This window comes from Silene latifolia, unplaced genomic scaffold (genome assembly GCF_048544455.1).
Source record: "Silene latifolia isolate original U9 population unplaced genomic scaffold, ASM4854445v1 scaffold_477, whole genome shotgun sequence".
In the NCBI taxonomy this organism is placed as follows: Eukaryota; Viridiplantae; Streptophyta; class Magnoliopsida; order Caryophyllales; family Caryophyllaceae; genus Silene; species Silene latifolia.
The window spans coordinates 1-63,239 of NW_027413392.1; the positions used below are offsets into that span (position 1 = coordinate 1).

The 63,239-nt window shown below is 37.6% G+C and overlaps 6 protein-coding genes across 9 annotated transcripts; 3 read left to right on the forward strand and 3 right to left on the reverse strand.

Annotated features, from left to right (window-relative positions):
- Window positions 1–198: 198 nt before the first annotated feature.
- Window positions 199–2,633, forward strand: LOC141639623 (uncharacterized). The gene is made up of 6 exons (XM_074448696.1): window positions 199–327; window positions 873–940; window positions 1,258–1,364; window positions 1,635–1,684; window positions 2,005–2,087; window positions 2,177–2,633. Exons 1-6 carry the CDS (start codon window positions 229–231, stop codon window positions 2,289–2,291), a joined length of 522 nt encoding a protein of 173 aa, XP_074304797.1. The 5' UTR covers window positions 199–228; the 3' UTR covers window positions 2,292–2,633.
- Window positions 2,634–2,994: 361 nt separating this feature from the next.
- Window positions 2,995–8,098, forward strand: LOC141639627 (prolycopene isomerase, chloroplastic). 2 transcript variants are annotated; one of them, XM_074448701.1, is made up of 13 exons: window positions 2,995–3,897; window positions 4,631–4,837; window positions 4,931–5,030; window positions 5,464–5,546; window positions 5,678–5,734; window positions 5,850–6,002; window positions 6,161–6,239; window positions 6,316–6,464; window positions 6,573–6,707; window positions 6,821–6,934; window positions 7,082–7,192; window positions 7,278–7,386; window positions 7,657–8,098. In XM_074448701.1, the coding sequence occupies exons 1-13, from the start codon at window positions 3,274–3,276 to the stop codon at window positions 7,728–7,730; spliced, it is 1,995 nt and encodes a 664-aa protein (XP_074304802.1). In that variant the 5' UTR covers window positions 2,995–3,273; the 3' UTR covers window positions 7,731–8,098. The 2 variants fall into 2 exon arrangements, 1 of the variants encoding a protein (XP_074304802.1); XR_012542602.1 differs by having other exon boundaries at window positions 3,149–3,897; window positions 6,837–6,934.
- Window positions 8,099–8,715: 617 nt separating this feature from the next.
- On the reverse strand, window positions 8,716–17,768 carry LOC141639624 (uncharacterized). The gene is made up of 15 exons (XM_074448697.1): window positions 17,587–17,768; window positions 17,236–17,447; window positions 16,105–16,163; window positions 15,823–15,964; window positions 15,562–15,647; window positions 15,255–15,399; window positions 14,960–15,159; window positions 13,761–13,960; window positions 13,564–13,662; window positions 12,813–12,934; window positions 11,629–11,730; window positions 11,252–11,361; window positions 11,071–11,158; window positions 9,628–9,821; window positions 8,716–9,247 (listed from the first exon to the last, which is right to left on the reverse strand). The coding sequence occupies exons 2-15, from the start codon at window positions 17,398–17,400 to the stop codon at window positions 9,037–9,039; spliced, it is 1,923 nt and encodes a 640-aa protein (XP_074304798.1). The 5' UTR covers window positions 17,401–17,447; window positions 17,587–17,768; the 3' UTR covers window positions 8,716–9,036.
- A 1,553-nt stretch (window positions 17,769–19,321) lies between these two features.
- LOC141639628 (uncharacterized) lies at window positions 19,322–23,382 on the reverse strand. Its single transcript, XM_074448702.1, has 5 exons — window positions 23,225–23,382; window positions 23,039–23,134; window positions 20,869–20,972; window positions 20,646–20,782; window positions 19,322–19,581 (listed from the first exon to the last, which is right to left on the reverse strand). Exons 1-5 carry the CDS (start codon window positions 23,282–23,284, stop codon window positions 19,499–19,501), a joined length of 480 nt encoding a protein of 159 aa, XP_074304803.1. The 5' UTR covers window positions 23,285–23,382; the 3' UTR covers window positions 19,322–19,498.
- A 20,100-nt stretch (window positions 23,383–43,482) lies between these two features.
- LOC141639626 (strigolactones hydrolase CXE15) lies at window positions 43,483–50,248 on the forward strand. The gene is made up of 3 exons (XM_074448700.1): window positions 43,483–43,954; window positions 46,101–46,454; window positions 49,699–50,248. Exons 1-3 carry the CDS (start codon window positions 43,590–43,592, stop codon window positions 49,997–49,999), a joined length of 1,020 nt encoding a protein of 339 aa, XP_074304801.1. The 5' UTR covers window positions 43,483–43,589; the 3' UTR covers window positions 50,000–50,248.
- Window positions 50,249–51,079: 831 nt separating this feature from the next.
- LOC141639625 (D-lactate dehydrogenase [cytochrome], mitochondrial) lies at window positions 51,080–63,231 on the reverse strand. Of its 3 annotated transcripts, XM_074448698.1 has the most exons (19): window positions 62,894–63,221; window positions 61,447–61,549; window positions 60,886–60,986; window positions 60,078–60,126; window positions 59,792–59,884; window positions 58,979–59,093; window positions 58,371–58,431; window positions 57,562–57,598; window positions 57,409–57,470; window positions 56,505–56,601; window positions 55,973–56,047; window positions 55,455–55,563; window positions 54,432–54,541; window positions 54,026–54,080; window positions 53,588–53,595; window positions 53,236–53,315; window positions 52,956–53,086; window positions 52,193–52,236; window positions 51,159–51,523 (listed from the first exon to the last, which is right to left on the reverse strand). In XM_074448698.1, the coding sequence occupies exons 1-19, from the start codon at window positions 63,130–63,132 to the stop codon at window positions 51,404–51,406; spliced, it is 1,689 nt and encodes a 562-aa protein (XP_074304799.1). In that variant the 5' UTR covers window positions 63,133–63,221; the 3' UTR covers window positions 51,159–51,403. The 3 variants fall into 3 exon arrangements, 1 of the variants encoding a protein (XP_074304799.1); XR_012542601.1 differs by lacking the exon at window positions 53,588–53,595 and having other exon boundaries at window positions 51,080–51,523; window positions 62,894–63,231; XR_012542600.1 differs by lacking the exon at window positions 53,588–53,595 and having other exon boundaries at window positions 52,956–53,081.
- Window positions 63,232–63,239: the final 8 nt, after the last annotated feature.

Consider the following 63,239-nt stretch of genomic DNA (forward strand, 5'->3'; position numbering starts at 1 on the left):
TAGTAAGAATGGAAATCGGAAATCTCTATATGTTTGATAAATCAAATCGAGGGAGCACTTTATTGAAAAAGGCAGACTCATGGTCATGATAGCCATGATGGTAGATTTTTTCTTCTTTTGGGAGTGTTCGTGACTGCTTTTGCTATGTTAAATTGTTAATCAAAGTATATAAGTGGAAGTTGTACACAGGATGCTTAAGACGAGGCTATCGCTTTAAATTTTGACACCATGCTCTTTGTTCTCATAGGGCAAGTGGGAATTATACCAAGGGCTTCTTATTCCCATGCATCTGGTTGCAGCATACAGTCCCTGCTACGGCCTCAGCAGGTATTGTTTATCTAAATTTGGTCTTTTAAAAAATAACAGTTTATGTAAAATATGGTGCGTGTTTAAAGTGTCAAAGTTCGGTTCCACATCTGCGGAGAAGTTTCTCTGTAACAAAACAAGTTCTAAGACTAGCATAATTCGTGGAATGTACTCATTGACCATTGTACTGGATCCTTCATTCAGAACTAATCACGTTTGCTAAGGATGAGGTAACTAGGTGAATGTACTCCATATCAAAGATGAGTAAAGAATGAGGTTTATCAAATGTCCCTTGAATTTGATCGATCTTTTAACTTCTTCTCTTCTGAGACAATCTTCTATAGTACCATATGTTCATGGTCAAACCTTTTAAAAGTAATTGTTTACCATGGTTATCTCACCGGTATGGGCTAGTAAGGGTGGAACTAGAGGTAAAAGAGAATTAGTTAGCGTCAATGGTTCCATAAGGGTATTGCTTGGTAGGGAGTATACACAATACGTTTAATGATTGCCCTTTATTTTTATCCCTCTCAAAACTTTATTTAATTCTTCTGATTTTCATTCAGAAGCATCAATATTTTTGTACCACAGCTTCAATAAATTCTAGCACTGATGGGAATGAAGAGAAGGAAACGTAAGTGACATTTCCCCTTTGTGCCCTATTTTTATTTCTTTTTGTTTCTTGAAGCTTCTAGCAGAAGTTGTTTTGTATTTGGTCGAGTAAACATAACTAGAAAGTAGTTAGAACCAGGAAGCGCTGTAATTCTAAGCTGAATTCAGTGACATGCGAGTTTTGACCACTAATAACTGCTTGAAAGCTAATTTTTGAGTGATTTGTCAATCTAAACAAATTAACAATGTACCCGTGTCATCTATGGTGTAGTTGTCTCATGTAATTTAGAAACCTTGCTGTCTTTCTATTCATCTTCTATGATCTTTGTAAATGTGTAGAATAAATGTGACATTTGTTGAAACTGATGGAACGGAAGTTGATGCTAAGGTTCCCATTGGCACAAATATGTTGGAAGCTGCGCTTTTATATGACATTGAGATTGAAGGTTAGCACTCTACAATACCCATGTTCGTAGTATTTGATTCCTATGTGTCCTGTAATTTGAATTCCACATTAACGATGATCTCTTTGGCAAAATAAATTCGTTTCAATTATAATAAAGTTTTAGCAATGCCTAAATTTATCGAGCATGGCTTTCAGTCTGTCACATATAAGTCTTTCACATTCAGTGATGTGGCTTTGTACTCTAGAAGCAGTATCTTCAACTTTTCCTAGCATCAGAAGTAAAAACATTTTTTGCTGCTTTTCGTTTCAGGAGCCTGCGAAGGATCCTGTGCATGTTCCACGTGCCACCTTATTGTAACGGTAAATCAGTCAATACCTACTGTCATTTCTGTTCTTTGCTGTTTAAAATTCCTCTTCATCGACCTTCATTCCTTTGAATTTGTACTCCCTCGATTACAGTAGGTTATACCCATTTACTTTTGAAGTGGATTACTTAATGTCCGAACTTTTAATCGAGTCTAAAAGGTTGTGCAAATGGAGTTTGAGGCCATTTTTGGCTAAAGTTGAAAAAAATACTACTTTTAGGCTAAACTGCTGGGAACAAGTGAACAGCCAAAAGACGAAGATGTATATAACCTGCCGGAATAAAAGGGAGTAACAACTTTGACTGTGTTTGGCAGGATGTGAGTTACTACAACAAACTACCAGACGCAACAGAGGAAGAAAACGATATGTTGGACCTTGCCTTCGGACTTACTACTATGTAAGTCTCCTTACCTTGTCCTCCATTTATTATTAATTTTGCTTTATCCTGTATTCGTTTTCAATATCCGTAATTGGCTGTTTCTGTAGGTCTCGTTTGGGCTGCCAAATCCAAGCAACACGTGAAATAGACGGAATACGCTTTGCTTTACCTAGTGCCACAAGAAACTTTGCAGTTGATAAATTTATATCGAAGTCTCAGTAAACATTATTTCTTCTCCACCAAAAAGGCATCGGAATACATTGTTTGATTGACTTCCTCTCCATACCGATCAGTCTTTTTTTTTTCCAGAACATCGCTATTGATTTTTTTTTATAACAGCATTTTGCATACTGAAGACAAGCAGTTATTTGTACTTGACTTTAGTCTTAGTAGCTGTTGGCTTAGAAAAATACTAAGTGGTGGATTTTGAATCATTTTCTGTGTAAACCAATGTAAACAGAAGCTATAAGAGGCAAACTAATAGGTATGAGTGTATGACTCCCAACTCCAAAGTCCCAATTTTTCTTCGATCGTTTTTCTTTAATAAAAAAATTATATTTAAGCATTTAGGTCCGTTCTTTTAGATTGAAACTATTTTAACAAAAATAAATTTAACTTCTCGTAGTTGAAACTTGAAATAAACTGAACTTATAACTTATAAGTGATCTAAAGTGAAATTAAGTCCAATTAACACGGCCTTATAATCCAGTAACTTGATCCACATGATTGATTCTTCTTATTTTATTAGATTTTAAATAAAATTTCAATCTTAGGACATTGCTTTGTTCTATTTTTAATCGACATGAGATGAATCAAATCACCACGATCAAATTGTTAAGGATAGTTTAGCTAATGTCCAATATAAATAATGAAGATATAGTTATAATTATCGATTATAAAAGAAGTCACTAATATTATACAATACGACGATCAAATATTGGACTTTGCTTCATATTATCCTCAAGAACTCCATCTTAGCTATCAAACCAAACCGATACCGAACTCGCCCAGAAATGACACTATCATGGACCAATACATACAAAGGATAATAAAGGAGGCTTCAACCATTGCTATCAGTTAACGGTAATTACCAAACTTTACCTAAATTGATTCAATACATTTCATTTCTTCACACACCACTTCCCTCTCCACTAACTGTAAGGTCTGTAACTCACAATTCCCACTAATTTCACCCTTCAACACAATGCAATCCCTTTCCTCTTCTCAACCCTTCATTAACTCCACAATTCCTCTACAATCTCCCAACAACTTCAACAAAAATCCCAACCTCAGGTTTCCTGCAAAATTATCAACTACCCAATTCAATTCTTGCAAAAACAGAAAAAGGGTATCAGTTAATTCTCAATTTAAGGGTTTACAGTTTCTGGGTTTATGTAATTCATTTGAAAAACAAAAAAATTCATTGTTTGGTTCATTGGGTTGTGTTAATTGTACTAAAGTTTGTAACTTTATGTGTGATGGATTGAAATTAGGGTTTAGTAATTCAGAGAAATTTAGGGTTTTTGAGGTGAATTGTGTAGTGGGTGGGAGAAAGATGGGAACTTTAGGGAAGTTAAGGGCAGTGATGAATGTAGATGAAGTAGTGGGGGAAGAAGTGAGTGGAGGTGAAGATAAGGAGAAGTATGATGCAATTGTTATCGGGTCCGGTATGGGTGGGTTGGTTGCTGCAACACAGTTGGCTGTGAAGGGAGCAAAGGTTTTGGTGTTGGAGAAGTATGTAATTCCTGGTGGTAGTTCTGGGTTTTATGAGAGGGATGGGTATGTATTTGATGTCGGTTCTTCTGTGATGTTTGGCTTCAGTGATCAGGTTAGCTTGGGATTATTCTTTCTGTGCTTTTTTATTTTTGAATTGATATTATGCTGTTATAGTGGGATAACTTGAGTTTAGTGACTTACTGTAAGTGTAATATCTAAGATGTTTGAGTGGTGCTGTTTTGTTGCGAATTTTAGAGATTTGTATGACATGGAACAATTCATTGGTGATTGATGATTGAATTCTCTAGTCAGATGGTATTGTGTGTCTTGTAGCTTTTACTATGAGATGGTTGCTTATGCTACTTGATTGATGTGGAATGAACATAGAGCATCAACGAAAAACTTATTGAGATGCTTCAGTAGCTTCCATGTAAAAGAAGTATTGTGCCATGGCCCATAGAGTGTCGACTTTGTTGAATCGGAGATGTGAGCTTAAGCTTGCATACCTTGTGTCCTTGTGGCCTGTTGATATGTAAGCTTAGGTCATTTAAAGTGTAGGTTCTGTTAAAGATTTGTTGAAGTGAACGCAGGAAAGTCCATTTTGTTTTCAGAGCACGTCTCAAGAACAGATTATGCTTATGCCTATTTTCATTGGCTGTATATAAGGAGTATGCCTCATTGAGATATTGACTATCGAGGTTCTCGTCAGGAGAGTGGATTAAAATGTGGAATCAGTAAGTATGGAAATGAAGGTCGGAACTGTCTGAATGATGTGATAATGAATTAATGATCCTTTCGTAGTTAATCTTAGTGCCTCGCTTTTTAAACGCCTCGTGTTTTTGCAGGGTAATCTGAACTTAATCACTCAGGCGTTAGCAGCAGTAGGTCATAAGATGGAGGTCATACCAGACCCTACCACTGTCCACTTTCACCTACCAAATACTCTTTCTGTTCAAGTGCACAGATACTACGACGACTTTGTCACTGAATTGACTAGTAAATTTCCCCATGAGAAAGAAGGCATTCTCAAATTCTATGGGGTGTGTTGGAAGGTCAGTTTCGAATTAGCCTATTTTGGGCCTTCTTCAAGTTCTCACCTTTGCGGCATTTGATATCAAAGGTTAATAGTTGTATGCATTTTGTAGATCTTTAATGCTTTGAACTCATTGGAGCTGAAGTCACTTGAGGAACCTCTCTATCTTTTCGGGCAGTTCTTTCAAAAGCCTCTTGAATGTTTAACCCTTGGTAAGTCATTCTATCTGTCTGTATTATTTTTATTGGCCAAGAAGATAAGGTTAGGCGGATTACTTGTCGTCCTCACTTATGCTGTCAGTTCTCACATTTTACCTTCATACTTTTTTTTTTTTTTTTTTTTTTGAGGAATTACCTTCATACTTTTAAAAGTGTCTTATCTGATGGTTTGTTTCGAGTCTCCACTACCGTGGTTCAGTAAGTTGAAAGAATGTTTTGGCTAAAGTTATCGACTGGTTTTTTCACGAGCACTTGTCTTGGCTGGTAGGGGTACGTTTGCTGTAATTTTGACCTCCTTAGACCCTCGCTTTAAACCTTTATGACAGATCTAATCATTTGTGGGCGTGTCAACATATGGAAGCCATTTATCCAATATGATAATGGTGCATGCTTAATGTCTAAAGTCCTGTTACTTCTCTTCTTCCAGCCTTTTACTTACCGCAAAATGCTGGAGAAATAGCTCGAAAATATATTAAGGATCCTGAACTGTTATCCTTTATAGATGCTGAGGTAATTCATGTTGCTATGTTTTGTCATCTTAAGCGTATGCTTATTTTTCGGAGTTAAAAACACTTCTCCATAAAAAGAAAAAGGATTTAACAGTGTGATAAAATAGTAAAGATATGTGTGATTTCATGCAGTGTTTTATTGTGAGCACCGTTAATGCTTTGCAAACTCCAATGATTAATGCAAGTATGGTAAGATATATCTATGCATTTGTTATATGTGGTTTTTTTCTTTTTTGGTTCATTTCATGTTTTCATATATATACGTAGACATTTTTCTTAAAGGACATGATATTCTATACTATAGGTACTATGTGATAGGCATTTCGGAGGGATCAACTATCCGGTAGGTGGTGTTGGTGGAATAGCCAAGTCTCTTGCACAAGGCCTAGTTGACCAGGGAAGCAAAATACTTTACAAAGCAAATGTGACAAGCATCATTCTGGAGCATGGGAAAGCTGTAAGTTTATGTTATTATGGATTAGGTTTTGTATTCAACTCTTTGACACCTCACTTTGGCCGTATGCTGTGTGTTTGCAATAATTCGATACCATTACTTTGACATCTCATTAAGGCCAACAACATCATACGATTACTTATACCGTTTTACTGTTACAGGTTGGAGTGAGGCTTTCTGATGGACGGGAGTTTTATGCTCGAACCGTTATATCAAATGCCACTCGATGGGATACCTTTGGTAAGTTTCTAGGAACAATGCTTTCATATTCTTTAAACCAGTGTCATCAGTTTCATTAGCGTATTTCACATTGCAGGAAAGCTTTTGAAATCTGAGAAGCTTCCAAAAGAAGAGGAAAGTTTTCAGAAATTATATGTCCAGGCCCCATCTTTTCTTTCGATACACATGGGAGTCAAGGCTGAAGTTTTACCTCCAGATACAGATTGCCACCACTTCGTTCTTGAGGTGACTTTATGCGTTTGATAGTTTGTCATGAAAGCCTTTACTGTTTAATTCTTTTTGTTACTGTTCTTGGGGAAATACAGCTGATGGTGCTGTTTCGTTATCATGTAGACCGACTGGAAAGATTTAGAAAAGCCTTACGGAAGCATATTTTTGAGCATTCCAACAGTTCTTGATTCCTCGTTGGCTCCTGAAGGACATCACATACTACACATATTTACAACTTCTTCCATTGATGACTGGCAGGTAAATAACCGTCATTTGTTAAAAAAAAATTGATTCAAAAACTGAATAATGCGAAGTAGTAGAGGATCTCAGATGCTTCTCTGAAAGAATCTGTTTCTACATTTGTACCTCAGGGACTTTCTCGTGCAGGCTACAATGAAAAGAAGGAACTTATCGCAGATGAAATCATTAGCAGATTGGAGAAGAAGTTGTTTCCAGGGCTAAAATCTTCAATCACATTTATGGAGGTATCTTTTGAACAACATTACCCCAGTGCCTTAATGGCTTCCGTCTATGGCTAATGCCTAATGCAATCTGTTAGATTTGATATTTATTTTCTGAAATATTTCAAATTTATCCGCCACATTGTATTTTGTTACACATCATGATGACAGGTTGGAACTCCAAAGACACACAGACGGTACTTGGCTCGTGATAATGGCACATATGGACCGATGCCACGGGCTGTTCCAAAAGGGTTACTCGGAATGCCATTCAATACAACGGTTAGCTCAAAATACCAGTTTTCACATTATGGTGTTGCCACCTTTACATTGGTGTGAATTGGATACTCTGCTGTCAATCTTGCAGGCAATAGACGGTCTTTACTGTGTCGGTGATAGTTGCTTCCCAGGGCAAGGGGTCATAGCTGTAGCTTTTTCAGGAATAATGTGTGCTCATAGAGTCGCAGCTGATATTGGTGAGTTATTGTCTGATATTGATAGATTAGTTTTTATTTTTTATTGATAAGACCAAGTTTCCAAACTTTAAATCCCTTCCCAATTAGCTCATGATTGTGAAACCAACCATTTATAAAACATTAAAACCCACCCTTATAGCTATTAACCCATAGGCCATAACCACCCCCATAATGTAGGTCAACCTCATGATAATCTTATGATAAAACCGTCACCATATGAGAATGTTTCATGATTGGTCATTTTGCCTTAAAATCTTGCTCGCCATGCAGGGTTCGAGAAATCTTCCCCGGTACTTGACGCTGCGCTCCTTCGTTTGCTTGGGTGGTTTAGGACATTGGCATGATCAGCCAGAACTCCAAGTTTGAAGAAGCTCTTCAAAAGGCGATCAAATGGATCAAATTGCCTACATGGTATCTGGTTAAGATCAAGGTGAAGAAATTTCAAGCTGCTTGCAAATTTTGAGTTATACAAGGGGATTGAGATAAATTTATGTTCACTTCAAATATGTTGAGGTGAGATCATATGTGCATTTAAATTTGTTGGGTCTCGTACATACCTAATACTACGGCGGAGTAAACACTTGATAGACATAGTGGCATATAGAGGTGGTTGTACATGAAGCAAACCCTGGCCTTAAATGTAAATACAGAGCATTAGAGCAATGATGCTTAAAACTGTTTATATTAATTTAAGCATGCAATATTTATATCAGGAACGAATTATTGACAGTGAAATTCGAAAAACTTACAATAATGCTAACTTTCGTATATCATTAAGCAGATTTGTACGACTAACTCGTCCGGTAATAACTACTGATATCTGTATAACAAGAAGCTTTCTTAAAATTGTAATTTCATCCCCTGTTATGCGGTAATTAGTTTTCAACCCAAGCATTTTTACAGCCAAGTAGTAAATAATTACAGTAGGCTATGCAGCAACTGTTTTATCATGACCCTTTTTTTTGGCCAACATATGGCCTATTATCATGAACGGAGTTTGTCTAGTAAAACTGTACAAGAATGCCATCGATGATGAAGGTATGAGTGAACTCATCGGAGTATGAGCAAATGGCACCACCAGAACTTGATAGTCCGACATCTCCTTTTGAAACTCCAACAGCGGTCACATGGCCCAGCTTCAAAGTTCAAACGACTGTCAATGTCTTATACAACACCATCTTACAACTAGAGAACCCCAAATATTCAAGATTTTCTCACAGATTCAATCTTGCGACAAATTAGAGGGAGGGACTTGCAGCAATCTTGACAATGTGGTGAAAGGTTCAAGTAGAGGAAAGAGCGCGACAAATCAAATACTAAAAAAAGAAATTAAAGAAACAGATCTCAAAAGTCCAACTATGGTTAACCCAAAATAATACAGTATATAGGAACGTTCAGATGATGTGAACTATTTGTGGACAACTAGACTTTATTACAGTTCCCACACTACTAGACGTTCCTCGTGACAAAATACCCGATTGCTGCAATTTCCATCACCAAAACTACATGGACGATGATATTTTTCGCAGTGTTTCACAAGTCTACATCATAATTAAGTACTTATAAGGTTAAACAGATTTACAGAGCAAAAGTCAGCATAAGCTAAGCTGGTGATCAACCTTCTGGTAAACCAGTGAAATTCAGAATGAATCAAATAGGAGAAAGAGAAGCTACTTGAGAGTCGTCTGCGTATTTGAGACCCTTCAAACATGCCTTATGCATGTCATAAGTAACTACAGTTGCCGGAATGCCAAATGTAAAATCAACTTCCTGCGAATCTCCACTTGTCTTGTCTGTTTCAAACTTTCGGTTAACTTCAAGAGCAGCATTCAATCCCATTGAGTTTGGTTCTGTGGTAAAACTGCAAGATCCATTTAAAAGGATGTTGCGTTAGTACCTTCTTGTAGTCGAATGCAGATACACATCATAAGACCCAGGTTTTCGAACAAACTGAACACAAAATAGTTGAAGACTTGTGGGTAGTGTTTCGAAACACTGGAATGACACATTTTGAAACCTAATGTAGATCTCGTGCAAAACTGCCCTTTTTGTGCTTATACATTCTAATTTTAAAACTTGTCTAATATTATTTGTTACATACTTAGCACCTCGGAAATACGAGTAACTTTTTTTAGGTCCACCAGTGCTACCCTTAAGTCTTCCAACTATTTTGTGTTCCTCGTACCCAACAGAACAAAGGTATTGCATTTCTTGGCGGATATGTAAATGAAATGAGCATACCTTGCTTCAAAACTCTTTCCCTCAGAAGACATAGCTGAGCATACAGAGGAGACTATCCAGGGCGGAAGATAAGATCCCTTTAATTCTATACTGTAAGAGACACCACCTTTTGAACCATCAATTGATCCACCATCTTTTGTTGCCGATCCTTTTGATAGCATATAGTCTGCTCTCTTTATTTCTTTACATTTCACCTACAAATATGATGATTGGCTGAGAAAAAACCGCAGATAAAGTCGAAATGATTTACATTAAACTGCAAAACTAAGATGACAATGTATCAAAGAAAACACAGTATGCTTTCAAGAACTGAACCTATCGACTATCCAGCATTACCGGACCCAAGATATGATATTCAGCAGCAATTTAGCATTAGTAAAGATCCACATAAAATTTAGAGGAGCATCTACTGCTTGTGAATTGTAACTTGAGTATCAAAAGCAATTTGTTTAATAGTAAGAGCGCCTTTGACCCCTATTCACTATCAAGCAATTTAATCGACAAAAAAAAAAAAAAATATATCCAGTGATCCAGCGTAAGTTTTCAGCAAAGGAAATCGTCTCCCCTATTTGTAGATGTGTGATGCTGCAATGCTAAAAATAGTTAATTTTTCTAGATCATAGCCAGGAAGTACCAGTCATTAAAATGATATGTTACAAATGACGCATTGACAGAACAGTACTTGCAAAGATCAATAACATTCTTATGTAAACATGAGAACATTTTTGCTTACGTACTCTATTGTAAAGCAACTTCCATTTATAATGAAGCCAAAGACTTGCTATCTTTAGGTGATTTAAAGACTTGCTATCTTTAGGTGTGTTTGGATTGAGGAATTTGGAGGGAAAAGAAAGGGAGGGAGAGTAGGGGATTTAAAATCCCTTGTTTGGATAGCAAATGAGGGTGGAGTGAAATGGAGGGGGAGAGATTTCCTCCTCCAAGCCTAATCAAAATAGGCAAGATTTGAAGGGAAATTATATCCTAACACCCACATCCCATTCCCCCTCCCCTTCGCTTCTCTCCCTTTCCCTTCCCTCCTTTCCCTTCCCTTTTCCTCCACTTTTGCTATTTGGATTAAAGGATTTGGAGGGAAAAGAAATGGAGGGAGAGTAGAGGATTTAAAATCCCTTGTTTGGATAGCAAATAAGGGTGGAGGGAAATGGAGGGGGAGGGATTTGAAGGGATCCATTTTCCCTCCTCCAAGGCAAATCAAAATCTCTCCACTTAACTACCGATGGGAGGTTTTAAGGCACTTAGGTAAATTTGTTTTTGTACTATATTTTGTATATCAGCTGCCTTCAGCACAGTTCTTGAAGTTCTTGCAAGATGAGCAAGTATTATTGTTAATACTCCTAATTGAAAACCATTTAAACTGGGAGCCATTACACTTCTTAATTTGATCCAAAATTGCCCAAGTAAGTCAATATGATTGCAATGACTGACCTCTGGCGAAGAGAGAGCGGCATTCACAAATGGCAAGGGACCGCATAAGACGGGCACATCCATATTGCTCAACATTGTCAACAACGATCTATAAAGAACAAAGAGGACTAATTAGATACAAAACATGTCTTTTAAATAAAGATAATGCAGTTAATTACGAAGATAAAAAACTATGATGTACCTATAATTAAGCAGAAAATCATAGAGTCCATGAACATTTTCATTGCCATTTACAGCTAATAAAGACTTTGGGCTGCTGTCCACATCAGGCATTGAACTCATACGCTTTGCCTGCATATGATCAAGTCCCAAGTTCAAAGGAAATTAAAAAAATAAACAAGCACCTATAATCACCACTCACTGCTTTAGAGTAATACAAAGCCTGAACGTCAACAGGCCAAAACATTATGTCATAACTCATAAGCGTGTAGCCATTATATTTCTGCTCCTTGTTTCAGTATTTGAGAACAAGTGATTGGATTCATGAATTAGTAATATTTTTTTGGACATCATTTGCCTGCACGACCAAATCAAATATATCAATGATTTAGAAGGTACCTGTCCCAAGTTCTGTTTCTCAATCTCAGACAGCTCAACCAAGTCTTCCCTACTTATCTGCTCAACTTCCGTAGAGCAAAAAGGCATAGAGTAAGAGATATCCTGAAAATAGAAAAAGAAGAATGTGGAGCATTTGGCTGCTAATTATAGATCTATATACGGAGTGCATATAGTTTGATGCAAATGTGGACCATCATCAACATAAGGGTATTATTTGGGACATGGAGTCTTAATGTAGCCTTCAGCTATAAGTCACAAATTAGGTTTAATAGAAAATAGAAAAAGAAATGTGTCTAATGAGAGGAAGAGGATCTAAACTGAAAAACAAAATTCAGCTTGGCTAAAAGTGTACGCTAAGAGAGTGCTATTGCTATACTTAGGCCAACAATTATGTGTGAGTTGTTATAAACAGGATGCTTCTCCAACTACGATCTAAGACAAAGTATCAGAACTCATCCTTATACATGCTAAAAAATTCAAGGTAATTGACAGACGATAAAATTTATTTAATTGTAAAACAGTGACAATCATTTGCAGACTCCAGATCAATTAACTATGTATGCATGTGTATGACTATGAACATATGCATCTCCAGCCACAAGTAAATCAGAGTTCAAGTTTGATTTTCCCAAGAAGCACGGGGTGCTTCAACTTTTTCTTTGAGATACTCGGTAGCTATTGACAGCTGCATCTATCTTATTTCTGACCATCTACAGACTACATACATCAGTTCAAAATGATAGTGGACCTTATAAAACGCCTGATACATCAATCACTCCTGAATGCTGACAGCTTCATTGCCTTTTTATTTTTTCAATTTGCCAACCTCAACATGACAACAATAAAAACTTTCAAATATAGCTATGATGGATGCGATAACAAAAGCTTTCTATGTGGCCAAGTGACAATGCCTATGGCGACGAAGAGCTATCAACAAGAAGCTACCCCCCATCCTCTAGAGGTGTGAAGTGCATTCGTGATATCTAATAAAATCGTTCTCGATGTTCATCAGTAGTCAATAGAATATACGGGTAACTATAATGAACTAAGTAATGTTCATGAACTCAAATTTTGGCAAACTACAAACGTGATGAAAGAGATTGAAAAAATGACAAAATATAGCAATATAAAAGCAATTGAACAAAAAAAAATTAAGTGTGTTAAACAATTGGGATACAACTTACATGCTCCCTCAACAAAGACCTCAAACCTCTGGTAGATTGAGAAATGTAAGCATTGCATACTCGTTTTCCTTCCTTCATCCCATCAGCAGCAGTGAACATAACCACAAACTGTGATGCACAAACTGGTAAAGATTTTACAAAGATATATTAGAACATAAAATTCAGAAACAATAGAAGACCAAACGTAAAGACAAATGCTCTCAACAAGACGCATACACCACATTTTTCTATGGACAAGCATAGTATCTGGAATCAGAAAACAGAAGGTTATTATTTTGAGACTGAGGCTTTGCTACTTCAGCGAACTACCAAGCACCCTTATCAAAATGTGGTATTGCGTATTTCAAACGGTCCGGTTCCTACAATCATAAATGAGTTCTCCTAGTCTCTTAACTTGATGAAGAACACTTCAGCCAATGTACTACCCAACTCTCAAACAGCAGAAATCAACAGGCCAATTCATGGCCAGAAATACCTGACATTAGCTGAACCTTAAGTCATACACCTTACTAGGCGACCTAAGTAATCAAAAACATCAATGTGCTCCTAGACAGTGTTTTTGTCCCATATTACCCCATCATACGTGCTTAAAAACAATCTAGCTATTGATTTCATTATAAATTGCGTAGATAATTACATTTGAGAGGACTATCTTATCATGGCTATCTTATCATTCCTATATAAAAAGTTATTTGTGCAAGGTCTGTCTATTATTTTGTTTGACTTTTGATATTATATGCTTACTACTTACCATAGAAGATGTTACAGCCACTTTTCCTTAGCATGTAGTAGAGGCTTCTAAATGAATCCTCCCAAGCCAGTTGTCGTTTACCTAAGAAATCCATCTCCGCTGCAAAAATTATGGTACGCTAGTATTATGGATCCAAAGTTCCAAACTACTGCAAATGAGAAATTCTCGACTGAAAAGTGGATTAAAATATTAAATACCTCCTCCATTAGATGAACTCAACACTGAGATTACAGAGGCAGGCAATGAAGACTGGGGGTAAATCCAAGAGTGCAAACAGGATTCTGTAACAGCAGGAGGATTTGAAACGGAACTAGTACTTAAATTACCAGAACAGCCAGATTGAGATGAGAAAGGGGTCATTCCATTGTATGTGCCACACATAAATAATCTATGAAGCCTGAAATTACAATTTAAGAAAAGATCAATTACCAAGAACTGGAATATTGCAGCTAGTTTGCACTACATAAACAAAATTGAAAGAATGGTAAAAACGACATTATTGCTAAAACTATCTAATTAGTGTGTGTTTGGCCTGACTTTTAAAAGTGTTTTTGGCCTTAAAAACAGTTTTTGGCCAAACACATCATTATTTAAAAGCTAAAGCAAAATTTCTCAAAAGCCAAAAAATCATCTTTTTACCCATAAAAATAGAAGCAGCAATTTGCTACCTCTGCTTTTGAAAAACACTTTTAGAATATTAAGCTTAAAAAAAAAACTCATTTTCAACAAGTTAGGCCAAACATGCTCTTAGAACAGCAATATTAATAACCACCTAATTAGACTCCTACAAATTTATAAATTCCAGGCATAAGGATACAAGCAGTTATACAGATTATCTTTCTTACTCATCTGACTGTAACATGGCCAGGACATCAAAATGGCATCCCCTTCCTAAAATATGATTGGACAATTTTTCTCTCTTACTAACTTAAGAGAATCAAGCGATAATAATTTGTCCATCCAACACTATGCGAGACTAGTCAACCATGCAGACTTATCAGCACAACAGCATTCCCAAATGACTTTGGAATTTGGGTTGGCTGAAAAGGCTTTTTAACATAAGCAATTATAATTTTACTGATTCAAATGTAATAATGTATATAGGTTCAGCTTTTATTTTCTGATAGACTATGTTACTGGGTGACAACTAGAAGTATCAATCTTGAGTACGTGACCAAGCGTCGGCCTTGGGTAAAGAAAAAAATATCATAATTTTGTTTTAAATGAAATTTCAGAAGTGTTTGTTTTAAATGAAATTATGCTTGAAGCTTCAACCGTTCATTCACTATTTAAGCAACTAATGAAGGGCAGCATCAAAAAAAAGATCATGTATTGGCATGTGCACATCTAGTAGCAGTAAAGTGAACATTTTTGTCAGCAATAGCAAATGCCTCACCTATCAACAGGCGATGAAGATACAATACGAATGGCAGTTTTAAGTGTGAAATCAAGAGGAACTTTTCTTCCAGGAACAAGTATTTCAGAACCAAAATTCCCCAACAATGTTGATTTTACATCACCGCATTTTCCTGCAGAACTAGGTGGAGAACAAGAACCAGAAGTCTCACGAGCAGCTAGCCCTTTAAATGCTTTGTCCTGGAATATATCAGTCAATTATTTGACCATAAATATAAATGATATTAATGACCTCTAATAAAAGAAAAAGGAAAAATAAGGCACCAGAAAAATACCACGTCAACAGATCCTTGCTCTGAAAACTTTTCAAAGCCTAGTGATAGCTCAGCCACACTGCGAAATTTGCTGTGACTTTCTTTTTCAGCACTAGGACATTGACCAGAAACGCTGTCTTGAACATTTGCAGCTGCCGTATGTTTACTGCCAGGACAGCAAGGAGAAAGCAAGAAATCAATTACATGAAATGCAAATTTTACATAATGTATATATATAGCCTTGCAAATCTCATGTTGCACAACGGTACCAAATAGCAATAGAGGTGGTACAATATGCAAATAGAATGCACGTTCAAAAATTTCATACCTATACAAATCCCGATGACTCTTGAGGGTCACATTTGAAGAAAAAGAACTCTTTAATCCGATTCTTTCTTTCGTCACCTGACTATCCTGCAAACAGTTGTTCAAAAATACAGAAAAGAAGTGATCAGCAATCATCCATCAGCAGGGGCATCTCTATTTCCACTATTCAGCAAGTCTAAAATCCACGTACTATCAAAAATAGATATTTTAGAGTTGAAGAGCAAATGTTCAACCCTAACAAATGCGGATAGCACAGAATCACCTTTAAGCCTGTTTTTTGAGTGAGCACATCGAGCTTGCTGGTTGGTTTTCTAGCCTGATATACTTCATCTAAGCGCTTCTCTACATATCTTGTATTCTTAAGACCTAACTTCATAGTCCCAGTGTCAGCCGTACTCGTATTTCTGACGATAGTTATCAAAAACACAATGTTACAACTTACAACACAACAAGATAATCTCTTGTCCACAAACAAAGAACAATATGAAAAGATGCACTGAAAGGCAGAAACTTAAACAGAACAAGTAGAATAACAGATGCATACTCAAAAGAAGAAGGCACACGTGGTACTTCCACTGCAATTTTTCTTTTCAACTGCTCTCCCTGTCATACAAAAATAAAAGTATGAAACAACATAAGACAACCTGCAATCTAACTAAAAGAGGACTATCACGAGTTTCTATCTTCACTCAACAGTCACCAACAGTCGTTCCAATTAAAGACAGCGCAATAACTTGATTGCTTATTATCATACTTACGACAGGATACAAAGCTCTGTCAAAGAATGAAGATGATGAATAACAATGCGCAAATTTAAAAGTTTTGACCTAGACGTCGGATGCCCCTACTTGCGGTTAAGCGCCTTCCTAGTATACACCACATGAAACTGAACATACAATTGCATAACAAATTGCACATCAGATCATTCACTTTCTTGTGGGCAATTTGAGGAATCCCTACTAAGTCAGTCATATAAGACTTTGTGTTTGAGATAAAGACGCCACCAAATCAAACACAGGAACACCAATAATCAGTACTTCCCAAAGAAACACACAAGACAGCAATAAACAAGATGAATGACTTCATATCAAACTGCTTCAATTTTCACTTTCATCGATAAACAAGATCCTATCTAAGGAAGACATATAAATCTTGCAATTTTCAAGGAACGTACCACCAAGTTTGACAATACGTACTCCCTTCGTCCCAATCATTTGTTTACTTTTTTTATCCTATCTAAGGTGAACAAATGATTGGGACAGAGGAAGTACTTAAATGGCTAAAATACACAAGCAAGCGAAGTGAAATACTAATTTTACATAGAGCGAGACAGAGAAAAATGAATTGAAATCGCTCAACATACCACCAAGTTGGACAACACGTACTCCCTTCATCCCAATCATTTGTTTACCTTTTTTTATCCTATATAAGGTAAACAAATGATTGGGACGGAGGAAGTACTTAAATGGCTCAAATACACAAGCAAGTGAAGTGAATTAATAATTTCACATAGAGCAAGACAGATAAAAAATGAATTAAAATCGCTCCGATTCTACAATAGGCTTACAACATCATTATCCAAGTGCCTCAACCGCTTTCGCAATATGCACTATGTCTCAGAATACAATCATTCCATAAACACGGAAAAGATATATCAAGAAAGAAAAGAACAAACTCGTAATTGAGAAGGAGTTTTGCGCTTGAGCAGCGGTCGAGAAGCATTAACGGAAGCGCCGCCACCACCAGCAGCACCACTACCACCCCCAGCAGTACCGCAAAAAGGTAAAGAATCCATCGGCAAAGACGACGGCGGTACAACAGCTTTAGCGACTTCCGTCATCGCCAACGGATCTATTTCTCGCCACCGCAAGTATCAATTCCTCCACACTAATATCACATCATCAAAAACAATCAAAACAACAAAGATTAAGTTAGATTAGGTTAGGTTAGGGTATTGAATGAAGTATAGAGTGAGTAAAATAGGGGAAAATTAATTGAATTAGGGTTAGTGAAAATTGAGTTTTACCTGAGTGAGTGAAGAATTTGGGGGAAAGATGAAAAATGGTGAGTGGAGAAAACAGCGAAAATTAGAAGAGGGAAAGTAGTGTGAAAATTGGGGGGGAAATTAATTTTGGAGACGGGATTTGAATCGCATTTCAGTTCATTTTTCTCCCGCGTTTATGTTTTTTGCTGTCTTCTCGGTAGATTATGGGATCCAAGTTCAGTAGAACCGGTAAGTATGTCTCACAATTGGGTTGTGTTCGGGTTTGGATCACTCTTGTTTATGTATTCGGGTTCGGTTACTTTAAATTTGGGATAGTTTCGGACTTGTAGGTGTGTTGGTGTCAAACTGTTTAGGAATAATGGTTTAAATTTTGGATCAAATCGAACTAGCGCCTTATCAAACCAGGTTGTGAGTTAAATTTGGGTTCTTTATTCGGCTGCAGATCAAAAACGGGTCGAGTCATTTATTTTGTTGTCCCAGCAGTGTTGGTTGACTTGGTTCTTGTGTTTACCATAGTTTTTGTCTTGATAAACTTCATTATCGTGTCTATAATGTTTAATTTGGGCAACACTAAGTAAAATACAAGCGACAAAAAGGCAGCTTCCTAAATAAAATAGGCTTTTCAATATTTTTCGTATAAACTTTTATTAAAATGGGTATGTGATATGCACGATAAAAAATGACTTGTCTTGATTTTCCACATCCTCTACCAACTTGACTAAGTGGTGCCACGTTCCCCTCAATTCCCTTGTCTTCATTTTCCACATCCTCTACCAACTTGACTAAGTGGTGCCACGTTAAAAAATTCCCTTTCCTATTTACGATAGTCTCTCCCCTCTCTTTTCACCCCCAAACCCTAATTCGAAAACCCAACACTCTCATCCCCCAAATTTCAATTCCAATACTCCAAGATCTGGATTCTCACTAGGGATGGCAATGGGTCGGATTGGATCGGGTTTTGCAAGATCCAAACCCAATCCACTTAGTTATTGGATCACAGATCCATATCCATACCTGATCCATATCCAAAATTTTAAAATCCATACCCGATCCATTATACTTTTTTCAAATCCATACCCGCTCCAAATCCATACCCGATCCATCATATCGTCCAAAAACCAATTCGAAACTTCATTTGACTACATACAAAATTAATTTTATATAATAAAATTGAAATTTCAAGGTTAATAAACCCTAAATTTTAAAAAATATCTAATTGGATCGGGTTCGGGTATGAATGAATCGGGTTTCCAAGATTTGGATTCTCGGTTTTCAATCAGTGGATATGGATATGGGTTTTAATAGTGGATTGGGGATGGGTATTTTTAAATGGTGGTTTGGATCGAATTTTTTTCCGAGAAGTTTGATTCGGGTTGACAACGGTTTGGGCGAAGATTTCATCCCTAATTCTCACCCTCAATCAATCACAATTATAGTAAATAAATTATAATAATTCATGGTATAAATTATAAAGGTGGTTCAGGTCCGAGAAGTATGGGCTGACAACGTCAACGAAGATTTTAGAACCATCCATTCAATCATCGACGACTACCCTTTTATTTCCATGGCTTGCCTTATGTTAGCCACTACAAATTTAGAACGACTCGTTAAAAAGACAAACACTACTAGAAAAAAAATACAAAACCATTTGCAACATGGGTTTTTAGAGTTTTGGGCAAGAACTCATGAAGTGAAAGATAACTAAAATAAGCATCAAACCAAAGGTAAAATTCACCGCTTTGTAGCCAACAAATTACTCGGCAGAAGATGGGAACCACTTCAATTGATTCTTATGAATGCGCAAAGCTAAGTATCCAAAGTTCATTAACATTTATCATGTGAACAAAAAAGGAGATACATCAGGCATGTATTTAGTAGGATCGAGTGCGGGACTTTCTAGTAGCAACATAAGAAGAAAGGGTTGATCATCTTCTTAAAGTTCCGGCATCCCTCTTCCGGTTTTAGGATCGTATGTCTTCTCCATTACGAGATCCATTGGAGTATCCTTTGGTCCAGCTGTAGGGGGAAAGAAACGAAGACGTGTTGAAGTTAGCAACTTGAAGCCATACCCTTAATAATATACTGTGTGTGTGTGTATATATTTTTGAAGTAATGAATTCCTCTCAAGCAGTAAGAATGGAATGAGCATCAAGACGGTACAATAATTATGATGCAAATGTCACCAAAGTTGGTAAAGGCAGCGAGTAATGGTACTCATGAGTCATGACCAAAGTTTGAACCCCGTTAACATCAAACATCCCCTTGTGAATCAATTTCATCAAAAATCAATAATTTTGATCAAACCATTCTCATTCGTAAACCTATTGATCCAATGTAGAAGCAAGGAGTCCAAATGTTAAAAGTTGTAGCGACAAATTAGGCCTTGTTATCTATCCTGTCATAGTAACCTCGCTTTCTGGGGGTTGGTTGTTAAGGCACCACCATTAACATCAAGGGCTCGCTTGGGATGGGGTAATTGTTACTGGAGTAATGGAGGCTAAAACAATAAGAGATGGGAGGAGATTGGTGGTTAGTGGTGGTGGAAAGAGGGGGTGAGGGAGGAATTACTACCTCCATATGGAGGTAATACATTACTTGGGAGGTGGGTAACTATTACTACCTTGAACGAGGGATAATAACACAATCATCCCCATTTCTATCTCCAACCATCACCTTTCTCCATTTTTCAGTTCATTTTGGCTCTATTATCCTAGCAATAATTACCCCATCCCAAGCAAGCCCCACAAAATGTGAATGCCACCTTTGGAGTTGGTTGTCAAATTGTCACATGCTTCAACACTTTATAACCATCAGAAGTTCATTCCGCATTACCCATTTCTTCATTTTCCAAGTAATTTTATTTTTGATCTTGTTTGTACATAGCTGAAAGACTAGCCTAGCAGGTTTTAAATCTTAGTAAGAACAACAAAGACCTAGAGTGAGCGTATAACCGGTTGTAGATATTCATCACACCCCCAGATAACATATCCAACACGAGGGTTATAAAGAGTATTAACGATACTTCCACGAAAGACCTTAGTTCTAACGCAAAAATTATGAGATATGATTCAGATACTTACGAGCTGTAGGCCTGGGTGTAGCCCTTATCTTTAAGATTTCCGGACGAGGTATTATGGATCCCGAAGCTCCTATGCCTCTTGCAACTCTAACTTTCGTACCATCCTCTAAATATTTAATGCCTACTTTGCAGGGCTTTCTGCATGAAATATGATTCATTATGATTAGTGGGAGAAATATATTAAAACACAATACCGGGTAACTTCTTATTTCAGAAATCCGTACCCAGTAACTGGGTCCACAACTTGCACATTTGACACATGTAGCGGGGCTTCAACTGAAAAAATTCCACCTTCATGCCCTTGCCCTTGTTTAATGTGCTTTTTGACCTGGGAAAGAGTAGAAAAAGAGAATCATAAAGCAATACAGCGGGAGCCCTCAAATTCTCCAATCAGTTATCTAGGAAACACAGAGAGAAAAAACTCAGTACATAATCGTAAATGACAATGACGTTAAAAAAAATCATAAAGCAATACAGACACCCCTCAAAGCTCAGGGATGATAGGCCGGCAGAGCAGATGAAAAAATATGAAGAGGAAGGTATGTTGGGCTAAGGGACAGAAAGCAAAAGCAGCACAATGGAAATCTCAACTTAGAAGAGAGACATGTTAGTTTCTTTTATCATGATTCAAGAATAAGTATGAGAACCCTAACAAGAGTTCAAGGTATCGCTTGGCAGCTGTATATCATGGACGCCTGCATCAAGTATACTTTCTAGGAAAGCCAATAAAGTCTAACTACTGTGTTTATATTCAGATGGTTTAATTCAAGCATGCTCAATTAATTTACAGCAGCGTAGATAGGATTTCATACTACGTTTCAAAATATCTATCTTGTTTGATTTCTCTGCGGTAAACAATACTGATCAAACACGCAAGATTGTTACAGGCACCCAAATCACTACTACACAATGAACATGACCTTAGCGTACGATTTAGAATTATTTCAGAAGTTCATCTTATTTAATTACTAATGAGTAGTGAGAGCTCTGCACATGGTGCAAGCCAGAGTCTCAGCATATGAATAGACAGGGGCAGCGAAAAAACTAGGTTGCATATATGTGAAAGGAGTGAAAGAGTTGTGAGTCTTGTGACTACAGCTCAAGTGTGAAACTGACAGGCCTACATCATTGAGCTAACATTGTATTGCTATACTGCTACGGTTCAAGGAGAGGCCTAGAAAAGTAGTTTGCCAATACAAACCTCAGTCATCACTGAGCTCAAATAAGACATTACCCCCATCAAAGATTTCAGTTCTCATAACAAACTAAACATTTATGAACTGTTTGCTTTCATACACAAGCAACCTAAGAACCTGAAAGATGCACATCCTTACAACTCCAAAGATACTCCCTCAGTCCCAAAAAAGCAGATCCAATACTCTGGCGACTATGCATAGTATGTTAAAATAATCCAGTATCATTCCCATAAAAGCCCTGATTGAAAGGCGAACAGAGGTCATAATACTTCCCCTTTATTAGAATAACAACCAGAGAACAATAGCATCATGGAGAACACATAGCCCATTAGTGCGAGAAAACCAAGTTGAAAGCATATGTCGTGTTTCCATGCTTATCCCCAAAACATATGAGGTGCCCCTCACCCACCTCATAAGAAAGCAATGGTAAGAAAGACATTAGCTAAATGAATATTCATCAGGAAGAATCTGTGAGAGTAAACCTTAAAAATTGAATCCCAACAACTACCTTGAAATCCTTATTCCACTCAACAATAAACTGATGCTACATATACAATTATGTGCATTCCGGATCAAAGCAACTCATAAATCTCCCAACAGAACATATTTTTATGCACCAAAAAACAAATTCACTCAGCTTGTTTGACTACCGACAGCACCCGCACACACAAGGCTCTATGGTTTTGGAAGTAAAATCATCAACATAATGAGTTAATGACCGTTTACTCAATGATTACACTCTATCATGACAAAACATAACCGTCAAGAAAACAGATTACAATACTCGAGTTTAGTGATTAATTAGATGATCCTAGGAAACAAAGAGTGTATAGTGTATACAGAGTAACAGAATTCGCAAAACAACACCGTACAATAGCGTAAGTCCCCCTACAAAATTGCATATTCCTCAATGCAATCAAGTAAATCAACAATCACTCAGAAAACGTAACAATTCGACTAAATATTTTCATTTCAGTGCTCAAATCAATTGGAAACTAGTAATACCTAAAATGTATCCCACTACTGTCCCAAACTTCTAAATTTGCGAGGCAAGGGGTCGGATACACGAAGTGACTGTTTTCCGAATGATCCAATATGAAAATCGTGTCGATAACTACATCGAACCAGTTTTCCAATACTATCCCAAATCACAAAATCAACAATATAAACATAAAGAGAAAGAGAGAGAGATGAATACAAGATTTTTGCCTTCGACAATGACGCGATTCTGTGATCGAATAACACGTTTAATAAGCCCAACTTCACCTTTATCTTTGCCTCTAATTATCATCACCTAAACACAACATTAACGCGTCAATTAATCAAACAAAAAAACGAAATGACAAAATTAGGGTTTTGAGATTCAATTGATAATGATACTTACATTATCGCCTCTGAGAATCTTCCAATTTTGTATGAGTTTCTGGGCAGCTTTCCATCCCATGTTGTTTTTCCCCAAATTGATTTTTCAATTGCAGTAGTAATGGCGGAAACCTAGAGTAAAACCTTCGGCTTAAACCCCTGATTCTGATTAATGTTTTTGGGTTGATCGATGAAGTTTGGATGTAGCCCAATAACTTGTGAGTTTGGATGTAGCCCAATAACTTCATTCTTTACAATGAAGCCCAATACTAAGATTAACAACATCCACAACTTTTTTATAAGACCGTCTTATTATAAGATGACTCACAAAAAAAAGGTTCAGTCCATTTTGCTTGTGACAACCCTCTCCCACCGAGTCCCACTTGCCTTCCCACTTGTCCTTTTGTCTCGCGTCACAACCTTGTGACGGATTTTGTCTTTAGTAGTTATTTCGTCTTTAGTAATGTCTCTTTTAACTTGTGATAACGTTCACATTTTAAGGTGATGTCATAATTCATATGATAGGTTTATCGCGTACCTATGCAAAAATAATTTCCCTAGACACAAGTTAATGTAGTAATAGGGGTCGAACACAAGGAAACGGGAATTACGTTGTGAATTGCTATGAGTGGATTTTTATCAAGGTCGATTACGTTTTGGGTTTGATTTGTGTTGTTTGATGATTAATGAAAATTGCAATGTAAATAATATGATAAAAGATAGTCTAAAGGGTTCGGGTCACTCATGCAAAGGTAAACATATGAACATGATAAACTTATTACTAATAATCTTGTCAATTACTTAGGCTTAAAGATACCCACCTTACGGCATTAGTATCAACCATAGACCGGGTCCTAAAAAAACTCTCGTCCATGACTAGGTCGTCCTACCACACATGCTTAGTCTAATTCAATTCCGTACCTCTCGACTTTAGAACGAATAAACAAGTTTTAATCTACGACTACGGCCGATAATCAAAGATTAAGCGTAACAAAGCAAACATGTGATGGAAGCAATTGATCAATATTATTATGAACTTTATTTAATCATATTATATGTTTGATTTTGCATGACTCCCCTAACCTTTAGACTAGAGAATTTAGCTACTCATACTAGGATGTAAAATGTAAACTAAATTGTAAGTAATGTTGAACATGGTTATATGAATTATGCTAATTAGGTGATATAACATACGAAAAGAATAAAGCTAAGTAAATATGAAATACTTTATTATAATAACTATGTGATAACTAAAGCAATGATGTAAATTGTAAACTTGTAATAAGAAATACCTTTGATGGGGCATATTCTGCACCGCTGACCAAGTCAACATATTGAGCAAGGTCAAAGATATCCACAGCAAAGTCAACGACTTAGACAGTCTAGCCGATGCAACCCATCGGCTGTCACTGGTGTCGGCTCGGCAATCGGCGCCGCCGGGGCACATATCCGCGTACTCATATCCAAGACCCTACGGCGCCGCCATGGGTCCATCGGCCGAGGGTAGAACGGTCTTTCCACCTGCTAGCCACTTGGCCACTACGTGACAAAAGGTGAAAGTCTATAAATACTCCTCAACCTTCATTGAGGAAGGGATCCAAAAATTAACCTAAGAATCATTATTCACCTGGTGATATCTTCCTTATCTCTCTACAATACATATACTTAGGCCAAGCAACAACTTACCTCTCTAAGTTTACTGACTTGAGCGTCGGATTGAGTACGCTCGGCCAAAGCCGAGCCCTCAGTTTGTTCATTGTTTCAGGAGACCGCAAGGAGGATTCAAGCAAAGACGTCATTCTACAAGCCACGGATGGTAACAATACTTGCTCTGGAATTACACCCGGAACAATTGGCGCCGTCTGTGGGGAAAGACACTAGAAGCTAGTCACATTCATTCCCAAACAAAAAATATAAACACAAAAAAAAAACCCACCCCAAAAGCTAAGAAGATGTCGAAACAACAAGAGGTATTCGTGACTGACGAAACCGAATTCTACCAAGATGATACCTTCCAAAATTCTCGAGTCACGTGACCCTCCACCGGCATGAGTAATTCAACCGAACTCGGGATGCCAAATATGCCGGATACACCCGCCGCCGTCCGTGTCACCATCATGGGACATGTGGTTGATGCAAAGAAATCGAAGATGCTCCTGGACCTAATTGGGAGTACGCCGGCTCACACTGTCACGCCGACAAGAGCGGCGGAAACCGTCCAGGAGACCAAGGCCCAAAATGTGACTCCAAGAAACTTGAACGGAGCATTAGGAGAAGCTGACCCTGTCAAGACACCGGAGGAGCCCAAAGTGGTCGTGGTAGACCTAAGTCCTTCTCGCACTCGTGAGAGGACCGCGTCGCCGCGGCACAAACGAGGCACACCCCGGAGGAGCGAAAGAAGCCCAACTCGCCAGAGTTGAAGAAGAAGCCCGACTCACCAGAGTCGGAGGAGAAGTCCTTCTGGCTATGAGGAGAGAAGCCGGACTAGGAATACGAGGAGCCGATCGCCGCGTGTCGTTCGACATGTGGTCAGACAGCCCCTCAGTGCCTATGTCCTTGAAATCACCGTGCCAACCATGTTGAAGTTGCCGGCGCTCACATACAAAGGGGATAGCGACCCCACCGACCACGCCGAAACCTTCGAGTCGTACATGTCGGTGTGGGAGCAACCCGACGAGGTCTGGTGCCGAATCTTCCCAACGACCTTGCATGGGATGGCTCAAAGTTGGTACAAGGGGCTGCCCGATGGCTCGGTATACTGTTACGCCGATCTAAGGGACGCCTTCTTAGAAAAGTACTCTTGCAATAAGAGGAAGACGGTAGAGACATCGGATCTTCTGACTATCAGACAGGAGGGCGGCGAGTCTCTGCGAAGCTATGTGAAGAGGTTCGACGCCAAGGTTCAACAGATTCGGGAGATTAATCCCGAATTGGCAGTCTTCGCACTAATGAAAGGCCTCCCAAGGGGAGCCTTAAAAAACGAGCTCATCAAGTGCGGCGGCTCGACCTTGACGCCGCGTAAAGTTGGTCGATCAAGCCATTAAGGTGGAGGACTACCACAACACCTGGGTAGGCCCCAGCGAGACCGAACACTCAGAAAAGAAGAGCCGTCGGGAGTACAACCCGGATGAAAAACGCCGTGAAAATAATAGGTCACGGTCTGACCAGTCTGCCAGGAAACAGAACTCGGCGGGCGCCGGGGGGAGTTCGGCACCGTACTACCGAAAGCAGTACAATAATCACACCCCCCTAGTCGTACCTGCCGCCGAGGTCTTCGCCCTGAGCAAAAACGAAGGTCAAAAGTGGGAAAGCCCCCCTAGGGCGAGGAGTGACGGTGACACGAGCCAGTACTGTGAGTACCACGGCCACACCGGCCACTTAACAAACGACTGCCGGCATTTGAAAAATGCCATTGAAGATCTGATCCGAGCGGGGAGTCTCGGCAAGTACGTAGCCGGGGGCCAAAAAACAGATGCCGACGGGTCAAATAAGAAATCCGTTTTTGAACGGGTAGGAGTAGTCAATGTGGTCATCAGGGACAACGAGAACGGTGGGTCCGCTCATGGGCACAAACGGCACTGAATGAACTATATCGGGCCATCAACTTTGTGCCCAACACAAAGAACCCCCGCTTCCAACATCCCCGATATGACCATTGGGAAGAAAGACTACGAGGGAGTCATCGCTCCTCACAGTGACCCCCTTGTGGTCCACCTGGACGTAGCCAACCACTTGGTGAAGAGATGCCTGATTGACACGGGCGCCTACACAAACATTATGTACAGAGAATGCTTCCTTAGCCTCGGTCTGAAGGTTGAAGACTTGAGCCCCTACACCAAACCGTTGTACAGCTTTTTTCGGGGCCGGCCGGTACCCCGGGGATCAATCTGCCGCAATGTTCGGCGAGGGAAGTGCGGCCAAGAATGTTATGTCCGAGTTCGTGGTTATTGTGGCTCGTCCGCCTACAACGTTCTCATAGGCCGGGTCACTTTGAGCGAAGCCAACGCCGTGATGTCCATCGGGCCCTCACATTGATATATGTCTCGGACCGGGGAAGCGCATAAGCTCGTCTCGAAGAACGAGGAGGATCCTGGCGTATGGGAGGTTTACACTAACGGCCCTTCCACGACGAATAGCTCGAAGGCCGGCATCGTTATTATCGGCCCCAAACGGAGACGTGTTTGAGCACGCCTTGAAGCTTACCTCATTGGCCCCAAACAATGAATCCAAGTACGAGGCGGTGATAACCGGAGTTGAGCTAGCTAAAGCCGCCGGGGCGGAGCATGTCATGGTGAAAACAGACTCACCCTTAGTGACCGCCCGGATCGGAGGAGAGTACGAGGCTCGGGACTATGGGACGATAAAGTATCTAGAGAGGGTGAGAGTGGCGCCGCAAAATTAAAATCCTTCCGGATACAAAGACACCCCCAGGTCCGAAACGACCGAACCATCAAAGCATGGTCGAAGGAGCGAGAGACCGAGGAGGTAGAGATTGACCCGGCCGCACCGTAATCGCTTCGGTGTCAACTCGGAACCAAAATTCAGAGCCGACCTCCCGGACTCCGCCGAGGAAGAATAAAGATGTTTTCGCCTACTCGGCCGGCCGAGATGCCAGGCGTGAGCCGGGAGGTGATTGTTCACAAGCTGAACGTACTCTCCACCGCTCGCCCAGTCAAGCAGAGAATGAGGAACTCCTCAGCCGAGAAGGATGAGGCCATCAAAGTCGAAGTAGATAAATTACTAGCGGCGGGCTTCATCATGCCTTGTACTTATCCTGAGTGGTTAGCCAATGTTGTAATGGTGAGGAAGTCATCGGGGGCATGGAGAATGTGTGTAGACTTTACCAACCTTAATAAAGCATGCCCCAAAGATTGTTATCCCTTGCCTCGGATAGATAGTTTAATTGACGCCACGGCAGGCTACACTATCCGAGCTCGCCGGACGCCTTCTCGGGGTATCACCAGGTATTCATGGCCGAGAAAGACATGCCTAAATGCGCATTTATCACTACTAACGGCACATACATGTATAAAATGATGCCGTTTGGTTTGAAGAACGCCGGTGCAACGTACACAAGGCTGGTGGACGAAGTGTTCCAAAATCAAAAAGGACGAAACATTGAGGCTTACGTCGACGATGCTATCGTAAAAAGCAAGTCTGACAGCGAGCACTTGGCCGATTTACACGAGACATTTTGTTCACTAAGGAAATACAAGATGAAGTTCAACCCAATGAAATGCAACTTCGGTGTCGGGCAGTAAATTCCTCGGCGTACTTGTCGGCGCAGAGGAGGAATTGATGCCAATCCGGACAAAGTCCGAGCAATCTTAGACCGCCGGAGCCGAGAAATCGAAAAGAGGTCATGATACTGACCGGGAGGATGGCGGCCCTAGCCCGCTTCATCTCTCGGTCCGCCGACAAGAGCACCCCTTTCTTCAAAGTATTGAAGGGGAATAAAGATTTCAGCTGGGGGGAGGAACAGAGCACAGCTTTCAGGCAACTGAAAGCTCACCTTCTGACACTGCCAACCCTGTCTAGGCCAATGCTCGGGGAGACGCTATATCTATACATAGCAGTTACCTCGGCCCACGGTCGGTCGTGATCGTCGAAGAGAAGAAGACAAGAAGAAAAGACACCTATCTACTTTATCAGCCATACATTACTACCCGCCGAAAGAAATTACCCGCTGATTGAGAAAGCGGCCTTTGATGTCGTCATAGCCGCAAGGAAACTGAAACCTTACTTCGACGCACATCCCGTGACGGTCTTAACCGACCAACCATTGGAGAAGGCATTAGAAAAATTCGAACAATATGGTAGGCTTATCAAATGGGCGGTAGAACTATCTGGCTTCGGCATTCAATACAAGCCGAGGCCCTCGATAAAGGGACAGGCACTTGCAGACTTCCTGGCCGAATGCACATATCAAGAAAAAGTACATCCCAGTGTATGGGAAGTATTCACCAACGGGTCCTCCACAACGAACAGCTCGGGCGCCGGCATCCTTATCATCAGCCCAAACGGGGACGAGTTTGAGTACGCCTTGAAATTTACCTTCCCGGCCTCAAACAACGAATCCGAATACGAGGCGGTGATAACAGGAGTCGAGCTGGCAAGAGTCGCCGTGGCGAGCATATTGTGTTGAAGATGGACTCTCTCTTGGTAACTAACCAAATCGAGGAGAGTATGAGGCTCGAGACGACGGAATGGTAAGATACCTGGAAAGGGTGAAAACAGACACAACAAAATTAAAGTTCTTCAAAATTCAGTGCATCCCCAGGTCCGAGAACAACCGGGCCGACGCTCTCTCAAAACTTGCCAGTTCAACCATCAAGAATATCAGCCGAACCGTGCTAGTGGATATCAGGACCGCTAAAAGCATCACTGACGCACTCTGCACGGTGGGCAACATCGAGGCCGTGACAACGTGGATGACTCCCATAATGAAATACAAACTTGCAAATGAGTTGCCGGAGGACCGCAATCTCTCGGCCAAGATAAAGAGGATCGCCGCCAGGTACTTGTTGTTTGAAGGAGAATTATACAGAAGGTCCGTAATAAGACCACTCTTGAAATGCGTCGGCCCAGCCGATGCAGAGCTAATTTTGACAGAAATTCACGAAGGCATCTGTGGTCATCACATGGGGGCAAGAACGCTGGCCCACAAAGCTCTCCGAGCCGGCTACTTCTGGCCCACCATGCTTACGGATTCCAAGGCTAAAACCAAGAAGTGCACGAATTGTCAAATGCATGCTCCGGTGATACACGCTCCTTCCCGGGACCTACAACCGGTGCTTAATCCCCTCCTTTTCGCACAGTGGGGGATGGATATGCTAGGCCCATTTCCAACGGCCTCCGGAGGAAGGAAGTTCTTGATCGTCGCCGTTGATTACTTCACCAAATGGGTTGAAGTCAGAGCGATCGGCGAAAACCACATGGCCGTCGAAAGGTAACTGGGAAAATGTTATAACTCGTTTTGGGTTATCCCAAGTCATGGTATTCGACCACGGCCGAGAGTTTTGGAGTGACCTAATAATGAACTGGTTAGAAGAGCTTGGCATCAAGTTTGCATATTCCTCCGTCTGCCACCCACAGAGCAACGGGCGCAAAGTGAGGCAAAGAATAAAACAATCCTCACGGTTTGAAAAAGACAGTTGAAGACCTTAAGGGAAGATGGGCCGATGAGTGCCCGGCGTCTGTGGTCCCTTCGGACCACGGAGAAAGAAGCAACGGATACACCCCCTTCCACTTAGTCTACGGGTCCGGCGGTCCTACCAATGAAGCGACGGTGCCAACATTCGTAACGGCTACTTTTAACCCATTGAAAATGAGGAAGGCCTGAAAGCCTCCTAGACCTGGTCGAAGAAAGCCGAGATACGGCACGCCTCAACTTGGCAAGATACCAAAACCGGATGAGAAGAGCCTACAACCGAAGAGTCCACAAAAGGGACTTAAAAATAGGAGATCTTGTCCTAAGAAAGTCGGCCGCCACCAACAAAGGAAATATTCATGGTAAATTAACGGCCAACTGGGAGGGACCCTACAAAGTAGTTGAAGAGATGAGGCCGGTACATACCCCGAGATATGGGGGCGTACCCTTGATGAGCCACCGGAACATTGACAACCTAAGAAAGTACTTTGTATAAGCGGCGGAGGTGTCCAAAACCATTGTCGGCACCCCGGCGCGTGTTTATATCTAATGAAGAAACATCCAAGTTTTCCATCAAAGTGTTTATCCCCTCCGTGGTTGAGACACAAGAAGAAACGTATACTCAGTGCAGTTGAGACGCAAATCTAGCGATCAATATGCCTACACGATTCTAACGCCGCCGAGCCGCAACCCCGATTACCTCGGCCAGCCGAGAGCGACGGGATACGTCGGTCGATACTCTAGAAGAAACGTATACTCAGTGCGGTTGAGACGCAAATCTAGCGATCAATATGCCTACGCGATTTACTTATTTGCCGAGCCGCACCCCGATTACCTCGGCCAGCCGAGAGCGACGGGGATACGTCGGTCGATACGCTAGAAGAAACGTATACTCAGTGCAGTTGAGACGCAAATCTAGCGATCAATATGCCTATACAGTTACGAACGCTATCGAGCCGTAACCCCGATTACCTCGGCCAAAGCCGAGAGCGACGGGGACACATCGACCGATACGCTAGAATAAACGTACACTCAGTGCAATTGAGACGCAAATCTAGCGATCAATATGCCTACACACGAACGTCGTCGAGCCGCAACCCGATTACCTCGGCCAAAGCGAGAGTGACGGGGGATACGTCGGTCGATACGCTAAAGACGTTAAACACAGTTGAGATATGCATTCAAACTGCCTCGGTCATACCGAAGGTAAAAACGAAGGCACTCAATTAATAACGCAAGAAGACAAGTGAAGGATTGTGATCGAAGCCCCGGCCAAGCCAAAGGCCAATAAGACGAACTTTATTGAAAACAATTACAAGGAGAGTACAGACGACGGCCGTCCCCATAGGGATAAGCCTAAACACAACCTATCAAGAGTTTTACTAACAAAACAAAAGAAAAGCAAAAGATTACAAACATGTCACTTGAAGCGCCAAAAGATGGCAGGGAGGAAAGGCTCAATAGTTGGCCTTCGAACAGCTAAAGCTATCCGAGATGCCGGGTGAGTCTGGTGACGACCGCCCGTCTCCCTATGCCTGTTGCTGCCCTCCATCAGTAGCAGCAGCATCTTCGGTGGCCGGCTTAGGAGGAGGCTCGACATTTTCAAGCACCTTTGGCCTCTCAGCCTCCTTCACCTTCGCATCATAGGCCGCCTTGGCCTCAGCTATCTGAGCCACCTTCGCCGCCTCCGCCTTCTCTGCAGCCGCTGTTTCCGCAGCCTCGGCCATCTCGTCCAGAAGATTGTCGAATTTATCCCATGGGAAGGATCCGTCGGGGAAGAGCTTCTTGATTGCCTCCCTGGCCGCTTCCTCGGCCTGGTCTCGGAATTCGGCGCACATTTTAGGGAGAAGCTCAGTCTGAAGCATCTCAATATCCTTCTCCTTTTGAGCAAGGATAGCCCTGTGCGCCTCCGACTGGGCATCGTACAGACCCTTCCACTCTTCCCTCTTGGCAACCACGGCGTCATAAGCGCCCTTATACCTGTCCCGCTCCTCCATCAACTTGGCGGTGGCAGCATCAGCATCCTCAACTTTGGCCCTCTCGGCCACCGGCGGCTTCTCGGCCTTCCTCCCACACTTCTTGGCGGCAAGGAGATCCACTTAGCCTTCCCGCTTCCCCTTTGCAGCGGAGAGATCAAGCTTAAGCTTTGCGATCGGCGGCCCGGCTTGGGCCACGGCCTTTTCCTCGCTCCATGATGTGGGAGCCGGCTAGAGACGGGTCCACTTCGCCGACCTCTTATATATTCTCTCACCCTCCGCCACGAGCTCGGTGGAAGGAATCTTCGAATCGAGGAGTCAACGGTGACATTTCTATCACCCGTCTTCTCAGGCTGCTTCTCGAACTGCCGCTCAGTGAGAACGGCAGTTGCCGACGGCGGATCTACAAAAAATTTACACAGAGCATCCACGTCAACATGCATCGACACATCAGAGAGTCGGTCATCGGGAATGTCCAACGAACCACTAAGTCTCGAACCGCAAGTTAGATCCGTACCGGCCCCGGACCCTCTTAGTCGGAGGGCCGGTTGGGACGATCTTCTCCCAAGAACGGTGGAAGCAGACGGTGGCTCTTTCTCTTCTTCGAGAGGAGAAGAGCCCTTAGCAACGGTCACCACCCCCTCGGTGATATCGATGACCTCCACATGATCCTTCCGGACCACCTTTGGGGTCGAAGAGGGGGTTGGCACCGACGCCGCCGCCAATTTGACGCCTTTGCCTTCTTTGTTCTCTTCGCACGCTCCGAGAACCCGTGCATGGGCCGCCTCCGGATCCAATGCCTTCACCGCTTGTCCATCGATTCGTTGGGAGCCGATCTGCGATCACGCGCGTCACCGTAGGATGCCGTTGAACAACCTTCCCGTCCTTATCAAGCCCTAACCTCTTTAAGGTCCTCTCGCATGATCCTGGCCAAACCGGTGCAAGAAATCAAACAAGAGTTACATAAAGGAAGTAAAACAAAGATCTAAAACAGAATACAACAGCAAAGATGGGCCTCACACCGACCCCACTCACCCCGATTGAGGGGCGGTATGAGGTCGACGCGGCAGCGCAAACTCATCCTCGAAGGATAACCGAGTCTGGGGCGCCATCCCTTCTCGAATCAAACAACCGACGCCCGTTTCTCCTCCGCAGAAGAGGGACCATCGAAGCGTCCATCTTAACCTTACCCGGAAATACATTTCTCATATTCTTCCGGTTCTCACACCGCAAGTAAAACAGGCTCTGGAAGGACCGAGGCAATGAGTAGTCCTCCCGGCACTTGGACGTACACCCATCGCCGTTGCCGTCCTTGCAAGAAGTAAGCTTGGACACGGAGACGTAGCCTGGCTCCGTCTGCACGCTGTACCACCCCACTTTACCGGCGATTGACGGCCGAAGATGATGAAGGCGGCGGAATAAGTTAACCGCTGGGACCTCCCCTAAAGAGACAGAGCCACACAAAGCCAACTATCGTCCTCATGGCCAACGGGTGCAGTTGAGCCACGACGACGTTCATAGCTTTGATGATGGCCATGACGTGTCTATTCAAAGGAAACCGGAGCCCATACTCCATGTGCCTGATATATACGCCGACGTGACCCGGGGGAGGGCAACAGACCGCCGACCCTCTTCGGGGATAACAATTTTGTACCCCTCACCGAAGGAGAAATGGCCTCCGAAAAGAGTCGCACCGAACAGTGGCGAATTTATTGGTCCGGACACGGCCAAGACCGATCCCGCAGCCTCGCCATGATCCGGGATAAGCGGCCTCTCACCATCGAAGGAGTCCTCTCATCATCATCAAGCATCATCATCCTCATCCTCCCATTCCTCCAAAATTGGTGGATCGACTACGGGAGAAGGAGACCTAGGGCCCCCAGATCTTATCGGGATGGCATCTAGTACCCCTCCCCTCGTCAAGACGCGACAGGGAACCTCCTCCGTTGAAGTGCTAGTCCCAGCGTCAGCGAAGACATGATAGCAATGATTACGTAACAAAATAAGAAGTGAGAAAATTTGTTTGTTTACCTTGAAGAAAAACACTCACGTGAGTAACAACTCGAAAATTAGAAGACAAAGAAGCCCTTGAAAGTTTAGAGAGATGAAAATTTCGGAGAAAAATTTGAGAAAATGAAATTGGTAGACAAATTCACGGAACAACTGCCCTATTTATAGGGAAAAGCCCATGAAGAAGGACCAATCGGGAACGACCCATGAAGCGTCACCAATCGGCGAACGACACGTGTCGGACATGCAACCACGGAATGTCAATCGTTGCAACAGTCGAACGTCAATCAATGCAACAGTGATCAAGCGTCTTCAACACGCCCCTTCATATCTCTGCCTATTCATCTTCCTCAACAAATTCCTAAGTATCTGCTCTCCGTCGGCCACATGATTAACCAAGTTAGAAAGCACCGGCCAAAGGGCAATAAAAAACAACCAGCACTCCCAACCCTGGTCTCGGCCAGCGTCACTTTCTTTTCCACATCGGATGCCCTTTACACATCCATGTGGAGAGGGGATATGGTACGGCCTAAGCAGAACCAGGCCGAGGTAGAAGAAGCCGATCTGAGAAAAAGTTTCGAAATTACTTGCGCGAGAATATACGATCAACATACATCGGAGCCCATACCACGGCATAGACTACGCTGGGGCAAATTGATGGGGCATATTCGCACCGTGACCAAGTCAACATATTGAGCAAGGTCAAAGATATCCACAAAGTCAACGACTTAGACAAAGCCTAGCCGATGCAACCCATCGGCTGTCACACTGGGTGTCGGCCGACAGCGGCACCCGGGGCACATATCCGCGTACTCATATCCAAGACCCCTCGGTCGGCCCGCCATAGGTCCATCGGCCGAGGGTAGAACGGTCTTTCCACCGGCTAGCCACTTGGCCACTACGTGACAAAAGGTGAAAGTCTATAAATACTCCTCAACCTTCATTGAGGAAAGGATCCAAAAATTAACCTAAGAATCACTATTCACCTGGTAATATCTTCCTTATCTCTCTACAATACATATACTTAGACCAAGCAACAACTTACCTCTCTAAGTTTACTGACTTGAGCGTCGGAGTGAGTACGCTCGGCCAAAGCCGAGCCCTCAGTTTGTTCATCGTTTCAGGAGACCGCAAGGAGGATTCAAGCAAAGACGTCATTCTACAAGCCACGAGTGGTAACAATACTTGCTCTGGAATTACACCCGGAACAACCTTAATAAGGAAGACTTGTATGGAAGAACAAATAACTAAAACCAAAGGATTGATAACAAATGCTTGAGAATCTCTTGAAATACAAATTGTTGAAAGATTAACTAAAGAATGCTTAAACAACTTAAACTTGAAATGAAAACTAATGAGAGAAAACTTATAATGCTTGAGGCTTAATGTAGTAAACTTGGACGTAAAATGGGATGCCCAAAACCTAGGAATACCTCTCCTATTTATAGGAGAGGAGGGGAAAAACGTAAGAGCCAACGAGCATGCAACCCCGATCGGGGTTGGGCGGCCCCGATCGGGGTCATGCGTTCCTCGGTATTTTGCCTTAACTCCTCCCTTAATTGTTAAGGGTATCTAATGTTGGTGATTAATTGTGCGATTAATCACCCGGTTAATGCTCTAAATTCCTAGCATCCTAAGCTCTCTTGGCATCCAATGCTTGCACCTTGATATGGACCTTTATTTTGGGCTTGACTTTCCATTTGGCTTCATTTGTAATTCCTTACTTCAATCCACTAATCTTCATGCAAAACCCAAGTAATCTTCACATACTTAGTCCAATATTTGGCCTTGTTTAGCTTAGTGAACTTGGTGTACAAAATCATAGGAAAAAGCCTCTAAATGCATAGATTCCTACAAAACCGTAACAAACACAACAATACACCTAGAACACAAAATTAGCTCAAAAATATACTAATTAAAGTATGATAATCAATAGAAACCGAGCTAAAATGAGGGGTAAAAGTATATATAAAATGAACATATCATCATACCATTTTAAATATATTGTTTTGTTATTCATTGTATAATATTAAGTTGTCGCCTCTGTTTTTCTCAAAATAAAAATAATATCGTTGTTACGTCAAAAATTAAGTCAGCTTAAGAACCATAGTTAGGGACGAATCTAGGAACAATAATGCTTAATTAAAAGTGAACAATAATGCTTAATTAAACTAAATACAACAAATTCTTGTACAAATCAAGATATAGTAGTACAAGACAACAATTACAAATTGTGTTTGAAACATAAATAGTTTGATCTACGAAAAAAATATGAGAAGTGAAAAAAATTATCCAAATATGAACAAAATAGTTTTCCAAAATCTATTCTATAAACTTTAAAATTGACATGTGACACAAAGTACATTTTTTTTGTCTTTATTTATTAATAAAACAAAATAATTTATCAGTTTATACCTTAAGTTTTAACCTTTAGTTTTCACTTTAGTCTTGTGCCTTTTGACTACCTTTTTTTTTTCAAACTACTTTCATGATGATCTACCATATCTACATTCACGTGCTTTTGATGATGTTGTAGAATTGTTACATACGTTTTATTGCCCAAAAAGGAAAACATCAACACGACGAATATTTAATAAAAGAATCAAAATATTCTCACATTTAGACCATTTAAATTAACCCAATTGAAAAGTATGAATTCAAATATAAAGCAAACGATTCATAAGAACGAATAACATAAAAAATTAAAATATACTTTATCATACTACAAAACAACAATAATAACAATTTCATACAGGGGATGTTAATTTCATTTTTACATACCATAGGCTCATACTCACCATAATCAAATACAATATTTAACCATGAAATATAGTAGTATGTAATTTGGAAATTCATGATCAATCACTACTACAAATACACGCTATAACAACGGTCAAAAATCGTTGTTGTATAAAAAAGCGGACGTTGTTAAAGCGTCCGTTGTAAAAGGTTTTAACAACGGTTGGTTTTCTTAAGGAAACCGTTGTTAAAAATATTAACAACGGTTTTAAGTATAAAAACCCGTTGTGGAAAGTGTGACTCAATTTTGGGGGGAAAGTTATAACAACGGGTTTTAATATACAAAACCGTTGTTATAACTAAAGACAACGGGTTGTTTGTAAATAACCGTTGTTGCTTGTTCTTAAAAAATAAAATAAAAATTAAATTATATATTACTAGATGCATGCATAATTACGGCCCGTTAGAATTCCGATGCATGCATTATTACTGACATCACTGTACATATGAACGGATAATATGGAATGAGAAGGGTTAGTAATAAAATTTGAAGCAGCATTATTGAGAGATATGATGATGATTATGACACAACTTCCTAACATATATATTAATTAAAAAACAACTCAACCTACACATTGCTTAGTATAAATACATTGCATTATCTCAACTAACATTTCCATTATCTCAATATATTCATCTCCAAACCCTAACTGCTAAAACAAACTCTACTTAATCTTTCAAAACAAACTCCAAAAACTCCAACAAAATGAATGATTTCATCCTTAAGACTTTTACCATGATCGAGAACAACAACAACTTCATCCGCCGGTTCCTCCATATTGAGGAAAGTTTCAGGAGCTACCTTGCGGATGCTCGATCTGCATTGAAGTACGCCAAAGAAGATGGCTTGACGGAGCAGCAGCAGTTGCAGCTATATGACGATATAGCAACTGCTGAACGGAACCTCCAAATAGCCAAGGAGGAGAGGACGGATACGATAGAGCAGAATAAGATCCTCTATGAAAATATAAGAATTGCATTTTTATATATGTAATTTTTTTTTTTAATTTATGTATTTATATATATATATATATATATATATATATTAATTATGTTTATCTTGTTTCTTCATTGTTTTACTAACTAATTATGCGAACAATACTTAAACAAATAACATAATGGTCGATAAAAACACATACATGCAAAAGAAATAAATAGAAAAAGAAAATAATGACGATGAAACTAACAGTGACGGCGAGATTACCTGATAAATACAGAACGTAATAGACGATGAAATCAACAGTGACGCGCGAGAAGATAAAGCGACGATGAGAAAGAGAGAAAGAGAGAAGGACAGAAAGAGAGTGTGTGTTTTGTGTTTGTTTGTCTGCTGTGTTTGTGTTTGTGTATTAAGAGTTGTGTTTTGTGGCTGCAGCAGACTTCTGTTTGTGTGGTTTATAGTATGGAAGGTATTGACAACGGTTATTAAACAACAACCGTTGTGAAATATGTTTTAACAACGGTTGTAAAAAACACCCGTTGTTAAATAAGTTTTAACAACGGGTTTCAAAAATAACCGTTGTGATTGTGATTACTTTTCACTAATTTTGCGCTAAATTATTAACAACGGTTGTGCATGTGTGACCCGTTGTTAAAACTAATAACAACGGTTTTTATAACCATACCCGTTGTAATTGATTTTAGTAAAATTCGCGCCATACATTCTACAACGTCTATTGTGTTTTTCGTGAATAATCGTTGTTAAAGGGGCGTTGTAGTTGCCTGGATTTGTAGTAGTGAATGAATATTAAATGGATGATTAGTGAATGGAAACTATTAGTTTTATATCCATTATACAACAATTGATTCTCATCTTTTCGTTGTTCTTTTGATTTATTTTGTGAGTTATGAGTATTATTAAATAAGATAATTGATTAGTGAGGACCTCAAGAGGTAAATTAAATAGGAAAAAATGTTATTGAAAATTGTGGGTGTTCAATTGCCTTGTTTTTAGATGCGTTAATAGTTTTCACGTAATAAGTAAATTGGACTAATGTGAAAATTATTATTATCTTTTTTTTTTTTTTTTTTTTTTTTTTTTTTTTTATGACGAGGAGGTTGATCCTCCCGGAACCAGATTCCAACCAATACTACATGGCGCCCGTACCATGTGAGTTCTTTCCATTTTCTATAGCAATTATTGGCCCCCTCTTCTCATTTGAAACAAAATCTTTCCCCAGGAAAGTGTTAATCTTAAATTGTGGTTGAAATGAAATGTAATGCTTTTACTTTTAGGAATGTCATTAACCTACAAATTTTTTTTTATTTTTAATTAAAAAGGCGTTTATTCTAGGAAAAAAAAAGTATAACAATTTATAGAAAAAAAAAAATATACAACATCTCCAACCAACACTTAATCAAATTTATAAATTAAAAAAAATAAGTATGAAGACCTTTTAATCAGTTCATTAACATGTCTTATTACAAAAATTTCAATTAAAATGTTAATTTTATTATGAATTATGAAATTTGGATGTGAATTTGTATAGATTTCATCACTTTTGAAATTTTTTTAACTCATGAAATATTTAATGTATACAATTAATTTAAGAATAATGATAGTATCATTTGATTACTTTAACTTATATGTTCAAATAAAAATATATGACACTTTTGTAAGGAACTTTAATAAATTTAATAATCAATACAAATTAAAAAGTTATGAAAATACAACATGGAATAAAATTTAATGATTATGCCACATGGAATTACATTTAATGCTTTAAGAAACCTTTTAACTCCTTACAAAGAATAGATTAAAATGAATGAAGTACACTTTTCCCTTCCTAGTCTTTTTTTCCCCTTATTTCAATTCAATTCAAACAAAGTATATTTTACTATGTTTCCCAAAATTCAAATTCTCATTTCAACTTCATTTAGTTAAGCTCAACGCTATTTATTTCATTTTCATAAACTAACTTTTACTAACTAAATCTCATTTTTATTGATCCATTCAATTAAATTTATTAACTTAACTATATTTTTAAATTCAACTTTTAGGAAAAAAAAAAAAAAAAAAGAACTTTAATACATCAATTCCTCTTAGAATTTAAAATTTCCAAAGTTATAGACCATCATTATCAAGTTAATCCACCTCATAGGAAACAATGGCTCCCCAATATATTGGAGGGTTGCAAAATAGATAGTGGTAACTTTTAATTGGCTAAAAATGCTAAATGACCAAAATGAAGAGGTGCTTCATATTAGTTCACAAATTCTTGTTTGTGACAAAAAATAATCCGAAACTTAGGTTTTCTTTGATACCATTTTATTAAAACACTTTTTTTTTTAGCAATTTTTCAGTTTTTACCCTATTTCCACTAACAAATTTTATACCATTTTATCTCATAAAATATAGATTGTGTAAAAATTTCTGTTTTACATTATGACCAATTGATATTAGTTTTACCGTACGCCGCACTGCGTTTTCCCTATCATCGGACCCGCACGTGCTATTATCATTTTACTATTCTAAGTTTTTCATCCATCACCTTAATTTCTATTTTGTTTTTATTATTGTTTCCAATCATAATACTCCACTCTTAATATGAGACTCATCACTATCTATTTAGACTAATTCAAGTCAAAACTTACGTACAACAACATTATTACATTCAATGAATATTTTTGATATTTTTATTGGGAGTTTGTGCGGCATATTTCACGACGGATAAACAATTTTAAATATCGTTATCACGTCTAAAGTGTACAACATTATTTGATTCAATTTATAATAAATTCTTATTTAAAATAGGAATATGTGTCAAATAGTATAGATAAAAAGTTATAAATCCGATTGCTAGATATTAGCAAAAAAATCATTTTTTTTCAAATTTATATGAAATAAAGTATATTATTCATGAAAATTTAATCTTAAAAAGGATATATCGAGACTTTAAAAAAGTATGTTTAAACAATTTAAAACTTATGCGTTCAACATTATTAGATTCAATGAATATATTGATGCGTTTACCATGAAGCAAATTTCATGGATAAACAATTAGATTCAATGAATATATTGATGCGTTTACCATGAAGCAAATTTCATGGATAAACAATTAAAACAGTATTGTTGTTCCCTTGGAATGACGACAAGCTATACTTCTTTAACACCAGGATCCAAACTCTCATAATTCATGATCCGACTTGCAACTTTGCAAGGCATGAATATAAACAAATTCAATTTCATTAATCTTAAAGAGAAAAATTGCGCACTCCTTCTTAAACTAGTAACTCGTACTATACCCATTTAAGTACCTCAATTTTGTCTCTTTTTTTTCCAAAAAATATTGTGGTTGGTATAAATTTTAAAACAATCCCCAATAAAGTCAATTTTTCAATGATTTACTCATTAATCATGGTTAATGGGGTAATTAAGGTACTTAATTGGTGACCTTTGTTAATTTTGACCAAAAATTTGATGATCAAACTTGGTCACTTTGATCAAATGAATTTGTGATATCTTATTTAAATTTGATTAATGGAACAATAAAAAATAATAAAAAAATGATTTGTGTGGGTTAAAATGTTAAATAATTATTTTTGAATGTTGTAACGTGGATAATGATTGGGTTGATTAGTAGGAGAAATACATATGACATTTGAAAAATGAAAATGAGTCAAGGTTAATAAGGTGAGAATAACAATAACAAAAATCGTAGGGGCATACGCAGTTCATTTTACTCTTTACTTGAGGATGGTCTAATAAAGACAACTGTTGTTTACCAAAAACAAAAAATAAAGATAATTGTTTTGGTTTCCTAAGTAATTTGTCATATGATTTGCCTTTGGTTAGGGTTGGACACGGTCCAAAATGAATAATTTTGGAATTGTCAAAATTGTAGATAATTAAAAATTTCGTGTTTCTAATAATAAAATTTTAAAATAATTTCATTCCTAATAGGAATTAATTTACATGCCCATTTTTTCAAATTATTATCCATAATTCTAATAGATGATTAGGAAAAAGTAAGCCTTCAATGTATTTTTAATTAATATGTTAAGGAATAAAATAAAATAAAATAATTCGGTCATTTCTAATAGGAAAATTATATTCCTACCGGATAATAGAAAAATTTAAAAAAATTATCTCCTAATTCTAATTTTAATTAGTATAATTAGAAAAAAAGCCTCCGGATGTTGTTATACCTAGATTTGGTATATATTTAATCCGTTTTAAACTAAGATGGATAATACCTATCCAATCCGTCTCATTGTAGACGAACACTATCCGTCTAAAGCCGTAGACGAATAGCGACCCTCTCACAAAATGCATGTGGGAGGGCAAGTGAGGGTATCCATTTCCCACTCACTTACACTATCCACTCTCATTTTATGAGAAAGACATTATCCGTTTACAGCTTTAAACGGATAATATCCGTCTAAAGTGAGAATTTGTCATACTTATTTTAAATAAAAATTTATGTAAAATTAAAATCTTGTACTATGAATTTAGCACATGTCACATTCTTCGACTTTATTGGGTGGGACTTTAGACTTGGGACTTGAGAGTGTAAGACCGTGTTGTGAAAACAAAAGGGCAGAACGCCCATGATATACATTGAAGTGGTTGGTCGACAACTCGACTTCTATTCGTACAACGGCCAAACCCAACTTATTATAAGTGGGCATCTTTTACATCACAATTCATGTACTTTTCATCAACCTATACATTCACACTTGTGGGTCCACAGCTATCCAAATTTAAGAATATCCAATTATTTTCATTTGACAACCACCCATATATTATAAAATTCTATCCTATAAAAATAAGTCAAGTCTCTTTTAAAACGGATATATATGTTACATTAGACTCTTATATATGTTGACCTCCGTTTTGGTAAAAAAAAAAAGACAGTGGATTCGTCAAAAAGATTAAGGCCATGTTCTCTTCGGCTGAAACGAACTGAACTAAATTGAATGAACATGAGCTGAACTGAATGAAGTTGAGGTGAACTGAATGCAACTGAAATAAGAGTTAATTTTGTGAAAAATGAGCTGAACCGAATTGTCTGAAGCTAAACAGAACTGAATAGAGTTGAGTTAAAATTAAGCCGAATAAACAGGGGCAAAAAGTCCAGCCATTAGGCTCTCCGGAGAAAAAATTTGACATTCTACGAAAAACTGAAACGGGTTAAATCTCAACATGGATAAAAAAAAGGACAAACCTGGCCTCTTGGTAATTCGTAAACATTCTCTTTTTATCTTCTTGGTTTTATTTGATTTGTTTTATGTTTTAATATGCCTATCTTAAATATAAAAGTTTTTATAAGAATATCCAAACACAAAAGTGCATTGGACTCTCTATAAATAGCTCATTTGGCTTTCTCTAACTATTATCTTAGTATCTTACACAATCCAAAAAAAAAAAGTTTACTTCTAGTTCTACAATACTCTCTATCTACAAATCTTATTACTAAATATAAAAAAAAAGCGAAAAAAATAAGCGATAAATGGGTTCTCTATCCCAACCAGATGTGGTAGAAGATTGTTTCGGAGTACTAAAATTATACGACAATGGATCGATTCACAGGGTTAGCGACTCAGATATCAATTTTGAAAAGTATAACTTTGAAAATGATACAATTGGAGAAGGTTGTGACGTTGAATTTGAAGATTGTATATTTGATGATATTCATCAATTATATCTTCGAGTTTATAGGCCTTGTAGTACAAGTAAGAACGTAAAAATGCCAATATTGTATTTTATACATGGAGGTGGATTTTGCCTTGGTTCACGTACGTGGCCTAATTGTCATAACTATTGTCTTCGTCTTTCGTCCCAGCTTCATGCCGTCGTTATTGCACCTGACTACAGGTAATTAGCTACTATACCCCAATAGCGAATACAGAAAAATTTCTTTCGGGGTCCGGATTAATATTTAAAATCTATATACACCTAAAAAAGTTCTAAATTTTTTTATTTAGCCTGAAAATTAGACAAAATGCGCAAAAAAAATTACTCCCTCCTATTCATTTTAACCTTCCTAATTCTAAATTAGGGTAGGATTATTTTATACAGAAATCTTATTGTGGTGGTGTAAAGGTAATTGGATAAATGGGAAGGTATTATTGTGGGGTAAGATGATTAAAATAAGATTGTTTGGGGTAAGGTGATTAAAATAAGATAAAAGTAATGGATCGATTGTTGTGGGGTTAGTGATTAAAATAAGATAAAACTTTTTAAATAAAAAGTATAAGTTTGAAAATAATACAATTGGAGAAGGTTGAAGGTTAAAATGAATAAGATTGTATATTTGATGAACTTCATCGGAAAGTCCTTCATAGATTTATACCCGCCTTGTCAATTCTTTTACAAGTAAAAACTCAAATAAATTCGTTATATATAAGTATATGAACACCTTCATTGGTGGTCTAGGTGTCTTGTTTTGTGATCCATAGGTTAAAGTGTTATTACTCCGTACATTACAGATAAAATGATTTAAAAATGAATTTCCGCTAATAAAAAAAATGTTTATGCATTTTTTTATTTTCGTGTTACGAGAATTTTTTCCAACATAAACGGATATCAGTTTACTTTTTAAAGGCGGCCTACTGGTTACATACATGATACATATGGAGTATAATTTAGTATCTGTATAATTTATAAGGTACGTTAAAAACATGTCAAAATAAAAATGTGTCGTGTCATCTCAATGTCTTGTCCTCCCCTAGTTAGATTGTCAATTTACAAATTAAATTTCTTTTCATGTTGATTAGCATATTTTGTTTTCTCCTCTCGATCGATTGTTGTCCTTTTAAAATGTTATTATTGTTGTCTTTTTTAAGAACAACTTAATAAAATTTGATTTAAAAATGAATTTGTTCCACTTGATAAAAAATATGTTTATGCATTTTTTTTTTCATGTTACAAAAATTTTTTCCATATAAATGTATATCATTTAGGTTCAAGATGAGTATGCAAAGGTCATAGGACAAGACGATAAATCTCTCGTCTAACATCGTATGAAGTACTTGAGTCATTCAATTAAATTTATAAGGATCCTCAAATAACAATAAAAACATATCAAAATAAAAATTGTGTTGGCATCTCAATGTTCTTGTCCTTCTTTAGTTAGATTGTCAATTTTATAAGTTATTTCATGTTAATTTAAAAAGTTATTTGAGTTTAATAATTATTCATTTAGGTTCAAGATAAGTATGCATAGGTCATAGGACTCTCGTCAATTTTGTAAGAAGTACAACTTTATAGTCAAAATTCAACATTAAAAAGGTTCAGACCGGATCAACTCAAATAATCTACTAATTGTAAATATAGCGACTCTAATGTGAATACGAGTACTCCCTTCCTTTTAGTCATTTTCTCATATTTGTTAAAATTTTCTCGTTTATAATTTGAACAAACGTATTAAAATAACTCGAAAAAAAATAAAGGTATGTATTGTCTATTTGGTCGTCTTCTATTGTTCATTGAATCATTTCTTCACGTTAATTCGCTTAGTGAGACTTGGTCACACCTTCATAAAACGACATACCATGTGTTGTTGAGTAGATTGTTCAGTTTGATTACTTATTTAAATTAATAAAGTCAACGGTCTAATTATATATTTATATGTACGAAAATGGTGAATAGTAGATTTTACACATGAATTTGACATGAAAATGTTATTGTGTAAAAATGTTTAATCACTTTGTTTAGCGTTTATTTTTACTATCACCAAACAAAGTACATAATTACATCGTTGAATAATATATAAATCTTTTTTATTATTTAGGAGCAGTATTTATTAATATTTGCACAATTACTTGTATAAATATTTTTTATTATTTAAGAGTGGTATTTCATTGTAATGCTAATTGAACAAAATATTCCTATAAAAATATTATTTACTAACTAACATAAGTTATAGAATGGATATAAGTGTGTTTAGTTAAAGTTCTATTATTACGCACAGAGCTTTTATATTAAACGATTTTACAAAAGACTAGTCGATATTGGGCAGGTTGGCACCCGAACACCGGCTTCCAGCAGCCATAGAAGATGGATTAAATGCAGTGAAATGGCTCCAATTGCAAGCCAAATTAAGAGAAGAAGGTGATTATTGTAATGAAAGACTAAGTACTAGGTTAATTGAAGATGGGGTAGACTTTAGCAAAGTCTTTATAATAGGGGACTCCTCTGGGGGAAACATTGCACATCATTTAGCGGTTCATTTCGGATCCGGATTATCCGAATTACACCCGGTTCAGATTCACGGGTATGTGCTTTTGGGTCCCTTTTTCGGCGGGTTGGTTAGGACTATATCCGAGGCTGAGGGTCCTCCTGAACCTGCTCTCGATTTGGACTCTCTTGATAGGTATTCTTTGCATATTTTCAATATATTATCCCTTCTATTTATTTAATAAAGGGTGCTGATTTTCAGCAAATACATATTTTACTCATCGCAAAGACACTATGACAATTATACCCCTTTTATTTCCCTCTTCATTTTCTCTCTCTAATCTCTTTCTAACTTATTCTCTCTAATTAAACACACCTATTTTCCATTGATAAATTAAGTAGTGTGTTCATAACTTTTTTACTTCATTGAAAATTTATTTTTACAAACACATAATTGATAAATAACTTTTACAAACGCATATATTGCATTCATAAACGGAATACTAAATTGAAAAAAGATGAAAAAAAGATCTAATTAAACTAACACCACCTACGCTGCTCACCTTTCTCTTCCTCCTGTAATGCTGTATTCATAGTCGTAGATTTCACCCAATTAATCGATAATGTAGAGTTATCTTGGCCTTTAGATTTACTCAAGAGGCAAGCTTTTATTTCTAATACGTAATACGTAAGTAGATTTCTAATACGTTTGATGGGACAATGGGACATGATAGTTTGAGTTCTAAATTGCATTTGAATGTTACGTGTTTCTTTGATAAGTAGATTTTCAAAGTAAATGATTGTAATATTTTTGAGAATTGAATATAAATGATGATTTTTCAATTAATTTCAGCATAAACCCTAATTAAAAAAGATACAAAATTATAATAGAGTCAATTTGATTATTAATGATAATGTGTTATTGAATTAAATACTTGCTCCATACTCGAATAATCATTCATAATTGAAGAATTCTAAGGGGATGAAGAAAGTTAAGGATTTAACCATAGGGAGAAATTAGAGAGAATTAGGTTTGTGTTTTTTAGCCAAGAGTAAAGGAATGGAAAGTTTAGTGCCAAAAGTACTGTAATAAGTAAAATACGTACTGCGAAAATAAATTACGTTAATAAATTATGTAGTATAGAAGACTCCAGATACATCCTTCATTTTATTTTACGTTTCTTAAAATATGTGGAAGATAACAAAAAAACGTATGCAATTAAATAAAATAGAGAAAATAAATTACTAGTGTCCAAACTTATTAAATTGAATCTTCCTCCAAAAAGGGAACTATTAGATTGGTAAATTTCGAGATAAATTAACTTAAGTTGACTTTCATTGGAAAATGTTGCAAATTCATGAAATTAGCTTTCCAAGAGTTGGAATTAGGGTTTTTCAAAATTCGAGATGGATCGGTGAACTGGATTGGACTGAATCTACCGAGTCAGACCAGACTATGATGCTATAAATACAATTTCATATTTTAGATACGAGTTCTAATACACTTTATTTTTTTTTTTGTTTTTTTTTTTGGGTACACATACACTTCATTTTCATTAAATTGTCGTTTTACAATTGAAAGTAGGATGTCAATGTTAAAAATGGACACACACACTATTAAATTGTCTAATAATTGGATCAAGTAGCAAAGCAAGGAATATTATAGCACGGTGTCCTTGTCCAAATCTTTTTTACAAATAAGTCCAAAAGACTGCATTAAAACACATGTTTTAATAATAAGAAGCTAATTGATATTTGCCGACTTAATCATTTTTTAACACTTTACCTAACTGATTGATTTTCAGTTTTTAAATCAGCTTTTTATTCAATTCAATAAGCCATTAATGAAAGCACAAATAGTAGAGACAAATGAGCCGTTTTTTTGAACTAAAACTGTTTAAATTCAGCTGATAAGATTTGAATAAATCGAGCTAAATTAAACCTTAAAGAAAACTTTGATTCATGCCATTGAAAGCCTTATAAATAGCAAGGCTTCATTGATAAAATTAACTCAAAAAAGGTAAAACCTTTAACTTATTGTTGTCAGAATCGCGATTCGATCCAACGATCCTTATAAATAGCAAGGCTTCATTAATAAAATTAACTCAAAAAAGGTAAAACCTTTAACAGTTTAACTAAATGCTTAAAAGCTAGTTGAAACTTTTAAGTTAGTTGAAAACTATTTGAAAATTAGCAGTCAATAAGATAACTGATATTATTAGAGCGGTTTAACAAAATAAATGAAAATGTAGTTGGTTTCTACGAATAAATAAAATAAAACAAACGAAATAGACAGAATAATTCCTCACCAACCTTCTATTTCCACTTGACCACCTTCCATAACCACCGTTCCACCACTAATCACCAATCACCTCTTATACCTTCTTATTACTACGACAAACTTTATTACTCTAGTAATAATTATCTCAATTTCAAGCGAGTCCTATATTAAATTCATATCCTTCTAAAATCTTTACATTTTCGTTCATTTGTGATGTATATTTCAATCAAACGTAAAGAAACTATTTAATTATATATTTGTCGGTTCAATCTACAATACTAAGTAAAAGAAATCCAAGACGTCAAGCATAACTAGAGCACGAAATCTTTAATTGGAAAGATTAGGGATAAATGTAAACTATGTTGTTATCGGTATCTACCTTTTAGAAGATCGTGTAGGCCAGGCTCTTCATTGTATATACCTAAGCAGCCTACCTGAAGATAACAACTTGATCTTCTTGTGTATCACCTCCCTTTTAGTCTTATCAGCACTTAGATTAGATTTTAATCTTATCAAAATCTCATTAATGGATTAATGCATTCATAAGCACACATTATGTGTCCCAACATATTGGAATTCCTTTTTTTTTTGTTATTATTATCTTCATAAAACTTTATGAAAAGCATTTTGTGAGTTAATAAAGAATTTACTATACGAAGATTTGAGCATATATATCCTTGGATCATTCAGTGGAACATTAATACAAAAAGTTTTCAAATCCGTCGTCTGGGTGGATTATGAAAGATGTTATATCGTTAAATAGAAGCCCTGTTTGACAATTAACAGATACAGATTTTAAATAGTAGCAAACGATTAACATGTTTAAATAACATGTTTGATTAAGAAATCTCGTTAACAAAATTATCATGAAAGTGTTCGGTAAAAAGAAATAATAATCTAATTTTTCCAAGTTGAATCTTGAATGGAGGCATAATTGAATCTACTATTGTAAATTGGTAGATTGCATCCAACACGCCGTCGGGATATATTATTTACCAAACGCATTAAAAAAACATATTCATTGGTCAATCTAGTATTTACCGGGAATATACTGATTTCAATCCATATGTTATTTACTAAAAAGCGCCTTCTTTTTTTGCATTGAAACCGGTCGGATAATTCATTTCCATATAAATCATTTGTTTTTTTTGGGTTGAAGGTTTTGGAGATTATCGTTGCCAATAGGAGAAAGTCAAGACCATCCATCAGCAAACCCATTTGGGCCGAACAGCCCGAGTCTCGAAAAAACATTACTCGACCCAATACTAGTAATAGCTGGTGAAAGTGAGATAATGAAGGATAGAATCAAGGATTATGCAAGCAGATTAAAGAAACTTGGCAAAGATATCACATATGTTGAATTTGAAGGAGAACACCATGGATTCTATTTGCACAAGTCTAGCTCACTTGCTTCCTCCCAACTTTTCACACTTCTTAAACGCTTCATTATGGCAAATTAATCTCGTATTGAACTACTCCCTCAGTTCCGTTCATTGTTTAAAAAGAATTCAAAAGATAATGATTTGAGATGAAAGGAGTACTCGTTTTGGCTAGTTTTATTTAAATGTTGGTAGTTAATGACATGAGTGTGAGTGTGAAGTTCCAAAGTGTATTATTTGTGTTATTTTGGAGCATGGTAAAACTCCTGCAAGTCATTGATATACTCCCTCCAATTTTCTATTATCTTCCCTATTTCCTTTATCACACAAGTTTGATTATCTTCTTTCTTTCATTTTCTGGTAAGTTTCATTCATTTTTTAGTAATTTCGTTCTCCTAAAAAATTTAACAACTCTCATTACTTTATCTATTCTTTATTCATTATTCATTCTTTATTATTTTCTCTCCCCTATAAACTTCACAACTTAGGCTCTGTTTGGCACGACACTTCAGGTAGCTTATTTGACCAAAGTAGCTTATTTGACCAAAATTTCAGCTACCTGATTTGTTTGCAAATGTTTGGCAAGTAGCTTATTTGGTCAAATAAAGTACCTGAAATGAAATGCTACCTCAGGTAGCATTTGGGAAATCAAGTACCTGAAATGACTTATTTTTCATTTTGTACCCCTTTATTCTATAATATTAAATAATTTTCATATATTTTTACGTCATTTTACCAAAATCAGCTATCTTTTCAGCTAGTTTGCCAAACACATTTTTATATAATCAGTTACCTTATCAGCTCCTAATTTTCAAACTACCTTATCGATTTACCTTTTCGGGTTTGATTAGCTTTTCGAGTTTCAAACTACATTTCGGGGTTTCATTTACCACCGTGTAGTTTTGCCAAACAAAGCCTTACAATACTTTATTCTACTTTATTCCTTCTTTATTCCCTTTCTTAATTTTTGTGCCCAAAAGAAAGGGAAAGATAAAAGGAAATTGGAGTATAACTTATTGCAAACCCAAGAACAAAGCCAAAAATAGAAAATTGCGAGGCGAAAGCCCAAAAGGTCACTACAGATTCTTGTGTAAGACGGCCTTACCCAAGAAGTTTTTAAAACAGATCTTTTGGTAACTAGCTTTTCATTCAAATGGGTCATGATTTTTGCTTAAAAAGATCCGTTTAGCAGAAATAACGCGGCCTTACAAGAGAATAACTGAAATGTTACAAGGCAAAATATTAAAGTGGCGGTTTTTTTCCAATAAGACTGATACAAAAGAGAGTGTACAACAACAGATGTGTAGTTACTTTCATCAGGAAGTAAATTCTAGTGCTTTGATGTGATTATGTGAATAGAGAAAATCATATGGAAGATGAAGGAAAAGCGTCTTCAGGCGATTAGATACACTCTATAGATCAAACTTCACAGCCGCATAGTACATACAGCAAAGAGCGAAAACTGGAGGAGAAGAGTGAAGCCTCTTACAGACAGACATGAGGAGGAATTAGCTTTCCAGGGTTCATGATGTTGTTGGGATCCAGAGCTGCTTTTATGCTTTTCATTGTCCTCAAGTTCTCTATTCCCAGCTCTTGCTCGAGGTACTGTAACGAAATTAACATATAATTTCAGAACAAATCACCACGAATAATCCAGGATAACAAATTGTTTTCCTTATCCAGTACTAGCTAGATCTTTCTGATAAATTGGAGGGCAAGATCCGACCCCTAAGCATCATGAACAATTACATGATATATATTGCAACCTAAATCTAACGATGTATCCTCAGTTTCTCGATTGATAGATTATTTTCGTGGTGCGGAAATTCTGTGATGCAAAATGACCTATTTGCTCTTTATTTGTCGACCAACAAACCATGTGATCGGAGGCCATTTATCTTTTTTGCATTATGTAACTTCCTTATCAATGTATATATTCCTCTCCTTGGCGAAAAACGAACATAAACAATTGATAGGGGAGGAGCGAGAGTAATCAAATTGGCAGGAGCAGTGGCAGGCTGGCAGCCATGCTCAAGACAGTAAAGTCGGCTCTGATTCTAGTGATATGGGTCAAAACCATGAGAATAAGCTACATAGCTTTTTGAACAGATGGGAGTCGAGCCTAGTATTGCCTCACAGGCCTACTTTAAGACAGAGGGAGCAAATCAAAACGAAAACGAATAGTTGAAGGATAATGTAGTAACTATTCACCAATGAGCATCCAAACAGGGAACCAAAATCACAAGACATAAACCGATAAAAGTTTGTCCATACCTTCATTTTGCCAGTCCCAACTCCATGTTCTCCCGTGCAAGTTCCTGCGGTAGATAACCAACATACTTAACAAACATACTATCACCAATTCCCCAAGACGTGGTTAACATTAGTGCAACTCCAAAATATCGATACCAGGAAGGGTATAGGGGTTCCGAAAAAAGATAGGTGTTGAAGTTTTTACAAAATACTGAATATTTAATCCATTCAACTTGTGCAAGCAAGAAAACTATTGTTCTTGAAAATCAATGATCTAACAGGTACTTGAGAAAAATATAGATTTCAGAAGATGTGGATGAACAAATAGGTACACTGGTGCTTATTACCAACATATACCCCGTCTTTCCAAAATCTTCTTCCCATTTCATTTTGGCGTGTCGCTTTAAGGTAAATATATCAGATGAATAAAGAAGTGGGAAATGGGTTGATAAGTAAATCTTAATCGCAATATAGCAATCGCAACATTTCCAGCTACCACCCTAATCACAACCCAAACCACTATCCAGAAACCCAACAAAGCTCAAGTCACAAACACAATCCCCGCCCACGAAACCCCGTCCCCCATCTTCGAAAACCCCACATCTAGGGTTTTTAAGGGTGGGGTATGGAGTTTTGTGGGTGGGGATGCAGGTTCGGCTGACGCAAACAAATCTATGCATCACCATCTTCACCCCCTTCCAACCGCAGTAAGACAGACAGGCATAAGCCTGTAAGAGAGTTGTGTGAATTGACTTATCATTTGGGATTACCGGACATACTATACCTTCCATTGACAAAGCAGTCTTGACCATGAACTGGTTTAATCGTTCAGCTTCTCGTCTGTGCTCTTCATTGTCAGGATTAAACAAGATCACAGTATGGAAGTTCCCGTCACCCGCATGAGCAATAACTGTGCTGTTCAAAGATCCAAATTTAAAAAAGGAAAGAACTGAGAAAAAGGGTGGTCAACTAACAGTAGAACACTAGGAAAAGACGACAATGCACTAGTTCATTAGAAAAAAAAAAAGATTGGCTACATAGCAAGTAACTAAACAGAAAAATACCATATTAGTGGAGATGCATCCAGCACTTCTTTGGACTTTGAAATTAACTCTGCAAGACGAGAAAGAGGCACACAAACATCCTGGAGGAAGATGATACAATTATAAAGATCAGAGGTCAAATTCAACAACCTGCAGCATCATATAATCTAAACATAATGTAGTGTAATGCCATAATATACTCGTAAAAGGCAAGAAATGACAAAAACACAAAATCTAGACTCTTAACTGTACTAATCATTTTTCACTTCAATCATCAACGACCAATTTTCAATTTCAAATGGATCCAAACTCCAAAGACTTGCTAATTTTGATTTTGGAATATACTGTAGTAAATCAAAATGTCTCACTAAACTGTTTGCACTTCTTGTAATATGAAGAGGCGGTAGTTCAATGCAATGTCAACTCAACTCTAATAATGGGTCATCCAAAAAAAAAGACAATCTATGTTTTCAACATAGGGGTAAAAATGCTTAAATCTATCCTCTCCTTACTCTACCATAGGCAATAGCCCTTGAGACACTGAATTGAAGTTGTTAAAATGTTCAGTGACTAACTGTCGAATTGCCTTTTTCAACTCAAAAGCATCCAGATTTTCTTTTTTTTTGGCTACCGTAGAAATGCGTGGCTTTTGAAGGCAATTTAATAATTAAACTTAAAAAGTAGTTTTTTTAAATTGTAATTTAAACTTAGTCAAGTTCATTTTTGACAACAAGTGGCCAAAATGGAATGCCAACAAAAACAAAGCATAGTTTTTTTAAATTGACTCACAGGGAATGAAATCATGACTCACTGAAATCATACGCAGGTTCCATAGCAAAGCAGGCCCAGAGTGCTTCTTTCCTCATCTGCAATAGAAAATCTAAAAATTATGGCACCATGCTTTATAATCCCTCCTCCACAATCCTTTCTCCTTCCGTGATTTAGTTTGCATATTTGCCCTTTATTTATTCTTTGAGGCGGAGGTTGGGTTCGAAAGCATAGGACATAATATAATTAATGCAGGACTTGTCCATGCTCAGTTTGCCCCCTGCTCAGGGCTGTGCCTAAACGCAGGACTATGTAGCATGAAATAGAGAAGGGGAAAAAAAAATCCCATATTTATTAATCACAGCAAAGGGCAACAGCGTGATTACAAGTCCCAAGCAGAACAATATACGCAAACAAAAAATATGAGCGAAATCAAACTTGCAAATTACCTTCCATAGCTCCTTCTTTGCTTCAGGTTCTTCAGCAAAAATAAAATCAGAACCATTATGCTCGGAAACAATCTTCTGCACCAGCAAAGTCTGCTCACGTGAATATGCTTCTGCCAAACGAGTAAGCAATTTACAATCAATCATCACTCACCTAACCCATTAATGCAAATTACCAATAGCATGAGCAAATATGTACCTCATAACATTGTTTTTTATCACACTTCCTCTATTACTATAGTGTAACTATAAGATAAGCGCTAAAGTCATGTTCAAGCTAAACATGACTGAAATTATCTTACAGGTTACCAGATAAAAAAGTTGTACAATAAATGTTCAAAACCTCAACTACAGAATTGACTACCCTTCCCCTCCTCCTTTCTCTGCCACCATTTGCATTGTCAAACAGCTGACTGCTGACACAGACAAAAGAAAAGCTCAGAAGACAAGATAACTCAAATCAGCCAAATTAGAAACAAGGTCATAACAACTTGTACCCTGATGGTAGCTAGTTGATAGCTAGCTAGCCTTTGATTAAAAAATACACACACAACAAAAATTACATGAAGAATTGTACGATAAACAGAAGAGTAGCCAGCTTTAATGGGTCATTTTATTTTATCCATTATAATCCAAAACCAAAAGTATGAATGTTGAATTTATCATTATTGGAAATTCCAATGGGGATCAACTGTTACGAAAATTTTTAACCGTGATCAAGCATTAAATATTCATAATCTCATATTCATGAATGCAGACATTGCTCCCAGAAGATAGATCCTTAAGAAAATAATTCCAGTGAACATGAACAGCTTAGGAACCGCGATATCAAATGACCACAATGTTAACAGAACAAAAACAATAAATTATACTGACATTAGATGAACTGTTACAAGGAAAATGAAGAAATTTGCTAATATCCAGGTTCATTAACCAGACGCCTCCAACTAACAAAAAGAAAATCAAAGTTGGAAAAGAAAACATCTGATATTAGACATTGAATCAACACAATAATTTTCAATTTACCTGTTCCAACAAATTCAAATAACAATGTAGGTTTTTCTGGCAAATTAGTCCCATTGGCAATATTTATTGCCCTCACTTGAACCTCATCCAGAAGCTCTAACCGGGATACCTACACGAGGGCATGAGGGTAGCAAGCATTAGTAAAATGCACTACAATACCATGCACCAAGATCGAAATTCTAGAAGCAGTCATGGCGTTAGACTAACCATGTTAGTCTAGCAACAGTTGTATTGGTTATATGTCAGTCTAAGATTGGCCATCTGTGTCAATAATAACCGTGTTTGCTATTTTGAAATTTCCTTTACTCAAAAGTATTATTGCTTAAAGCTTTACGAGTCAGCCCATATGTCGCGTGTTAAGCAGATATTTGATACCATATATTCAGGTTGCAGATATGGCCTTCAATACCACTTAGAATAAACGTATGATTAGCTCTATAAAAAATTAACAGCATAAAAAAAAATCGCTCATAAACAATGACGATTATCTCTTTAAAGTTTTAAACGGTGGTTTATACCTGTATTCCAGAGAGCATAGTGTCAATAGCCACATCAGCTGCATCCTTTACTGAAGTAAAATTACACCTCGCAACCTGTAAATAAGTTCTCTGTCAGTCAAAACTCTGAAGACCTTATATTCACTTACAAATCACCTGTGCCAAGGAACTTAACTTGAAGCAGTTGTTTATGTTTTCCTTCTATAAGTTAATAATTATACTCCTTCCTCGCTTACTTTGATTATAATATTACATATTTTAGTGAACTTTACACATCTTCTAAGAATCACATAAGCTGGCTACGGGTGAGATAAAGTAAAAATTGGAATCCAGCGTTGCTTTAAAAATGCTAGTGATATTTGTATCTGAAATACTATTGGACCTTATTCTACACTAGCACCTTTAAAGCAAACGCTGAACTCAAAAAAAAATTGAGACATTGATGCACGGAAAGCATACTGCACTGCATCAAATAGTGTTTTTTTTGCTCAACATGACATAACATAGTTAACTACACAAAATAACGTCACTTCGGACATATATTTACGCATACCACTGAGTGTTGAGGAATTTTTTGAAGCCGAAGAGTGACTTCTGTTATTACACCCAAGGTTCCTTCACTTCCGATCATTAGACGAGTCAAATCATACCTTGAGATAAAGAGAATATTAAAGGTCATCCATGCTACTCAGTCTTATGAGCTTACACATCAATTAAAAATCACACAGAAGGAACCATAGATGCAATGAGCCTCAAAAGGTCAGTAATGTAATATAAACCAAGATCACAATAGCATTAGCAAATCTGCAATGAAAATGGCATACATAGTATCTAACAACTTTAAAGTACACAGCTACTCTTAATCTAAGAGAAATTTAGCTAAATAAGCTAATCTATAGACTGGTCAACTTTTACCTTCAGTAGCCAATTATATCTTTAATTTCATCGTGAGGAACCCCTCATCCTCCCTGTAATTTCTAATAGCAAATAAACAATGTCTTATTCACCGAACCAAAATTGCTCAACTGGCCTTTTAGTGAAGAAGCTTAGTTCTTGTAAACAAGAAGACATGATGTTTATATGTGGTCGGATGGATTATAATTCATTACTGGGCACTGGCAGCAGAGCACCAATGACTGCACACTTCAAAATGGCCACCAAGTTCACCATTATGATTAAATAAAAAAAAATCAAGATTTTGACCCTAACTTACTTGGAAGAGGCCTCTATATGAGATTAGGGGTCAAATAGACATGCACAGCGAGAGGAAAGAAAATCAATGCCAAAAACAGTTGATAGAAAGGCAGCACCATGGTACAAGACGAGGAAAAACAGACTTCTCTCTCTTTCTAGTAGGTTGTAGATTCCAGTTATTTGTGAAATGATGCCCCCAGTAAACTTCAAAAAAAAAAACAAATAGAAGACCAGAATAACTTGAAAATTCAATGTGAACATACCCTGCAGAGCTCTTTCGAGCACGATTTCCAGTCTTAACGACATCCCCATTGGCTAAGACAACCTGTCATTCACATGAAACCGGATGAAGTTTTTTCGCTTGATGATGGACATCGAGCGCTTTGTGTATAAAATAGGGACTAAAGTGGGAATACCTTCAAATTAATGACGTTTTCTCGCATTGTTCCATATCTACACGCTAAGAACAGAAGTCATCAGTATTGCGTATATGGTAAAGAGCAAAAAACACGGAAATTTTTTCTGGCAGTTCATGAAGTTTGCTATATGTTGTGTTTATTGGTTGAGCATTGTTCCTATATTTTTTCCAAGAAAATGTCATTCTTTAGAGTGTAATGAAGAAGTATTATTGTTTTTTAGCAAGCTTGGTTTTTAGTTGTTGAAATAAAGTGATGTGACAATGGTAGGAGTTGTTAAGGAATTCCTATCATTGTGGATGCCCTAAAATCTAAGTATTTATTCCTATTTCATATTGAGCCAAAAGATTAACATTTCTTTTACTTGATTAAAATGACTCGTTGCACGTTCTGTGTGTTGCTTCTTTACAGAGAAGCAGACACAGTCATTGCACTTTATCATCAAGGGGTTTTAAGAACTTGCGCGTGAATGACAAGAATAGATAAATTACTACTCTTCCTCTTCTCTGCCTAGGAAAAGCGTGTTTAAAGCATTAGAGTGAAGTGTTTGTTAATATTCTATCAAAAATTGTCCTAACTGTGTGACTTACTCATAGGGAGTGCTTGTTTAGCCTGACAAGCCATGATGAATGTGCACAGTTGACTTCATGCATAATTTTTTGTCGTAGTTAATCTATTTATCAATTAAATGAGTCATTGCATACATAACCATCAATGTGGTCACTTAACCACCTAATAATAATCTTTTTACAAAATCAGAAAATTTCCCAGTCTACTGAGTAAGTTGAGCACATGGAAGAGACACCTACCTCACTGCTAAAGAACCTGAACACCGTGTTGCACACATGCCACCAATTGTAGCACCGGGACCTGCTCATTGAGGAAGCCAATAATTTCTAATCAGAATTTAAAGAAACCTCATAAACCAGTAGCGTTTTCAAAATCATCAATTTGTCAGTTTTTCATAGGAGATGTCAGAATGGTAACTGCCCGAACAAATGCATCAGCTTTTTAAGTGCATTAATTTTAAATTTGAAGACTGAGTATGTACTTTATCAATACAACATTTCTGTTTCACATGTCACAGTAAACATAATAGAGAGAATCTTAACTAGAAACAGTCAAAAACCAATACTACACTTTTAAGTTGAATGACACAATACACCATCATCATGCTTTCCCAATAAAATCACAGTGAAATTTAAAATCAGTTTTTTCTAGAATCGAATTTTTTTTATTGCTTGCAGGATACTCCAACCTTATTTCTACATGCATCTAAGATACATAACTGTCAGGTGAATGTCAGCATATAAGCCGTAACCACTTCGGGGTCAATGAAACTATAAAGCTTACAAGAAGAAGCAAATCTAGCAAGACTGTAAGCAAACATGAAAGACGGGAAAGACAAAAACTTTACCAGGATCTAGAGGGAAGAATAATCCATATGGTTCCAAGTATTCATTCAACTCCATCCACCCAATCCCAGGCTCAACCACCACATCCATGTCCGTAACATGTAATGATTTAACACTCTGCAATTAAATTTAAAGTTTCCGTCAGCCGTTACTTTCTATATGCAAAGAAAGTAAGAGTTATCATGGTTTTGAAAAGGCTGAATTCTTTAAGAGAACCAAATTTAGTCTCTATTCAAGACCCCCTATGTATGTAAAAGCTCTTGATAACTGAAATTCATGCTTTCATTACAACTTCAATTCTTTTTCAACCTTTAATTGAGATGTACGGTACGGATTCACCAGTTAAAATGTTAAATGATGAACACAGGCCATAACAAATGACCAAAAATAGCAACACGTGCAAGGAACCATGGGTTAGCTGAGTCCTCTTCACAGTCAATCATCACTGTCAACCTTTTTTTAACAGCATGGGGATTGGAGGCCCTAGGAGCAATCTAATTGTTAGTTTTTCATTTATCTTAATAAAGATATTATTCGATAGAAGTATATTCACAATGATTAATAGCAAAACCAAAGAGTTTGGAGAATAAGAAGTTTTACTTTGTATGACTAATGGTCTGCACCCTTAGACAAGAAGCTTGATAAAGAATGTGTTGTTATTTTCTTCGTAATTTTTGGAGGCTCGCTAAGGAGTTATCTAATATCTAATGCGTTTAGAGAACATAAATCCACAGCAGGCCATTCTTAACCATAATATCAAGAATGGGAGCACCTAGTTACATATAACCAGATGTCATAAATAAGGATTCACGTACTTTCATATGGGACATATCAATGCAGACTCCTCCATGTGGGGACAAAGTGTGACCTTCAATAGATGTCGCCCCGCCATATGGTACAATTGGAACCTGGACACAAAACAAAACAAAACAAAAAGGAACTTTGAGCTAAATTCACTGCGATATCAGACCAAAGCTATAGGTCAACCAAAATGAATCATCTGAAAGAAGATTTCGATGTATAGAGTACGAGATATGTAATAATCAATTAAAACTGGTGTTAAACCTCCCAAGAAGATAAAACCAGACAGGCCTATCGTACCTTATGCTTGTTACAAGACTTGACTATCATAGAAACTTCTTGCTCAGACCTACAAACAACAGTGATAACATCAGATATTTATGCAAGGAATTATATAAAAGACATGAAATACTATAGAGGACGCGATACAGATCAAACTATCAAAGCAAGGGGTCTGAGAAAAACGGAGATACATATGTAAACCATCCTTTACTCGATTGTCAGTTATTGCATTCATCAGTAGAAAGAAACATACAAGAATACAAATCAAAGCAGGCAAGGGGCCCAGACAAAGAGAGACAGATATGGAGAGCTTCTTTTATCTCATTGCCAGGTATTGCAAGCATCAATTGAATTAACGTAATTCCCATATATGTAGATTATACAGGTGTGTGTTTTATGTAGAATTTAGAAAGCCTCACTTGTTTTCAATTATTTCAGGACATCGAAGGTCCTCATTTTCCTCACCTCCACGCCATTTCACCAGCCATAACTAACTAATCCTATCGTTTCCTTAACTTGAATGCCACAATAGTTAATAATTTCAATACAGCCAGTGATCACTTTTAAGCTCTAATACAAAGTGTCATTAAACAATGTTTTCTTTTTCAAAAACAATTCAAACAAAAGATTCGAAATGACTAAGCATAGGGAGCTACTAATTAAGTCCGTCTAACAGATTTACCAGCAGTTTTTCAAATAAGAAAGCTTTAGCATTTTGGGAACAAAGAAGTAAGAATGTAAGATATTCTCCAATCCATTATACATAATTTACGAACTATCGAGACAGTGGTTATATTAGAAAGACAAGCAAAGTGAAGTCACACACCTCGGAAAGAGAACGATATCAGGAATATTAACAGCTTTGTGAAAGCTGTTTTGTGGCTTGCCATGAAAGAATCTTTCATCATAATCCATTGTCATGTTCTCCTGTCAAAGGACAATGATGGATATGAACCAGCATATAAAATAAAATAAAAAAATTCAAGACATGTAGCCTTCATTATTACCAACTCCACAACCATGCAGGAAAAAAGCAAACGCTAACCCCGACTAGGGAAGCAAATTTTGATAACAGATGTAGCTGTCATTAGCCAATTAAGATTTCTCAGATGAATTATCAGTGTATGAACTGCCAAAGATGAAAAGGCCCAACAAATAATAATTCTCCCATAAAAATGCATGTTTCCTACTCTTATACTATCTTAGCGGTCTTACAACATTAGGTTCCAAGCTTGTTCCATTAATGCAATGAAAAGATATCAACTTCACCCACCAGACCACCAAGTTATGGGGAAAAAATAAATTCCATGCTACAATTGACCAGAAAACAAACAGTACAAAACCACACAGTAAAAAAAAAAGGGGATGTGGGTTATGGAAAAGGTACCCCACAAATACCCTTGAGATCCTCTATGAGCTCTTGTGGAACACCCTTGTGAGTACCCTTCACCACAAACTCTGTGCTTCCTTTGCCGCCAATATTAACACCTCTGTGCATCATTTAACAAACAAAAAAAGGAAAACGCTAAATTATCCTAAAGTCTTTCATGAGAATACGACCTATTTACCTAAGAGGGAAATGATCACTAAACTAAATGCAATTCTTATAACAAGATATAGCAATTCGTGAATGCAAACCAGAACGCAATTTTCATTATGGACCGTACCGAAAGGTAGAGCTAGTGTGAAGTAACATAGTGGTAAGATTGCATAAGATTGACACTCATTATCCTATTATATGCAGAAGCCTTTGATGTAATGAGGGTAATGTGGTCATCATTGTACGAGTACCGCTTAAGCAGGGTAAGGAAAGGTCAACTCCACAGGCAGTACTACTGTACTAGTACCACCATTTAAGCATAAGGAACGGTCAAATCCACAAGTAAAATACTCCGTCCATCCCATTTATATCACACAAATTCTTACTTGTGACGACTCACAACCGATTTAAGTAATGTTAATAAGAAAGTGGGTTGAGAGACGTCACAAGCTTGTGAGCCTCACCAGCTTGCTTTTTATATTATCCCTTTTCACTTTTCTCAAAAAAAATCGCCCCTTTCAGAACATAGTAAGGAAAATATTACTCCCTCTGTCCCGGTCATTTGTTCTCCTTTTCCATTTTAGGGTGTCTTAGTCAATTGTTGTCCTTTCTATTTTAAGAATGATCTTGATGAACAATTTGATCATTCACACTCAATTTGCTCTACTTGTCATTTAGTCATTTAATCATTTAGTCATTGGTCCCTTCCTCTTTCCTTGGTCTTTGTGCCAACAACAATTGACCGGGACGGAGGGAGTAGTAAACATCCAATATTGTACCTAGGTCCTAGAATCCCCCCTCCCAATTACATCCCCTCATCTATTCATAGCCGAGGGGTAAACGTGTTATTTTATCACTTTTTTTTTCTTAAATAGAACATTTAGTCAAAAGGGAACAATATAAGTGCGATCAGAGAGTCATATATAGTCCAATTTGATGGTACTCAATCTCGGTACCACACCCAATGTCTGAAAGATGGTACTATCATAAAACAGAATGCTCACCAATTAGAAGTACAGTGCAAACCAGCACCATTCAGAATTTCAGAGAACAACAAAAACACACAAAACAACCAAACTACTCCCTTCGTCCTAATCACCCATTTACTGTTCTCTTCCGTATTTTAATCGAAGGTAGACAAATGATCAAGACGGAAAGAGTACAACATACACAAAGCAAACTCACATGCAATAATCAATATGCACAAACAACATCAAAACATTACAAAGATAACATTTTTAAGCTAACCAACATCAAAAATTAAAGATTAATTAATAATCATGAAGTTGATTACCGAGCATTAGGATCAAAAGAGTCAGAAAATGAAGGGTTTTGTTGAAGATGAACGATAAGAGAAGCAGCTGAAATGGGCACCAAGTAACTGAACCGCCATTGGAATGGGTTTTTTCTTGCTTTAACCCCAGAAACGACAGCGTTTTGAGTGGTGTAGCCATGAAAGTTGGAAGCTTTAAGACGTGAATAAAGGGTTCGAGAAGTAGAGCGTAGATGAGAGTACCACCATGAATAAGACATAGTTGCTTTAATTAAGCCTTTAAGCAGCAATTCAGCAAACTTCAATGGAGTTTAAGGATTGCTAAGAGTTGAAGTGGGTCAATGTCAATTGCTAACAATTGAATAAG

Excerpts from the sequence above, each read along its gene's own strand:
- LOC141639626 (XM_074448700.1), top strand. The coding sequence starts at position 43,590 with ATGGGTTCTCTATCCCAACCAGATGTGGTAGAAGATTGTTTCGGAGTA. Across the intron at positions 43,955-46,100 it reads GTTATTGCACCTGACTACAG|GTTGGCACCCGAACACCGGC; the intron begins GTAATTAGCTAC and ends GATATTGGGCAG. Across the intron at positions 46,455-49,698 it reads GATTTGGACTCTCTTGATAG|GTTTTGGAGATTATCGTTGC; the intron begins GTATTCTTTGCA and ends TTTGGGTTGAAG.
- LOC141639627 (XM_074448701.1), top strand. The coding sequence starts at position 3,274 with ATGCAATCCCTTTCCTCTTCTCAACCCTTCATTAACTCCACAATTCCT. Across the intron at positions 3,898-4,630 it reads TGTTTGGCTTCAGTGATCAG|GGTAATCTGAACTTAATCAC; the intron begins GTTAGCTTGGGA and ends GTGTTTTTGCAG. Across the intron at positions 6,935-7,081 it reads CTTCAATCACATTTATGGAG|GTTGGAACTCCAAAGACACA; the intron begins GTATCTTTTGAA and ends TCATGATGACAG.
- LOC141639625 (XM_074448698.1), bottom strand. The coding sequence starts at position 63,132 with ATGTCTTATTCATGGTGGTACTCTCATCTACGCTCTACTTCTCGAACC. Across the intron at positions 58,432-58,978 it reads ATTCTTCCCTCTAGATCCTG|GTCCCGGTGCTACAATTGGT; the intron begins GTAAAGTTTTTG and ends CTCAATGAGCAG. Across the intron at positions 55,564-55,972 it reads CTATGCTCTCTGGAATACAG|GTATCCCGGTTAGAGCTTCT; the intron begins GTATAAACCACC and ends GCCCTCGTGTAG.
- LOC141639628 (XM_074448702.1), bottom strand. The coding sequence starts at position 23,284 with ATGGGATGGAAAGCTGCCCAGAAACTCATACAAAATTGGAAGATTCTC. Across the intron at positions 20,783-20,868 it reads GTTGTGGACCCAGTTACTGG|AAAGCCCTGCAAAGTAGGCA; the intron begins GTACGGATTTCT and ends TATTTCATGCAG. Across the intron at positions 19,582-20,645 it reads TACACCCAGGCCTACAGCTC|CTGGACCAAAGGATACTCCA; the intron begins GTAAGTATCTGA and ends TTCCCCCTACAG.
- LOC141639624 (XM_074448697.1), bottom strand. The coding sequence starts at position 17,400 with ATGACGGAAGTCGCTAAAGCTGTTGTACCGCCGTCGTCTTTGCCGATG. Across the intron at positions 15,160-15,254 it reads AGCAAGGATCTGTTGACGTG|GACAAAGCATTTAAAGGGCT; the intron begins GTATTTTTCTGG and ends GATATATTCCAG. Across the intron at positions 9,822-11,070 it reads CCGCTCTCTCTTCGCCAGAG|GTGAAATGTAAAGAAATAAA; the intron begins GTCAGTCATTGC and ends TCATATTTGTAG.
- LOC141639623 (XM_074448696.1), top strand. The coding sequence starts at position 229 with ATGCTCTTTGTTCTCATAGGGCAAGTGGGAATTATACCAAGGGCTTCT. Across the intron at positions 1,685-2,004 it reads CGTGCCACCTTATTGTAACG|GATGTGAGTTACTACAACAA; the intron begins GTAAATCAGTCA and ends TGTGTTTGGCAG. Across the intron at positions 2,088-2,176 it reads GCCTTCGGACTTACTACTAT|GTCTCGTTTGGGCTGCCAAA; the intron begins GTAAGTCTCCTT and ends CTGTTTCTGTAG.